The 72,089-nt window shown below is 35.2% G+C and overlaps 2 protein-coding genes across 3 annotated transcripts; both read right to left on the reverse strand.

The window, feature by feature from the left end:
- Positions 1 to 4,550: 4,550 nt before the first annotated feature.
- Positions 4,551 to 5,819, reverse strand: LOC131161484 (uncharacterized). Its single transcript, XM_058117278.1, has 2 exons — positions 5,182 to 5,819; positions 4,551 to 4,619 (listed from the first exon to the last, which is right to left on the reverse strand). Exons 1-2 carry the CDS (start codon positions 5,525 to 5,527, stop codon positions 4,600 to 4,602), a joined length of 366 nt encoding a protein of 121 aa, XP_057973261.1. The 5' UTR covers positions 5,528 to 5,819; the 3' UTR covers positions 4,551 to 4,599.
- An 11,688-nt stretch (positions 5,820 to 17,507) lies between these two features.
- Positions 17,508 to 48,892, reverse strand: LOC131166704 (putative nuclear RNA export factor SDE5). Of its 2 annotated transcripts, none has more exons than XM_058125283.1 (13): positions 48,700 to 48,892; positions 46,227 to 46,817; positions 45,767 to 45,792; positions 39,121 to 39,198; positions 38,650 to 38,723; positions 38,256 to 38,491; positions 30,826 to 30,911; positions 30,618 to 30,674; positions 24,437 to 24,516; positions 24,245 to 24,339; positions 24,064 to 24,131; positions 18,302 to 18,461; positions 17,508 to 17,754 (listed from the first exon to the last, which is right to left on the reverse strand). In XM_058125283.1, exons 2-12 carry the CDS (start codon positions 46,804 to 46,806, stop codon positions 18,339 to 18,341), a joined length of 1,503 nt encoding a protein of 500 aa, XP_057981266.1. In that variant the 5' UTR covers positions 46,807 to 46,817; positions 48,700 to 48,892; the 3' UTR covers positions 17,508 to 17,754; positions 18,302 to 18,338. The 2 variants fall into 2 exon arrangements, with proteins under 2 accessions (XP_057981266.1, XP_057981271.1); XM_058125288.1 differs by having other exon boundaries at positions 48,689 to 48,864.
- Between the last annotated feature and the right edge of the window lie 23,197 nt (positions 48,893 to 72,089).

Consider the following 72,089-nt stretch of genomic DNA (forward strand, 5'->3'; position numbering starts at 1 on the left):
ACTTCTTCAAAGTCTTAATAAGCATTCGAATGGAACTTCTCTTGCCATTAGCAAAAATAAGAATGTCATCCGCATAGAGAAGGTGAGATACCAAAGGGCGCCCCACGAGGATGATAGTAAACCCCTATCTTATTCTCCATAAAATTTTTCTTCAGAAGTCGAGAGAGAACTTCCTGTAAAATAATAAAAAGATGAGGAGATAAAGGATCTCCTTGGTGAAGCCCTCGAGAAGGTTTAAAGAACCCTTTATAAGTGTCATTCATCATAATGGAGAACCAAGAAGAGGAAACACATTCCGCCACTAAACCACAGAATCTTCGAAAGAAACCAAAGCTTTCCAGAACCAAGTTTAAAAAATCCCAATCGACTCTATCATATGTCTTAGCCATGTCCACTTTGATCATTACATTTCCACCATTAGACTTCTTATGCAGAGAATGAACCATTTCTTGAGCCAAAGAAATATTTTCAAATATACTTTTACCAGGAATGAAAGCTCCCTATTCCGGAGAAATCAAAGCAGACAATAAACCTGTCATCCTTACAACAATAATTTTTGAAAAAATTTTGTAGATAACACTACAAAGACTAATAGGCCTAAACTTTTCAAAACTCTGAGGATTCTGAACTTTTGAGATTAGAACAATATAAGATGCAGAATAAAATCTAAGAAGAGGGGATCCAGCAAAAAAATCTCTAGCTGCATCAATCACGTCTTCTTTTACAATATCCCAGCAACCTTGGAAAAAAGCAGAGCCAAAACCATCCAGACCTGGGCTACTATTTCTCGGGATAGAAAGAATAGCATCCCTTATCTCTACCTCATACGGTTCACGACACAGATCAATATTCTCCTCTTTAGAAACCATAGGAGATATTATATCAAGAAGGTTAGCTGTTCGATTGTGTCCTACACCTGTTAAGAACGTTCGAAAATACCTTACTGACCCTCATGAACAGCTTCCATAGAATCCAACACTTCTCCATTTGGAAGTTTCAATAAATGAATCATAGTCTTCTTCCTCCTTTGGTTCACAAAAGCATGAAAGAACTTTGTATTGTTATCCCCCGCCTCCAACCATTTCTTTTTTTCTAGCTGAGAAATATGAATCTCCTCCCTCTTTTCCCATGCTTCCAGCTCGAGTTTAATAAGGAAAAAATATTCCTCCAATTCAAGCGAATACCCTTCCTGAAGTTGAGCCTCTAGAGCCTCCATACTTTCCTCCAATTTTTTAATGTTCTGTTGTACATGTCCAAAAACCTGTTTGTTCCAGTTTCGAATTGCAACTTTCTTATGTTTCAATTTACCAGCAAGTCTAACTAAACCCGAACCATAAGACTCCTCCCTCTAGGCTTCCTCCACGCAAGACTTAAAAGACTGGTGCGTGCTCCACATATTTTGATACCTGAAAGGAGAAGGACCATACCGATGCAGATTTCTATGAAATCGAATAATCAATGGGTTATGATCTGAAGTCCTCCTCTTTCCATACTCAAAATAAATATTTGGAAAAACTTGGAGAAGATTCAAATTATAGAGCACCTTATCCAGTTTTGCCCAAGTCCAAGAATTACCACTGTGACCATTACACCAAGACATGTTGTTGCCAGTACCAACCAAATCCATAAGACCATAGTTGTCCAAGCAATTGTTAAATTCCTCCATAGCCGATAACGGCCTCATATGACCACCAATACGGTCCGAATCTGAACGGATAATATTAAAATCTCCCGCCACTAACGAAGGGAAATCATCCCTCTTTACAAACTCCAAATCATTCCAAAGTTCTCGGCGATCTGTTTGACGACATTTAGCATAAACAAAAGAAGCCAAGAAAATCTGGTCCACATAACTAAAAATACCCGAAATAGCTTGATCAGACATATGTTGTAACTCAAAGTGCACTTCCTCTTCCCAAAATATCCAAATTTTTTCCCCCACTGAAGCATTCGCACAAAAATTTGGAAAATTTAGAAAATCAGCCCATTGCGACATCAGACTTTCATTAGAAAATAGCTTTGAAAGAACCAAAATAGAAGGCGAAAAATTCCTCATTAACTTATGTAAATGATTTTTCGACGTGCCTAAACCCCGCACGTTCCACACTAGAATTGTATTAATCATAAATCAAGTTTCTTTGGACGGGTAATAACCCGTTGAGATTTCTTCTCACTTTGCCCATTAATATCCTTTAACTTAACAATCGGAACATGTAAATCATCATCCGAACAAAAGCCTTTTTCCAAAGGGAATTTTTCTAAATTATTTGTCTCCACCTCCCCATCCGATTCACAATTATGTGGGACACACCTGGCCATGAAGGTACACTCTTGTTCCAAAACTTCTGTAACCATATTATTAGACGTCATCAACTGATCATGCACTACTATGCCATCTTCCACTATCAGAATATCAGCGTCAGGAGCACCCAAGACTGGTTCAACACTCTCCTCCCTCTGCACAATCTCATACTGATTTATATTTTGCTGCAAAGTCTCCACTTCAGGCCTCGGATCTTCAGGAACAAACTCCCCCTCTTCCATCTCACGTTGCGGTACTGTCTTAACCACTGGAAAAATTTGTGATGTCGTTGTACCCTCTTGAGCCTGAGCCCCCTCTACAGTTTCTTCGATAATGCATGGACCTATCAATTCTCTCTAAACTTCCTTCCCTTTATCCAATTTCTTCACACGCCAAACTTCTTGTCGATTTACTTGTCTACCATATTCCGTATCCTTACCTCCATCCCCTTTTTTTGTTTCCTTTCACCCCCTCGGCATACCACCTTTGAATGCCCCTATCTATGACATTTCTTACACTAAAAACCTTGCTTTTCGTATCTCACTTCCCAAATTTTTTGATTTGCAAAAACAACAATCGGGAAAACATCTACTTGATCTGCCAATAAATCCACCTCCACGCACATTCTCGCACCTATAGCCCTAGTTTGATTAAGTGTAGCATTGTCAATTCCCAAGTATCGACCAAACCTCGTGGCTAGAATTTGTAAGCAATCAGGTTTGTACATGTGCATCGAAAGACCATGGAGAAATAACCATTGAGGGGCCAAGGATGGTTCCTGCTTTAGGTTGAAGTCCTTTGTCCATCGAAAAAGACGAAACGAAAATCCAGCCAAAATCCTTCCTTCACGAGACCATTCATGAAGAAAATCTCGTTCATTCTTCATCAGAACCAGTACGTGAAAATCATTCATGAAACTAACAGAAGTCGCAACGCCCCGGGAACGCGTGTGCCCCGGGCAGCGAAATAAAAATCAATTTTAATTTTCAAAGAAAAATATGAAATGTTGGAGTCGCCACTAACCTTTAGTGTGGTTAGAACACATGATTACTACCCTGTTAGGGGTAGAATGGGCCTACATTACCAGAACTGGGGTCGGAGTTCGGTTATGCAAGGGGAAGGAACGAGCACCCCGTACGCGCCCGTTCTTACGAACGGTACCTAATTAATTTAGAATTATCCCTAAGTTAATTTAAGAAAGTCTTTAAATTACTCTTTTTATGAATTTATAAATACACATGAAAAATAAATAAATAAATAAATATAATATATACATATATATTCCCTCAGAACTTAACATACGTGAAGAAGCCCGAAGACTCATACCCCCGCAATAAAATCATAGGGATAAAATTAAGAAAATATTTTCATAAAAATAAATACTCTAGTACATATAAGACCAAATAACAAAAAAATATTAACAATAGTAATAATAATATTAATAATGATAATATTAATAAATAATAATAGTAATAATAATACTAATATTAATGGTAATAATAATTAATACCATAATGATAACAATACTAAAAATGATAATAATAATAATAAATATTAATAGTAAAAATAATGATAATAGTAGTATTAGTAGTAATAGTGAGTAATACAATAATAATAATAATAATAATAATAATAATAATATAGTAATAAATATAATATGCACATTTTAACTAAAAGACACTTACCTTAATATGAACACCCAATCAATATAATACTAAATACATATAGAAACAATATTACTAAAACTAAGGAAACAATCTACTCATCAAATTATGGAAACCAAGTAGCCCTAAGATTAATATGTAAATATACAATAATATATACAGAAACAAATCAATCCTAAAATTAATGTACCAAATGCAATAATAAGTATGGGAGCAACTAATGCAATTATGGAGACAAATCAACCCTAAAAAAATGCAAAATAATAAATACGGAAATAATTGAAATTATGGAGACAAATCGACTTGAAAATTAACCTATAAATATACAATAATAAATATGGAAGACAACTTATGAAATTAGGAAACAATTTAATCCTACAATTAATGTGTAAACTATACAATATGGAGACAAATCAATTCTAAAATTAATAGGTAATTATACTAGGACAAGAAAGAAGTGAGATTATAGAACAAATAATATAACGATAATAGAAAAACCCTAAATATGAATATACTATTTACTAAATAAATATATGTCAACAAGAAAAGGAAAACTTTAACAATTATTCAATCAACCATAATACTGCTTATTTAACATTTATACAATTCAAAATTTAAAAATTGAAACCAGCCTCAACAAATAAAAAGGAAACCTACAAAAATGAGAGAAAATCAATTAGTATTTACAGTAATTATTTCAAGAAATCTAAACGAATATCACCGCAATAAAATGAAATTATAAACACAATATTTAGAATTTTAACATATATACAATAGAAGCCTAGATATGAACATTAACTAAATATTACAGCAAATAATGTATTAATATACATATATACGTAGCCTATATACAAATGTTAACTAAATATCACAACAAATGGTATATTAATATACATAGATACATAGCACTTAGATTAATTAAACACTACAAGAATATCATATTAATATACACACATTAAATACCATAACAAATATCATATTAGTATACTCACATGCAAATAAAAGATGAACAGAGAAAAAAAACAAAATTTAAAAACTTAAACTTTAAGGATTAAAATAATACTAATACACACACACTCATATATATATATATATATATATATATATATATAGAGATATAGATATGTATATATGTATATTGTGTGTGTGTGCGAGTGAGTGTGTGTACTGTGTGTGAGTGAGTGTGTGTGCAGGTGTGTGTACAGGGGAGCTTACAGAGGGGTGAATGCTCAGGCTTCTGGTGATTGGCTGCTGTGGGGGTGGTTGGTGCAGCAGGGGAGGCCACCGGTGGCTGGTGTCGTGGCTTGATGGAGTTGTGGTCATTGCTGCTGGATGGCCAAGAGGCAGGAGGCCGTGGCTGGTGTTGAGTGACGCCGAAACTAGTGGCTACGCTGGAGTTGCAGAGTGGGGATGGATGAAGATGGAGATGGCCGCCGGAAGGCAGAGTTGCTGGTGCAGCGGGGACTGTCGGAGAAGATGGAGGTCTAACGTGGAGCTGCTGCGGTGAGATGGTGATCGCTGGCAGAGGGCGGTGATGGCCCCGTGCGACATCGCCGGCCATGGGGCTGATGAAGTTGGGCTCGGGGTGGTTGCCGGAGACGGAGATGCAGAAGCTCGGATATGGCGTGCTCAGGTTGCAGGCTTGCTGGCTGTCTATGGTGGAAGGGAGCAAGAGGATGAGGGAGTTCCAGGGGTGGAGGCTGTGGAAGGAATGGTTTGCTTCGAGGAGATGGTGATGGTGCGAGAGAGAAGGAGCTGGGTTGCGAGGGAGAGCCTCTGCAGTCGCGAATGGGGGGCTTTGGCAGTGATGCCGGCGAGAATGAGAGAGTTAGGTTTTTTTTTTTGGTTTTGCTCTCCCCCTCCTCTTGCTTGGCCCCTTGGCCTCTCTTTTATAAAAGAATTTTTTGAAAACCCTAAAAACAAACTTCCTTTTTTTATTTTATTTTTCTTTTTCTTTTTTTTTTTATGCTTTTATTCTTATGGTAATAATGAAAATGGAAATAATAATAATTATTATTATCATAATAATATAAGTATCAACAAGGTAATAATAATAATAATAATAATACTAATAGTAAATAATAATAAATAATTATAGCAAAAATAAAAATTAAGATACTATTGTTAAAATAATAATAATAATAATAATAATATTAATAAAAATAAAGTAATAATACTAATATTAAAAGTAATAAATAATAATAATAATAATAATAATAATGATAACATTACTAAAAATAATAAAAATAATAATAGCCAAAATAAGATAATAATAATAATAATAATAATAATAATAATAGTGATAATAACAATAATAATAATAATATATCAAAAACAATAAAATAAATGAAAAATAAAAATAATTATAGTAAAGTAAAAATAAAATAAAAATAATAATAATAATAATAATAATAATAATGAAAAATAAAAATAATGATAATAAAAATACTAACAAAATAATAGTAAAGTACTAATAATATAGGAAAATAATAATAATAATAATAATAATAATAATAAGAGGGGACCCCTTATTCTATTTGATTATGACAAAAATAGGGTATCTACAACTAACAGAAGGGATCTCTGAAAGGCCCCACGACTTTATGATATTCAAATGGATAACATCAATAGATGGTCTAGATCGCAAAAATTTCAAAACCAATGCAAACCTAAATTCTTCCGCCACTTTGTTCATCTCAGCATCCGAGAATATAAAACCAATATCTCCATCAACATCAACTGTATATCTCATGGCAAGTTTGAAAGAGGAAGACAACGGTTTAACAGCATGAGAACCTGAAACTACGTGGGCATACAACAAAGTTCCTGAACCACCTTTTGAAAGAGACCCCACTGATGGAGGATCCCCCAAAGAGCCGGCAGGCGCTGCCATCGAATCCTAGACTGTAGACGTCTTCCTTCAACGAAAATTGAAGAGAGACATACCTGATTAAGGATGTTTCAAAGTACCGCTAGAAGAATGGCTTGCCGAATTCAAAGTCCAGGAAACCCGGCAGGTGACGAAGTGGGCGACCGTGGTTGCAGCTGGTGACTCTTCTTTCTGGTGAAACGCTCACAAACATGAGGAGGCTGAGGATGTGGAGCGGGAGAGAGGCAGTCTACAAATCCCGGAAACGGCACAGATCGCCCTCTGAATCTCCTCTACGAAACCTCAAACAGCACCGAGTCACCGTCGTCGCGAGGGCTGGAGATACCGCCGCCTTCGTCGCGAGATCTAGAGTTCCCGAACTCGCCGTTGTCTCGCCCCTTCGTCGCGAGAAACTCTCCTTTGCAAGTCCCGGAAATGCCACAGACCGCCTTTTGATTCGCCTTTGCAAATCCCCGAAACGGATCCCTCACTTCCCGAAACTCAACACCGTCGTCGCGAGAGCTTTTCCTCTGCAAATCCTGGAAGACGACACAGACCGCCGTCTGAGTCTCCTCTGCAAAACCCCGAGCAGCACTGAGTCGTCGTCGTCACGAGGGCTGGGAGTCCCGCCGTAGTCGTCGCGAGAGCTAGGGTTTCCAAGATGTTGTACTGGAAAGTTAACCAAAGTCAATTGTCCCAACATAACACCTAATTATTTACAAAATTACATTGAGCACAGATTTTATTTTGTTTCTATGGAATTTTTTATTCTTTAAAAATTATTTGGATAATAATTAACCAGTAATATTTAAAAATTTATATTTCTAATCAATCAAAATTTAGTTAAAAATTTAGAAAGTTCAAAAATCTTAAAATTCTAAATACCTAAAATCTCAGTAGAATCAGTAGGAGAGTGAGAGCGACGCAATTGGTTATTTATTTATTTATTTTTAATAGATTAATAATGATTTGGGAGATTTTTTTGCTAATGAGGTAATAGAACTAATATTTTGGATTTTAAATCTTACAAACCAAAATTGAAATCAAAGCATAAATCAATGGTTCTGATGACATATGAATCACAAAGTATCACTGTTGTTCCAATTTCTAACAAATTCATAAAATTTTGAATTTCTAAATAAAACATGTTTTACCAAATTCAACCAACAATGTCCTAAGGCTGCGGGGAATATTGAACATTAATGTAAAAAAAAATTGAGATAAATATATACATACACATTAGTTTGTCAACTTCTACATACACGCGCACACACATACATGTTGAGAAACTTAAAACTAGTGTGCCATCACTATCGAAAATTATCAAAAAATACAAAGCGTGGTGGGGCATTGTTTAAGCAGCAAAGGGGGAGGATTCATGTTCCTCGGAGATTATTATGTCCCTACTTCAGTTATGTGGACACCCATTACGTCACCAAATGATCAGTTTGTATCATTCATCACTTCATTAAATCAATCTTCCCCATAGCATATACATATGTGTATATGTCTCTCTGTGTAACTTACTAATTAATTTATCAGGGGATTCTATTCATCCGGACCCGCTGAACTTCGTGTTAATGGGCTGCGAAGGCGTGGTCTCAGTGGCCTTACAATGACTTTCGATAGTGGAAGTTCGTATACCTATTTCAATCCAAGTACGTATCGATTCACAATTTCCGAGGTAAGACATCTTAAAGGAGAAATTCTAACTATTAAAAATTGGAACTTTCATATGCAATAAGGTTTGCTTCCCATTAAATCTTGAACAATAAAAATATATTCTACTTATGATTAGACAAATTAATGCAATTAAGAGCACATATTTAATTATATATTCATCGTTGGGGTGTCTATAGAGTTAATAGTCTGATTTACAACTAATTGGTCATTTATATACACATATCATGCAGATAAGATATAGTTTACATGGACAGCCATTGCGACCTATTCTTGACCCGACCTTACCAGTCTGTTGGGTAGGTGCAACCCATTATTTCAGGTCGATCAGCGAAGTCGAAAATTACTTTCAAACCATAGTACTGTGGTTTGCAAACTACCGTTTTCCATTCTCCATTCCACCTCGAGGTTATTGGATCATCAGCGTAAGTGGTCCTTTAAGATTATTTCTTAAAAAATAATAATAAAGGAAAATTAAGTAGAAGAATACACCTAAATATGACTTTTTATCTTGGTCTTTTTATAATATTAATCATAGTCTCCAATCACATATTAATTCCTGACTCGATCAACTTCTAGTTTTGCAATTGTTTTAATAATAGTTAGACACTCAACCCACATTCACGATTGATCACAAGGCATGTGCCACATTCCTTATCAATCCCAAATTTTGGGATGTTTATAGAGAGATTTGGCTTAGGAGTTTTAATAAAGTTAATAGAGATTTTGTAAGCATGTTTTTATGTCAGTCTATTATACAGTTTTTATAGAAAATGAGCATAAATGTTTGCATGGCCTAAGTAGACTTTCATGTGAAGAATGAATTTATGCAGTTGTTATGAAATATCATACTATGCTAAATATAAAGATATAGATAATATGTACATTTGATATAGTTTTCCAGCATATGAGATTATACAGATATAGATTTATACTCACAGAGAAATGTACATGCATATACAGATTTTATATGAATAGTTCATGAAACGGATATATACATATATCCATATACATGTATACATATACTCAGATCAGTATTTTATATTACAGTTTATTACAGAACAATGTATATATACAGTGTTATAACATGCCATGTTTTTCCTATTACCATAACATACAAAACACAGACAGAGCATATATACAGAATACACAGATAGATATATAGAGGTAGCATCAAGATGCTACAGATACAGTGTTTACAGTACAGAAAGACAGAGTTATGGTAATTTTGGAAACACGATGAAAACAGTAAAAGAGTATATATATATATGTATATGTATAGTATCAGATCCCTGAGGAAAGTTACATAGACAGATACAGATTATAGAGCACGGTACCGTTGCTAGATACAGACAGAGTGCAACCACATATCTCAGATAGTATGTGGGTACCGTCATGCCGTGCTCGGAGAGTATGCAGCTCCCCAGTACACTGGGTTGAGGGGGCCGGTATGACGAGGTAGTAGCCAGTCCCGAGATTAGGAGAGGATGCAGTTTGGCCGGGCTGAGGTAGTGTAGAGTATGATGACCTAACTGAAGGGCCGACCAGATAGAGTCCCGCCTATGGGCCGCACAACCTTGTCATGAGGAGTCAAATCATGACGTACAAAGTCCTAGGGATAAAGTACAGATATTTATATATTTACAGTTTTACAGTATAGTACGATATTATCAGTATGAAAAATAGAAAAATACAGATGATATAATGTACTTTAAATTGAGAAGGAAAGATATATTTGAAAGACATGATTTACAGATTGTTTATTGCATTATAAAACAGTTATTATTTTAAAAGCATACTTAACTTAGTTACCACACACTAGTGATAGCATATTTCCACTTACTGAACATCGACTCACCCCTTCATTCTAACATTTTTCAGGTAAACGAGATAGGCGAGCAGATCAAGCTCGTGGATAGAGAGAGTGTTTGGTCACCCTGGTTATAGGGTGTGTTTTTCGCAAAATTGTGTATGTTTTTGGGATAGATGATACTGGAGTGGCATTTTTGTATGGTCTGTATATTCTAGAATCTGGTATTGTACAGTTTATATATAAATGGTTTCATGATATATGTTTCCGCTGCGTAGGAATGTTTACTGTATATATATATAAATGATAAGAATTTTGAGGTCATTACAATATAAGCATGTATATATAAAAAATAAATGCCCAAAACTAAAATGCTCTCTTCCAAAATGATTTTGAAATAAATGCAAGTAAAAGAGTGGGAGAGATTTGTATAAAAATATTTTGCCCCAAAAGAGTGATTTAAACAATAACAGGCATTTTGGGGGGACTTTGATTAACCAAGGATTAGAGAGAAAATTTATGTTAATCAAAGTTGCTAATCTGGAGTAATGAGGGGGTATTTATAGAGTTTGTGGAAAATATGACCGTTGGGGACACGCTCGGTATTTTGGAAAAATTTTAATTAAGTTTAATGACGTTTTAAACACTAAAAAAATATTCCAACCCGAGAGCACCGGTCGACCAGAAGACTTTCGGTCGATCGAAGTTCATATGGCTCGATCGACCGAGTCAATTTTGAACTCAGGGTCGGTCGACCAGGAAGGGCGATTTTTCCAAATTAGCGCGGTTCGGTCGATCAGGGTGAAAATGAACTAACTGGTCCGTCGACCAGAAGGAGGATTTTTCAAATAGCGAGTTCGGTCGACCGGGAAGAAATGAACTAGATGGTTCGGTCGATCAGGTAATTGGGGCATTTCTCGAGGACCCTTAGTTGACTAGAGCCTTGGAGTACATTATGGTCTCGGTCGACCAGGTGGTCAAAAAGTTGACCCCAAGAGGTTTCGGTCGACCTGGGTTAAATGAACTACATAAGCTCGATTGACCGGACTGTGGTCAAACTGTTGACCAGGTTTGGGTTCGGTCAACCAGGAGGAAAATGAACTGAAAGGCTCGATCGACCGAACATGCATTTTTAATGCATTTCAGTTCCAACTCCCTTATACCTTAACCCTATTCATATTACCACATATATGTGCATGTGTGAGTGTCCTAGGGTCATTCTAAGCCTTTTTCAAAACACCGAAAAATTCCGATGTCAGTCGACCGAAGTTTTCGTAAACTTCGTTCTAGCCTCGATTTTGACCCTAAAGCTATTCCAAAAACTTTGTATGATTTTTGTCTATTTAGAAAAGAGTTTTTTGTGAGATGTGCTGGTCCCTAGTGTCTATCTATGGTCATTCTGAGCATTCATACACATCATGCAGATGCATGCATTATTATAGATCAGAAATAAAAATAAATGCATATACAAGTAAAAATGAATGTCTTCTTTATCTTCTTTGCTCTTAACTCTTCATGGAATACGCCAGATATAAGCTTTGAGTCATTTCATAGCTTCCATGTCCTTTACCTCATGTGTGTGCTGAATCATGAACCTGTTTAAAAGTATTAAATGCACACATGATACTTGTGCTTTGTCAACATCAAAACAAGGATCGGACTCAAAAAGTCAACATACCATTTATAGAACAAGTTTGTAGGGGTGCTAGTATCTTCCTCTCGTATAACTAAACTCATGATACTAACTTTGGTAAACATAGACCGAGACTTTTGATTCTTTGACCTAAGATTAGTTTAAAAGACTAATCAACAAGTAGTAATTAGTAGAGCTAATAGTACCTAGGAAAATAGCAGGTTAGTGGCGACTCCATCGAACTTATAATATTATTATTTTTTATCATTTCGAACCTTTCTCCGAGATATTGCGACAATTAGTACCCTATATTTTCTCAAAATGAACATGATATGCATGTTAGGTCTAGTATAACTTAATAATTTTGTCAACATCTCAAATTTTTGTGAAGTAAAAAAAGACGATGAAATCACCCCAATTCTCTATATTCTTCTTTTCCTTTTGATATATATATTTTTTTTAATTTAAAGCCTTGAATCTAGCTTGGTTAGCAAACAGAAAAATGTAGCACTTTTGGGGAATAAACACCGAAAAAGGTGAGATAGGCCACGAGACACGCACATATGCATGTTAGCATGTAATTAAGCTAGGTAAAATCTAGTTAACCTATAACTAATATTAATAGTTTAAACCATGCATCCTAAGTTTATGTTGGGTGACTATGTATGCCCTACGAAGATAAATTAATAAATTCAAAAAAAAAGTCAAAAGCTACAAAACCTAGCGTACATGTATACCCATGTAGGCCAAAATTTTCGATAATTTTTTGGAGAATCAACACCTAAAATAATGGAGATCATCCAATTATGGACATGTATAAATAAATTGAATCCTAACTAACCAAATTCAAGTCATATACAAATCAATAGGAAGTAATTAAGATTGAAGGAGGAAGTAATTAAGATGGGTGTGTTGAGAGTTGTAACGTTGTGTGCAGCATCTGTCGTAGTGTTTATAGGATCCTTTGCCTCTGCCAATATTCATCAGCGTGATCACAATGCATTGAACTAGACGCTGGCCTCGCCCAACAGTCCCGCCACCTCCTCCACTATTTTCCCTCTCTATGGCAATGTTTATCCTCGCAGGTATGTGCCTAAATAGTGTCATTAATTTAAGTTGTATTCATTTATTTATCAATAATTAATATTAGTATTTCAGGAATTTATATTTTGGAAGGTGTTCCAATAATTAATACATATAATGACAGGGTGTAGAGTTTGCTTCCTTGTTGGGATAACCCAATAATCTCCCCCTCTCACATCAGGATCTCTTCTGACAAGGCGTCGGGGTTTCCCACAGTAAGGCAACCATCGGGGTCTCCCCCGGCACGACATACAAGAGAGAATGTTAAACCAAAACTCTAATACCAATGTTAGGTGGTTTAGAGCATTCTCAACCCCAAAAGCTAGTTCAATGGGTGAGACTTTCCCTCACACTTGACAATTGATCACCAGCCCCTTCCATAGGTGTGCTTGATACACATAAGTGTGCTTGATATACATGGGTGTCATCTTGATCTAAAATCTTAAGTCTATTGGGTCTTAGTCCCAACCATGTACATAAACATCCATCATGATGGCTGGTCTTGGGTCTTCTCAACCCCAAAAGCTAGCTCATGGGGTGAGGTTTTTCCCCATACTTAATAACTGACCACCAACCCCTTCCACAACTGATGTGGGACAACTCCAACAATCTCCCCCTCACACATCGGGTTTCAAATCAGCAGCCCCACGTACTCGGCATCTAGGGGAGAATGTTGAACCATGGGCTCTGATACCAGTGATATATGGGTGGTCTTGGGCCTTCTCAACCCAAAAATTTAGCTCATAGGGTGAGGTTTTCCCTCACACTTAATAACTAACTACCATCCCCTGCCATAATCGATGTGTGATAACCTCAACACATCATCCACTCACTTTTTTCAATGTGGGACAAACTCACAAGTAGAATTCTCAACAATCTCCCCCTTACTTGTAAGTTCCAACTGCTCCACTTTGAATAGAAGTCATCTTCTCCCGCATAGGAGCAAGCTAAATTCTCCAACAATTGCTCAGGTGGGTCTTACCATTGCATCTTACGTGTCTCGAATTGTATTCCACGTGGGCCTCCAAACCAATCCTACCTCTCATGTTTTGACCTTATTCAGATCTATCTTTGATCACATACTCCTCACCTAGAGTTCCAAACCGTAGGCTCTGAAATCATTTGCTAGTGCAGGACGAATCCATAGGTATGCTTGATATATATGCGTGAATACCAATTTGACCCAAAAGTTTAAATCTATTGGGTCTTGATTCGAACCATATATATAAGCACCTATCATCCACTCACTTTTTTCAATGTGAGACAAACTCACAAATGGAATTCTTAACAAAAACATCAACTTAACATCTTCTTAAATGGTTAATATTTATAAAAAATATATATGTAGGTTCAACATAATGAAAATAAATCTATACAACTAACACTAAAGTCATTAAATAAATAACACTAAAGACATAATTAACATTAAAGTCATCAAATAAATCAATGTTACTGCCTTTACACAATCAAGCAACCCAACCCTATGGAGAGACTTTTGATTTTGATTATATTAGATTTGAATAAGATGTAATATAAAATTGTATTGTAATTTATCCAAATCTAATTCTAAGGTCTAAAATTCATTCTCTCAAGCGCGGCACAAGCGTAATTAAAATGACCTTGAACTTCACAAATTTAAGAATTTTAACCATATACTTCACACCTTGCAAATCCAAATTGACCATGCACCTTTATATTCAGCATATAAATTAAAATCCAAATGCTACTTGATGAAAATGTTACGTGGAAGAAAATATAGATATTGGCAACTGGCAATCCTCAAATTGTTGAACAAATAGCAAGATTTGAGGATCCTAGACTACAAAAAAGGAAACCATAACCAAAACCCCAAATCTAAACTAATAGAGGATGAAGAAGCTAGTGAGAGAGCTGGCTAAAAGGCTTCAGTTGGCTAATAGGGCAAGGAACTTTAACAAAAGCAGTTCATGGTGCTTGGTGAACAGCCTAGAGCCGGCCGTTGGCACTATCTAGAGAATTTAACTACTAGACTTTGTGCAGTTAGAACACCTGATTATTACTTAATTAAGAGTAGTCTCTGTCTGCAAATACTAGGATTGGGATCGGGTGTTCGGTTATGTTAGAGAAAGCTATTCACACCCCCTATGCACCCATTCTATAAACAGTACCTAATTAACTGAGAATTATCCCCAAATTGAATTTTAATAACCTTCTAATTTACTCCTTTTTTAAAATGAATAAGTGAACAAATATACACAATTAAGAATCAAAATAGGGTGTAATTTAGTGATGTCTAATAAGACTTCCGAAAGAGGGAATCTTGTTAGAAAAATCATCCTCAAAGTTAATACAGGTGAGGTGTAATATATCTCATTACTCTTTTTATAATCATAGGTACACCCCCATGCAAAAATCAAGAAAATCATCCAAAAGTATTTTTTAAAACATTCCTAAATTTTTCAAAACATTTGTAGAACTTTTCTGTATATTTTTAAAACAAACAATGAGTAACACGCAAAACTAAAGTAAAGATAAAAAAATTAGCAAAATAAAAAAATTGAAACATAAAGATAAATTATTTATTTTATATAAAAAAAACAATGATGAAAAATACGCAAAATTAAAGAAAACACAACACAAAAATCATATATAAAATTAATACACAAATATAACATAACAAATGTTAACAAAAAAAAAAACATAACCACTACAAATAAAATAAAAAATACAAAATAAACAATAAAAAAATGAAGATACAGAATACATAACATGATAAATATATAAGAAACAATTAACATAATAGTTCAAAAAAAAAAAAGCATTTAGAAGTGAAAAATAGAAAATAGTTACACTACTAAATAGGTCCCAAAATTATAATAGACAATTATGTAAGATAGTTGACGACAAATATGCCGAAGGAGACAAATTGATCGATTAATGAAAGACAAAAGAGACAATCAAGGAGGAAGCATGTGCATATTAAAACTAAATAAGTATCAAATTAAAAAACATTAGCTAGAACATCTTCTTAAATGATTTAGGACTAAGAGCAATAAAACTTTTTCTCAGGAAAATGGCTAGAAAAGAAACATAACCAACCCAAAAAAGAAAATTGAAAGAACACATAGGTACAAAAGAAATAAGTAAGCAAAGATTAGTCACGACAAAAGCTCTTAAATGGGCTTGAGCCCTTTTTTTAATTATACTTAAAAAATTATTTTATATGTATAATGACTTCAGAAATAATTGAACTACTAGAATGTATCATTTCAATAATTGTTTGATGAAATTGGAATACATTTATCTGAAGAATTTGTTACGAAATTTAATGTAAAACATAATTTATAGTTATATATGATTGTACATGAACTTTTACATGTTAAAAAAAAATAGTAAAATGTAAAAGATATGGAGAAAATATTGCCAAAGTTTGGTAGCCTACATGATTAAATAATTTATTAAATAAAAATTATGTGGGCAAACGATTATCTCGTCATTTTTTAAAAAATAAAATTTAATTCAAATAATTAAGATAAAAATAATTTTTTTTTAAAGTAAATAGAAATTAATTTATATGATTTTAAATATAGAAATAAGATAAGTTTGATTATTTTATGAAATTTGATTATCATATTAGTTAGATTAAATTTGGATACCTTAGTCTGTCTTTAGATAATTTTCAAATTAAAAAAAATGTATGTAGCAGTTTGTAATTTATTTTTTTAATAAATAATTAAAACAATTTTTTATTAATTTAGATTATGTTACGTCATCAATTCCATTCTCAATATTATATATTTATATTTTAATTTTAAAATGTAAAAGTTTAAATTTGCACATAACATAAGACCTGTGTAAGTATAGCTACATAGATGTTCATTTTTTTAAAATGCGTGCTTTCATTGTATCACATCACACCAATATTACTAATAGTTATTTAGTAATATTAGTATTATTTTAATATATAAGTATATACACACATACATGTACGTGTGTGTGTGTGTGTGCGTGTATTTATATACATTTTTAGTTCAAATAGGCATGTGCTAGCAATCTAATGTCATCTAATATTTTTGTCTTGAGACTTCAAATTAAACCCCTTTAAGTGGAAGTTCTTATAAGTCATTTTTAACTCCACAATTTGCGGTCTTTTTGGTCTTCCATTCTTTTGAATAGCACCTAAATATTCTTTGCACAAACTTAAAATTAGTATAATTTTTGTCAAGATATTTTAAAGCATTAATGACATTAGTAAACCTTGTAAACATAATTATTAATTTTGTCATTTGAATACATTTCAAACATATATGTAGCACCCCAAATCCAGTGGATCCTGAAAAGCTATTCTCTATACATATAACTATGATACCACATTACAAAGATATTATCCTTCCTCATAAGTCACATAAAGTGTGCCAAATTTGATGAGCAAAGGTATGCCCAAATGTTGCCATTAAATTCTTCGCGATTTAATGCACAATGCAAAATGTTCAATCTTGGAATTTATTTGATGCATGTAATTTTAATAAACATTAAAGTCATCAAATTAACATAATTAACTATGCAAATTTTAATTAATAGAGTACCAAAATTTTAATTCCATAATTTTTTTACAGAGCTCAAAGTTAATCCCTTAGAAATATTTTTGTGATAGAACAAAGAACATGAACAAAAAAATTGCATTTAATCACCTTAGTCTAGATTAACAATTTCAGTCCCCTTACTTCCCAAATCCTGCAAAAAAAAAAAAAAAATTAAATAGCATTAATTTTTAAAAAAAAATTCCAACTTTAAAATTGAAGCCTTGGAATACAATAGTTATGGACAATCGAAATTTTGAAGTCTATTTTTTGGACAATCACTTATTTTTGAATGCATTATTATCCAAATATAATTCTACAATCCAAGACATTTATATGCATACTACTTTATATGGAATACAGAAATTTTTAAGCAAAAATTGTCATGTAATCACTTTTCATATATGTGCGGTGAGAATCACAAGAAAATAGAGAACTATAGATGGATGATTGAGTAGCAACCTTCATAACAAATATAATTGACTAGGCATACATTTGATGTAATAAAATTAATAAATAAGTTGGGATGCTTCCTAACAAAAATGAAAATTTTTTGCTCCTCATGCATACATTTGTAGATGGCATGAAAGATATTAATAGCTAGCTAGCTAACCACCAAAAATGCAGTTCCAAGCTTTGCCCAAAAATTCACATAGCCAAATTGCCCTAAGCACAAAATCCCAACGTTATGGCCACTTCACCTCATGTTTTTTGAAGGTGACTTTTTTTCTGCTCCTCTCATTGTTTTCCAGCAAAACTCAATTTTTTGGGGTTGATCTCGTCCACTCTTATCAGCAGTGCCTGACCATTCTGTTCCTCGGTCCATTTAATTGATTCCTTCTCGAGTAGCTTCATAATGATCTGCAGAGCAAAACTTGGAACCATCAAATTTTATCCTCTCAATTACCAAAATATTGGAAAACAAGTTAATCATAAATGCACGTATGCATGCATGCCAAATGTGGTAGATTTAGCTATGCATGGATTAATAAAGCACGTAAAATGTGGTAGATTTAGCTATACAAGGTCACAAATTGAACAGTACATAGTAGCAGAATTAGCTATAAATAAATAATCTTGGAAGTGTACATTCTAATTTTTGTTTTCATCTGCTGGTATGCCAAGACGGGGTATTTAAATTATTAATGCACCAGCTCTGACTCATGCTTTTACTCATTAGATGACTTTTACTGAGCTGAAATTGCTATGCCTCTGATACTCCAGTGTAAATTCGTCACATATAGTACCCCTGCTTTTACCAGGTTGCTTAGTCATGCAGACAAAGAATAATTAAATATGTTAAGCAACATACGTATTGGTGGTCTTTTAGGCCTCAAACCTCCTCATTCATTTCTGTCATTCAAGTACAAGGAACAAACTCAAACAAGAGTGGACAATCCTGTCAAATGGAAGAATAATACATCTTTGTTTAAGAACTATAAGAAATTTTTTGGGAGTCCAAATACATGGAATATTTAATGCAGTAGTGCCGAACTAGTGGAGACTACCAAATAACTTTACCCTTAAATTATTATTATTGTTATTATTAGAAGTTTCAATATGATTTCCAACATATGAATTATTGAAATGGACAAGGAAGAAAATACATTAACAGAAGAACGAAGTATGGGCAAGATTTCAGGCAAACAAAAAAAAAATTATCCATATGGAAATTTGTTGGCAACATTTCCCTTTTGTGTCACTTTGTGATTCTTTAGAATAAGAAGATTCAAAATGCAAAATTTAAAACAGTCGATCAATAAAAACAACAAAAACAAGTCTTAAGTTCTAACAAAAACAAGTCTTAAGTCCTACTAGGTACGGTCATATACATGAATTCTTTTCTACCAATTCACTCAATTGAGAGCATTTTTCATCTACTAAATTAAGAGCTCTTGAATCTTTCCTCACTACCTCATTTAAAGTTATTTTAAGTTTACCCCTACCCCATTTCATGCCAAAAACAATAACTAACCCACTCCTTCTCACAAGTGTCCTACCTGCGTTCAAATGCCAAAACCATCAAAGACACTCCCTTATCTTGTCTTTGGCCGGTGTTGTGCCTAGATTATGGTGTATATGCTTGTTCTTTAGTTTATCTTTGAATGTTATATCATTCATCCACCTTAACAGTCTCATTTCTACAACTTTTATTTTTTGTACATATTTTTCTTCTTAGTTATCTAACAGTATGAATCATAAAGCATAGCTGGCCTTGTAGCCGTTTTATATAAATTTTCTTTTAATTTTAAGGATATTCTACAATCACACAACATGTTTGATGCACTCCTCCATTTTACTCAACCTACTTTAATTCTGTGTATTACATCCTCTTCAATTTTCCCTTCCGCTCGCATTATAGACCCAAGATATCGAAATTTATGAGTGCTATTAATTTCTTGACTATCGAGTTTAATTTTCTCTCCACTACTCCTCACATTATTGAATTTCATTTCATATATCCTGTCTTATTCCTACTTATCCTAAAACAATTAAACTTAAAACGGTTCTCCAAAGTTCTTATATTTTATAGCTTGAAACAGCAGATCAAGCTCTTCATTAATTCCGAAATTTATCACTTGATCAATTTTGATTTATTCTAAGCTTCTGTAATGACAGATAATAAAAGGATACATTACACTAACTCAACAATAATCACAATAAGTCATTAAAACCACTTTTCAATTGATTTTAGTTAACATTATTAATGGATCAAATAAAATATAATTTTTCAATGAAAATAAACATTGTTTTATTGATTTGAACAAATAAGAAACAAAATAGGTAGGATCCTGTGTGTATGTATATAATGTAAAGTGGTCTTCCCAAGGATTCTTCTAACCTTTGTTAGAGCCAAAATCTAGGATTAAAGAGGAAGGGGAGATCGTTGATTATTGAGGCAACACTCAGTGTGATGATTAAAATAATTCAAAAAATTATAAACTCGAGACAATTCAGTAAAAAATTAGGAGCAATGTGTTGCCAAATCATAACATTTTTTCACTGATTTTTCATTGTCAATAATTAAAGATCATTCAATTTAACTTCTTTATTAAAATTAAAAGATGGCATACATAAGTACTACTGTAAATCGGCAACAATACCATTTTAAATGAATCCCCCATACTTGTCCAGATTGTGTGCTCTTATACCTACTCAAAACAATAAGATAAAATGGACCTATATGCAGGCTCAAGTAATTCCTATTTGAGACTTCTCAAAATCATTATACAATTTACACATAGGCCTATCAAATTAGTTATAATGTTCAAATATAAATACATATGTTATTTTATTAGTGATAATACATACGACTCACTAGCACATTTCCACGGCCCAATTACAATGCATAATTTCTAATTTAGTAAGTTTATGTCTTCATAAAATAGGATGGGGTTAGGGATGCAAAGGCTTGGGTAATTTGAGGAGATGAAGTTTAGGTTAAGCTTGGAGCTTTGGAGGATCAGTGTAGTGATGAGGGAAATAGTTGTGATAAGGCTAGGGGTAGCAAGGTTCATTCCCAAAATGCTGTGAGGCAGGTGGATGTGAGAGGAGAACAAAACAAAAAACCAGCACACACCATCAATCCATCAAATATCAACAATCGCTGAATATCTGACGAGCTCACCCTCTTTAAAGTTTCCATGACCCACACACCGAAGAGAAGCCACATAATGAATCTTCTCCCAAATCAGCAGAGACAACTTCTTCCATGAGAAAATACGCACATTGCATTCCAGCCAGAGGTGATATGTCCGAGGATGGAAGTAATGTTGCCAGTGAGTTACAAATTTGTCATTGGATGAATTTTGGGAATAGTATGGGTATGTTCCATAATTTATTTTTTTTCTATCAAAAAATAAAAAAACGTAGAAATATCAAATATGTACTCAATGCTACGATTTGTCATTAGTTTGAACATTATTTGTTTCAATATGACAAAAAAGTCATTAAACTTCTCTATTTCCACGTCATTGCCTTTTCTTGTGGATGGATGAGCTGGCCTTACTCAAGCCGGACAGCTGAACTGGTTCAACCTTGAATCAGTTCCTTGCTCAATCCAGGTCTGATCAGATTTTTGAATTGTCAAGAACTGGTCAAACCCAGCAAACCGACAAACTGAAAAACTGGAATCCTGAATCTTTCATTTTTCATAAATTTTTTCCAGATCATGATTTCCTTATTGATTGCTGATCTTATTTACTGAGAGCTGAAATTTTTTGTCTAACAGAGAATGGGAGGGACAGAAAATTGTTGTATGTGCTGTAAATGACTTGTAAAAACTCTCTGTTGATCAATGCATAATGGCGATCACGGATGTTACATAACAATATTGGTAGCTTCCAAGACCGTTATGTGCTGTTACAATGCCAGAACAGTTGTGAATGACTAAAACAGGTTTTAGAGTCTTTTTTCTTTCATTTTCTCCTCTCTTTTCCATTTATTGAAGCTTAGAAACTCAATTTTTTTAGTTGGTTTATTTAGTCAGCAATTTTTTTAAAAAAAATTCATTTTTGGGTTTATTTTCCTTGACAATTAGTATGCATTTTTTTAATAACTACCATATAAAAAAAATCAACCTTCTCCCTCATTAAATTGCATATGTTAATATTCTAAGTTATTTCAATTTTAATTTATTTTATTTTTGTTTTGTTTTTCTTACTCCTAGTTTGGAGACTCAAATACTTTCTATTGTATGAATTTTTGTTTTTTGTTTAACATATTAACATTCTACATTTTAAAAATTCCATTAAAGACTAAAAGAGTACAAAAAAGGGAATTCTATATTTTATATTTCTATATATTTAAGATTTCTTAGTCTGAATTTAACTTATAGTTATAGTCAATAAGCAGTAAAAAGTAGCAAATGCATGCTTCTTCTCGCCAAAAGCAACTAAAGCAACCAAGATGACACCCAATACTTGTAGTATATGTTATATTTAAATTGATTAAAATTTACTAAAAATCATTAAAGCATTAATATATAGGATTCTGCGACCAACCCGCATGAATGCATGTGTTTTCAAGAAGTTTGCTAATGCAAAAAATGAATTCACAGATGCAGTGTCCGTTACGTGTTACATGATGGCCACGACCATTACTGTTATGCAGACAATTACTGTTATTTAAAACCATGCTTGTGTGGATTTCTGTTTGAATTATGATCCCTGCAACTACAAGCTTTGAACTTTCACCATGAGAGAGAGAGAGAGAGAGAGAGCAAGATAGTTGAGGAAAGGGAATAGAGGAGCATTTTCAGAGAGAGATGATCGTACCAATGCTCGAGGAAAAGGAATAGAGGAGGATTCTCAAGAAGTGGGGAAGAGATGATCAAACTGATTGGGGCGGAAGAATGGACGAGGATACTCTGGAAAGTGGGGGATGATAAGATATGTGCATGCCAGTCAAAGAGAAATAATCTATTATAACATTATAAATAATGAAAAAAATCATTTGTTGGAAGCTCAAACTCAAGTGCTTAAGTCATCTAAATTTGTTGGAAGTTGAAAAATCTCTTTAGATGCAGAAGATTACTTCTTGGGATGCAAACTTCCTATGATTACAAAAGGGTGGGTCTTAACCAAGAGGGATATCCTAATACACACACACACACACACACACACAACAGGCAGGCATGCATATCAGTTTTATGAAATCATGCTGACATCACTGAAATCTCACTAACTGGTCTGGGATTGAAAACTCTACTCAAAATCAATTCATTATTTTTTCTTTGGTGGGGGATGGTGGAATCAGGGCAACTAATTAAGTTTTTTTTGTGTCTTTACAAATGTTTTATTTCAAAACTTTCAGCCATAACCATTTCATTTTTACAAAATTTATATTTTTGATTGATTAAATGCTCAAAGATGAGAATGCAAAGAGCTTTGAAGATAAATAATAATGGAAGCTTCTCTCTTGTAGAGAGTCCAACTGGTACAAGAAGTGGTTTGGGGCAAAGGGTTGTGAGGGAGGACTTTCTATAGAGGAAAAGAAATAGGATGATGAGTCGGAGGAGAGTGAATCTACTAGTAAATATAAGCATGATAATGCCATATCGGTACATTATTGGATGAATTTCACAACAATAGTGAACTGGACTTCTCTGGTTTTGTGGATCAAGTTTCCCATGGGTTGGAAAGACCTGTTGTTGGTTTGGAATGAGTTTCTATTTAGGAAAGGTTAAGTAAAGAAGATGCATGATCTAGTCACTCCGGCTTTTTTTGAATGCTTGTGTCTTTCCTATGCGTTTGTTTCGGTTTAGAGTACTTATCCTCCTTTCTATTGTAATTATTTCTTTTATATCTTAACAAATTTTCTTTTGCTATAAAGAAAATATTTTGGTTGACCTAAACTGCAACAAAAAATGTATTAACAGGCAAATACTTAGGTTTTGTTGTTTGGTACACAGAACCAAAGTATGAATAACAGCTATAAAACAAGCAAAGTTAATGTATATTACCATTCGTTTCCGAGCCCCTTTCTTGACGTCATCATTCGAGCCCAAGATGACCTTCAGACACTGAATAGCTGAAAGGACATTTTTTTAAGAGTGGAGGGGATAATGGAAGCAAGAGTTATGTCATCTCTTATTTACCCATTCCAGTTTGAAGAACAAATGGATGATAAGAGCAGAAACATACATGGAATTCCAGAAAGAGACTTTAAATGAAACCTCAGAAGACTTATTGCTTCCTTTGGCTCCTGTTCATCCAAGTATAGAGACACTTCTTCATTTCTGCAATTTATGTCATTTTTTAAAAAAAAAAATTTAAGTCAACAAACAGAAGATACAGCCCAAAAAGAACCAAAAAAAAAAAAAGAATAAAACCTACTTTTTGCATTGATTAGTTTCAATAAGCTTTTGAGCAGATTTTTCATCTGCTTCTCGAGCCTTCTTGCTGTAAAAATGACCCTATACATCAACGATAAAAGAATCAATAAGCAAGCAGTAATAAGTGCAAATATTGATGTGAAAAAAGGAACATAACTGTCCCCAATCAGAATAATTTCACTTTTTCCAAGATTTCCTTTCGAACCTGAAACAGTCTAGCACTGCTAAAATGCATCGCAAATTCAGAATGAGGAAAGGGTAATCCTCACAGAAAATGATGGTGTAATTTGCGAATAAAATATAACAGACCTCCAAAGAGTCGAAGACCTTCCATTTCTGCAGGCTTTGAGGCATTTAAGGAGTTCTCTATCAGTGGCTATTTCCAGCATGAGGCTCAGCACTTCCATCATCACAATAAATAAGAAGGGAGACAAAGGATCCCCTTGTCTCAGTCCTTTGGAGGACCGAAAGCATTCAGAAGTGGCTTGAACAAAATGCGTGGATCTCTCAGACTGGCAGAGCAGGGGTGTGGAAATACATTAGGAAAGGCAGGAATGACTTTTTCTCCCTTCTTAGATTCCAAGTGGGGAATGGAGACAGCATTATTTTTGGCATAATGTGTGGAGTTATTCGGAGGCTCTCAGTGTCTCATTTCCAGCCATTTACGATATGACTTGTGATAAAGATGCCTGCATAAGCCAGCACCTTCAAACATCAATTCAGGAGTTTCTTGGAATATCCTTTTCATAGAAATGTGGAAGTTTGGGAACTCAACCAACTCACTGATTTCTACAGTCATCTTTACAAGATCCAGTTTCAAAACACTCATGACCTTCCTGTTTGATCCTTTGACAGGAAAGGAGTCTTGACTTTCAGATCCTTCTACAAGAAACTTTTTCTTTGGGAGTCGAACAACACTCACTCCCCTTGGTCTCAATTATGGAAGATAGCTGCCCCTAATAAGTTGGCAGTGGGCAACTAGCAGAGAAGGGGGTTCTCCATTGCCAACAGATGCGCCCTTTGTATGGTGAGGCAGAATCAGTAGACCATAACCAGAACCATTGCCCCTGGACTAGAAATTGGAATTGGCTCAGACTCTTATTGGACAATGGTGCGTTACTGCTAGATCTGTTGGAGGGGAGCTCTGGGCCTGGAGAGGGATTTGGCTGTTCAGGCAACAAAGGGAAAGAGGTAGGCTTTGTCTCTCATTCCTCTCACAATTTTCTGGTGTTGAAGAGTTTTCAATAATTCAATCTCAACACTTCAGTACTAGTTGGCATAGTGGACTAGTAGCAAATGGCTTCAATGTAATTTTCCGTGTGACACCCTTCACGGGGTGATCAATTTCCTGTACTTCAGGTTGGTGTCTGCTCAATGCCCTTTAATATATAACATCTTTACTAATAAAAAATTATTTCATCTTTGTATATCAGAAAAGAGAGCACAGCAATGTTTCAGACGTTGCCATGATAAGTTATTCAAGAGGCATTGGTATCACTGTCAAAAAATATGAGAACAAAAACCAAAAACAAAAACTTAAGCTTCAGCCTCAGAAAAAGTCTGAAGGGAGGATCAGCCTGGATGGTAATAAAGTGAAGCCCTTTCTGGGGCTTTAAAAAACGAGATCAAGAAATTTACGAGTGTCCTAATAAGGTCCAATACACTAGTTTATTAAAGAAGGGTGTGGGGCATGTGAATATGGTTAGTAAGGAGAAAGAGGATAAAGCGCAGGGTAGAAGACATAGTTTTGGAAGCATCTAATCAGGGAAGAAAATGAGCACTATCTCTTTGCAGTCTAGGGTTAGTAACAGGGTTAATGGCGAGTGTGGGAGGTTGGTTGGAGTCTCTGTGAACTCAGTGGAAGAGAGTTGCTGCCATGGCAAGACCCAAAATGGCCAATAGCGAATGATGATGTTGTGCGCAAGGGGGTGGGGGGTGTTGACTAAGAATCGTGGATGGATGGAGGATTTTAAAGAGTAATGGAGACGACGTTGGAGATATGGTTACTAAGAAGAGAAGGACGTGTGAAAATGCTAATGATAACAAGGTTTATGTCCATAGGCAAGCTGGGAGGATGCTGTGGATATTGGAAAAGGTACTGATTCCAAGCAAGGGGACTATGTTGCGAGAACCAAAAAAAATTAAAAATTAAAAATTTTCATAAGAATTTCTGAAGGAAGTTTGTGTGTTGTGGAATATTTGAGAAGTCAGGAGGGAGATATAGATGGGAGGGTTGGTAAAGGAAAGGAAAAGAAAAAATGGGGTGAAGTATCAATGGTGATCTGCTCCTCGATGAATTTCGGGAGCAATATCGCTATGGTTCTTATTTCTAATTTACTTGGGCATTTATCATATATAACTCCATCGCCAATGGAAGGTAAGAAGGGTATCCATATCTCTTAATTCCTCCTCTATTGCTTCGATGCCTAAGAAATCTAGATCTATCAAGGTACAGGATTTGAGACCTATTAGTCTTGTTCTTAGTGTTTATAATATTATCACTAAAGTATTAGCTAATAGATTGAGTGCAGTGCTTGATAAGACTATTTCTAGTGCTCAAAGTGCATTTGCAGGGTAATGCAAATAGTAGATGCTATTGGTGACTAATGAGGTGGTGGAGAATCTTCGTAGGAATAAGAAGAGGGGGTTCATCTTCAAATTGGTTTTTGAGAAAGCACATGATGGAGTTAGCTAGAGTTTCTTGGATAATATCTTTGCAAGAAATGGTTTTAGTGAGCGATGGCATTGAGGATGATGGAATGGGCAAAAAACAGCTGTGGGATTTTGCCTTCTTTAAGTGAAGAGATAATTGGGAAGGATATAGAAGCTTAGCAACTGCTGGATAAGATGGGCCTGTGAAAGTCTAATCTAGGAGGTAATGAAGTTTGGTTGGATAAGGGTAAAAGGAAGATGAAAAAAGGATGACAAGAAATAGCTAATATGAAGTGCTCAGTAAGACAATGGGAAGGGGCTAAAGAGGGATTTTCTAAATTAATTTTCTAATTTTTTGTTTTCTTTTATTGTTTAGTTTTTTTTCTTGAGGATTTTTTTTCCTCTTAGAGTAATTCTTTTTTTTTCTTAATACAATTCCTCTTCTTATCAAAAAGAAATTATTTTATTATTCTATTTTTAAACTCACATTTGCTCCAAAAATAATCCTATTGTAATTGAAAAATGGTAAGAATGACTTTGGACTTTTATTGTATATTTATTTTTAGAAATTTTATGGATATGTTTATTTTAATTCTATTTTTAATTCACGTGCTCACTTTATCTTAATTTTATTCAAAAATTATGCATAGAATAAATGATTTAATCCATAAAAATCAATTCGTGATGACTAGCAACAGGTTGTCTTCTTGCGCTGTGCTGCTTCCTGAAACCAGTGCACTCCCCTGCTGGCATTCACTTGCATACTCACAAATACCATGCACACCTCATTCTGTTTCCCATCAAGACACACGACACAGCGACATGTACAATAGTCTACTCACTTTCACCAAGAATACAGAGCATTGCCTATTCATATTCTTACCAAGACACGCACAAACACCACTATACTCAAATACATACATACAGCAAGATTTTCACAAAAATAACACTCAAAATACTCCATGGATTTGAAAACAAATTCATATACATTCATCAAATTAATTAACACCACCAAAACAAAAGAGAACCAAGTGTTAGATTCAATCATGAAGCAAAAACAAATACAAGCACTCAAGCATGCTTGATTCTACAAGACAAAACCATGGTGGAGGCTAATGTGGGAGGGAGAGTGAAGGGGAGCAATGGAATGTAAAAAAAGAATGTGGTCAGATGGGAGGATAGGGTGGCGTAGAGGGTGAACCCTTTTAGCAAATGGGAAAGTGGCCTTACTTTGCTTTAGCCCAAGGATACCTTTTATAGAGTGGACAAGGGCATAAAGCCACTTCTATGTTGGAGGCATTACTTGGTGAGGTTTATTGGGTCATTGGATGAGGGACAAGTGCCCCATGAGTGAGAGAGTGGCACCTAGGGAATGTGGTGTACTTTGATTGGGCCAAGCTCCATTGAAGTGGGCCACATTAGGAGATTCTAGAGAGCAAAAGCAAGGTTAAGGGTGACTAATATGTGTTGGAATGATAAGGGGTAAAATAGGGGTTAATTGATAGAATTAAGGCTGATGTGAGAAATTAAGGTTTCATTAGGCCCTAATTTTGAAATTGAAGTCCAATTAACTCCCAATTTTAGAAATTTAAATACCATTGGGCTTAAATTAGGGAATTAACGTTCAAATTTAGGCCTTAATTTGAGGATTGAGATTCAATTTTGGAGGGTTAGCATCAAATATGCTTCAATTGAAAATTAAGGTTCAATAGCATCTCAGTTTTTGAATGTAAGTCCAATTAGATCTTGATTTTAGAAATTGAGACTTAATTGGGTTTTAATTAGATAATTGAGATTCAATTAGGCCTTGATTTTGAACATTGATGATTAATTGGGTCTCGATTTGGGGTTGAGGTTGGATTGGAATTACTCTAGAGTTTTCCAAGTGAATTTGAGATTAATATTCTAGTTTTGCACCTCATGTGAAATTGGGGATTAAATTGGTTTGGATGGAATTGGACTGCGATTGGGGTGAAGTGTAAATGTGATGGTGCAATTGGGAGTTGATTAGGCTCAATTAACTCCCAATTTTAGAAATTTAAATACCATTGGGCTTCAATTACAGAATTAAGGTTCAAATTTAGGCCTTAATTTGAGGATTGAGATTCAATTTTGGAGGGTTAGCATCAATTATGCTTCAATTGAAAAATTAAGGTTCAATCGCATCCCGGTTTTAGAATATAAGTCCAATTAGATCTTGATTTTGGAAATTGAGACTTAATTGGGCTTTAGTTAGATAATTGAGATTCAATTAGGCCTTGATTTTGACCACTATTGATTAATTGGGTCTCGATTTGGGGCTTTTGCCCTTGGGTTGGAATTAGGTTGGAGTTTTTCAAGTGAATTTGAGATTAAAGTTCCAATTTTGCGGCTCCTGTGAAATTGGGGATTAAATTGATTTGGGTGGAATTGGACTGCAATTGGGGTGAAGTGTAAATGTGATGGAGCAATTCAGAGTTGATTAGGCTCAATTTAAAAGTAGTAGGTGAAGTTAAGGTTCAATTAGGTGAATGAGGGTTCAATTTCGTGCAATTTTGGGAAAGTTTGAGGTGCAATTGGGGGTGATTGAAGTTTAAGGGTGCGATTGGGGTTTTAATTGAGCTCTTTGGGTTTCAATTTTGAGTCAGCACGACATCTTAGGGTCTTGATTGTGTTTGATTCATCTTGATGTGATAGTTTAAGGTGCAATTGTGACCAATTTGGTTCATGGTGGCAATTTAGGCTTTTATGGTGTTAGATTTGATTAGAAGCGAGGATCATGGTTTCAAGTAGTTCAATGTGGTTTAATGTGACAATCTAGGGTTTCAATGTGTTCAACCTGGTAGTTTAATGTTTTGATGGTGTTTGATGATGTTTAATGGGGCTTGATGTGAGGACTTAGGCTTTCAAAGTGAAAACTTCGAGTCTTGACAATGTTTTGGGGTTTCAATGGGTTTGGAGAGGTTTGGGTCCTGATAGTGTTCAGGTAATGTTTGTGCTTCAAATGTGTTTTTATTTGGTTCGAGGTGATGGGTTAGGGATTGATGTGAAGGGATGCCGTGTTGTGACGACCCTAGTGAGAATGAACTCTCTCATGTTGCTTTCATCGAGTTAGGGGGAAAGAGAGTCTGAGTGCAACAATCCTAGAAAGAGGGAAAGATGGCCAAGAAGCTTTATATTGGGGAGAAAAAGCTCTTTGAAAAATAAAACGAGACTGAAATAGCCTTTGTTGTAATGTAGAAATTGTTAACTATAGCATGTATTGAACTCCATTTGAATGATTCGTGTTCACAAATTAATTTACTAATAATCGAATCACCCAATTATACAGTAAGGGGAAAAATATATATTGAACTAAAACCAAATCATGTACCTAGAAAAGGTAAATCTATGATTGCATCAAGGGAACAAATCAAATTTGCTAAAAATTAAAATATTAAAAAAGTGCAGACAATAAATGAGAATTGAATTTGGAGACCTATCAACATTTCCATCAAGTAAACAAGTGTGCCCCGTGTATGTCACCAGTAAAATGTACAACAATACTTCACCTCTTCTAGAAGTTTATATGCCCGTGTATGTTCCCCATTAGCGAATGCATCAACAGCCTGTGAGGTAACTAGGACTGTCAATTCTAGCCATCTATACTCAATGATCAGAGAGTAATCAATCATATGAGCATTAATATTGACTCTGAAAAAAAAAAAAAAGGCAAATTTAAAAATCAAGCAATAAAAGGATTAGAAAAAACTGACTCACGGCTTTATAATACTCTTTCATTATAGTCCAATACTCCTTCACTGCTTTACGTTGGACCTTGTAGCTATCCTCATCATCTTCACTGTCTAAGAACAGAAGAAGTGTGTCTAATAAGGAAAAAGAATAAAGAAGTAAATAGCAAAAGAAGAAACATAAAATGTTCAGAACCTTTGATCACATCCTTTAGAGAAGCAATGTCACAAATAATGCATGCCCATTGATGATCTCAAGAATGTAAATGGGACATTTGGTTCACAGCAACTTAGACGCCCCTAGGTTATGAGATGCCCAGGAATAGGATGCATGGAATATTTCAATAGTTTATCTCATGGGATACACAATAATCCAGACAAGATACCCATGTTTATTTTGGTTCACCATGGAATCCAGCAAGGTATTTCATTAATATTATAAAAATACCATTGACCTGTGTACATAAAAGTATATTATAAATATTTAGGCTCTGTTTGCTTGTGGAAGTTTTATTTTACATTTCCAGCTTTTCAAATAATTACAAAAATGGCACCTTATTTTCTAGTTTTCCACATTTGCATATTTTTATTAATTTCTAGATATTGTTTTCACCATACTAACATACTGAAATTCCAGCTATCATAGGACTAAGTAATTATTCTCTAAAATTTAATATAATAATATATAAAAATATTTACTTTAGCACTATACCATTAATACATGCTATAGTATTATAATATCAAATGATATGATATTGGAATCAGTCATGTTATCATATTTTAATTTAATGTAATAATATTACACTATTATAGCATTATATAATATTGCTTTATATTTTAACTGTAACAATTTATTACTTATTACTATAAAGATCATAAATATGTATTGATTCTGACAAAAAAGTTAATATGTTTGATTTTTTTATTTTTTTTATTTTTTGTTCTCTGTTTTTTCTTCTTTTTGTTGAGGAGGATGTCTTGTTCTCCTTCTTGTATATCCTTCCTATTCTAACGAATTCATCTTCTTTTTCTATATATATATATATATATATATATATATAATATTATAATATGGTATATATCTACATTATTATATTCACAAAATGGTATAATAATGTTTATTATACCATTTTATGAATATAATAATGCAGATATTTACGTACTTTTTTTGGTTATTGTATTGTACCATATTATAACATTATATATATCCAGTTTGTCTTAAGGACATTTTGGTCTTCTAATTTTACATGTCCATGCGTATCAAAGATAATGGAAGATGAGCAATTGGGTAATCCTATACCATTTCCATGGTCTGTGATTAAAAGGTTTGCGGAACCCAACATGAAAAATTCCAATGACAACCAAATCTTGATGTCATGGGCTTCACATCCCTAGGAATGTCCTTGATCCCACAAACCAAAAGCCCAATTAAGAGTCACAATCACTAGTCACAAAGAATCTCTCTCTCTCTCTCAAATTCCAATGACAACCAAATCTTGATGTCATGGGCTTCACATCCCTAGGAATGTCCCAAGATCCCACAAACCAAAAGCCCAAATAAGAGTCACAATCACAAGTCACAAAGAATCTCTCTCTCTCTCTCAAATTCCAATGACAACCAAATCTTGATGCCATGGGCTTCACATCCCTAGGAATGTCCCAAGATCCCACAAACCAAAAGCCCGATTAAGAGTCCCAATCACAACTCTCTCTCCCTCTCTCTCTCTCTCTCTCTCTCAATATAATTTCTTCTTCTATAAAAACAAAAAAGGACTTGTTCAACAACTAGATATTTTTTTTTTTGGATAACATGTTTAGTATCCAGGTAACACCACCACGCACTCAATGTCCTAATCTTTTCACACACAATCGGTCCCAAGCCCAGCAAAAGGAGGAGTGTTGCGTTAGGGAACTGACAACTAGCATACAACTTGTCAAATCTCTATGATATGAATCCTCACCGATTATTTATTGGAGTGTCCCCTACGAGCGACGCATTGCACTTACACCACCTACATGTCGTAAAAAATGTGCGAGGGTGAGTCAAGTCATCTCCTAGAAGTGATGCGCCATGTCAGCAACTAGGTACGACGTCAAATATGTGAGGGTTCCCACATCTTTCTAGATGTGGACAGGTAAAGTTAGTTCAAGACACTAGGTTAGATTAGCAACTTGGAACATTAGGAACACTTACTGACTTCCAGGTAAAAACATGTAGATAATGGATACAATGATTAGAATAAAATTAATATAATCTGCCTCTAAGAAACTAAGTTGGTAGGGGAAAAATCTAAGGAAATTGAAAAACTATGATTCAAAATTTGGTGCACTGAAAAAAAAAAAAGAATAATAAGAATAGGGTAATAAAAATCATTGTAGACAAAGACTTGAAAGACGGTGTTGTAGATGTCAAAAGAGTAGAGGATCATAAAAATCAAGATGCTCTTAGGCCAACAGAAAACAAATGTCATTAGTACTTATGCTCCTCAAGCACACTTAGCAAAAAAACCTTAAGAGACAATTTTGGGAAGATATGTATAGTATTATATAAGGGACATTAGCGGCTAAGAAAATATTCATAGGAATTGATTTGAATAGACATATTGTAATGTATAACGAAGTTTATGAGAGGATACATTGAGGACATGGATATAGAAATAAAAATAAGTTTAAGGATCTTAAACTATGCCATGTCATATGATCTTATTACAATGAATACTTGCTTTAAGAAGAGAGAACATTTGATAACCTTCAAGAGTAGACAAAATAAAAGTTAAATAATTTTTTTCTTAATTTGAGGGTAGATAGTTAAATATGTAAGCATTTAAAGTTATCCCAAGTGAAAGCTTAACTACACAACATAGAGTTTTAGTTTGAATAGACACATTGTAAAAAATAACTAAGTTTATAAGAGGATACATTGAGGACATGGATGTAGAAATAAAAATGAGTAAGGATCTTAAACTTCGCCATGTCATATGATCTTATTACAATGAATACTTGCTTTAAGAAGAGAGAACACTTGATAACCTTCAAGGGTAGACAAAACTGAAGTTAAATAATTTTTTCTTAACTGGAGGGTAGATAGTTAAATATGTAAGGATTTAAAGTTATCCCAGGTGAAAGCTTAACTACACAACATAGAGTTTTAGTGTTAGACACATGTATTAAAAATGGGAAGAGAAAATATAAATCAGTACAAAAGAACTGGGGAACCAAAATGGGGAACTAAAAGGGAGAAAATAGAATAAAATTCAAAGATAAATTATCAAAGATGGGGATTGCACAATAGGAGATGGTGTAGATGCAAACACTCTTTGGAGTAGGATACCTAGCTTTATTAAAAAGATAGAAAAAGAGATTTTAGGTTAATCAAAAGGAAGATGCTTGAATAGTAAATAAAGTTGGTAGTGGGATCAAGAAATTTGGTCATGAAGACAAAAAAAAATGGCATAAAACATAGAAAAAATGTAGAAACATGGGAAACTTTGAAAATTATAAAGAGGCCAGAAAAGATGCAGAAACAGCTGTTAGTGAAGTGAAGCTAAAATACAACAGAAGGGAAAGAGACATATTTTAACTTGCTAGAGCTAGAGAAAGAGACATATTTCAACTTGCTAGAGCTAGAGAAAGAAGGAGCAAGGACTTGGGTAATGTAAAATGCATAAAAAGTTGGGGATGATATTGTCCTCGTTAAGGAAGAAGACACAAAAAAAAGATGGTGAAGTTACTTTACTAAGCTATTTAATGAAAACAGAGTAGAAGGCTTAAATTAAGTTTAATTTGATTATAAATTAATATTGCATATATGTAAAATATGTTTAATGTATATATAATATTATATATATGTATAAAATATATACTATATGACTTATATAATGTAAAAATAATAAAATAAAAAAGCTCAATAAAGCTTGACTAGGCTTGCGAGTAGTATTACAAAACTTGAGCTTGACTCATTAAGATACTCAAGTGGAATCAAGTCAAGTCGAGTCAAGTTAGAGTGCAAGTTGAGTCCTAGTAACTCACGAGTACGGTTGACTCACTTTCATCCCTACTTACCATCAAGTCAGTTACGCTGTAAAGCCGCCACAAACTCGGCCTTCCTACTCGGTGCATTTGCGACTTTATTCATCTATCTTGCATTGTGCTTGAAAGAGTAATCAAATTCTTCCAGGAATTCTTACCAACAGGTCTGCATCGAAGATCATTTAGGACGTGTAAATAAATGGCTAGCAACCCAATTATTTGTTTTCACCATAAACTTAAACCCAAGCAGAAAATGTTGTCACACGCATAAACAATGAATCAATGCTAGCATCTCTTTCTCTTGAGTCATGTAATTATGCTCAGCTTCACTAAGCTTATGGCTCTCGCACGCAACAATATGCTTATCCAATAACAGGACTCCATCAAAGGCAGAGTCTAATGCATCTATCTATACCTCGAAGGGTTTCATGATGTCTGGAAGAGAAAATACCAAATACCGTATCTTGGCTTCCTTCAAGTTGTCAAAGGCTCCTAGGGATCCTCTATTTGGTTCTATCAATGACTTTTCTTAAGCAATTCAGTTAACAGGATAATCCCCTAGTACTCCACAAATTTGGGATAGCAATTGGCAAGTCCTAGAAAGGAATGCAACTACTTTACAATAGCTAGTGATTTTTACAATGATTGATGAACATTTACCCTCCCCTGGAGAGCTTTCTATGCAATTCTCACCCATAGCTAGGAAACATCAATGTAACCACGAAGTCATACTCACTAGTTTCACAAAGGCATTATCCTACTCAAAGAATAAAACCTACATCGATTTTTACATAATGGTTATTCATCCTATGTACACAAAACAATAGATCACAGGAAAGATTGGCTCATGACATTGAGGTAGTCTGTACTCAAAACAGCTTTAGGTGCGTTGGATGGATCATCAAAAAGAAGTAGAATAGAGCTTTGGAAATTGATAGATTTGGATGGATTTTCAGCAGCATGTGAAGTTGGTGGTATGAAAAAGGGGAAATCTTGTTAGAGCTTTGGAAATTGATAGATATGGATGGATTTTCAGCAGCATGTGAATTTGTTGGTATGAAAAAGGGGAAATCTTGTTAGAGCTTTGGAAATTGATAGATATGGATGGATTTTCAGCAGCATGTGAAGTTGGTGGTATGAAAAAGGGGATATCTTGCTCTTTTGGCATGAAAAATGATGTGGGCAAGTTCCATGAAGTTGCAATTTCCAGATTTGTACAGGCTGGCAAGAGAAAAAGTGCTGCAAACACGAATGTAACATTTACAGGTGATAAAATGGCATGGAATGTGAACTTTTGAAAGGCAACCCAAGGATTGCAAGGTGGAATCTTTCTTGAGTTTTTATGATCTTCTGTGGATGAATATGATGTGGGTAGGGAAAAGAAGCCAAATGGGGGCTATCTACAGGGCCAGCCTAAGGGGGCTGTCTGACGGACGATACCTTAAAGTGGGTAGCCACGCTTCCCATCAAAGGCGATTTTGAAACATGAAGGCTTGAGAGAGAATTTTTCGGATGTAGATAATCTTTATAAGGGGAAAGTATCTTGGGGAACATGTGTTTTGTCTGTACAGCAAAAGGCTGAACCTTTTAACCATCTTCTTCTTTGGATGTATGTGGGCCAGGGAACTGGGGATGTAGCTCTCTTTGCATTGCGTGTCTTTTGGGTGATGGCCAACTCATTGTCTACAAAGCTGTGGGTTTGTCCAGGAGTTAAAATACTTGTAAAAACAAACAGAAGAATTTGTTAATTTAATCCATCTAACTACTTTTTGAGGCTTGCACACTGGGAGGGGTGGGGGAAGAGGAAATGAGTCTTAGAGATGGGTGCCCTTGAATGAGTCTTAGAGATGGGTCTTAGAGATGGGTGCCTTTTCAAAGTGTTTGAGTTGATCAAGCAAGGTAGCTAGGCTAATTTCAGAATAAATCCAACCAAATAACTTCTTAGATCATGGAAACCATCTATTTTAACACCACTCAAACTAGACAAATTTTCTTTAATAAGCGCACAAGCTTTTAGTATTGTCCATAGCATTGTGCATTTACGCATACACTGAAGCCAGAATCAATAACCAATTAACTCATGAATTGAGCAAAAATGCAATTTGATAGTGTCAGGAAAATGTAATAACTAACAATGGTTAAAGAGTACAAATGAGTTAGTTATATGATTAACAAAAGAACAAATTTTCATAAAAATATCCACATGAGATACTTTTACACTAAATATCACTCTTGAAGATGCAGTCAAGACACTGGTGTGAACATAAACACCCCCATAAACGTTCCACTTGGCACATGCTTAACTAAATCTTACCTTCCCCAGCAACAAAAAATATAATCAAAAATCAAATTAAAATAGAAATTTTAACCATACATTAGTCATCCACGTGGTTATAATAGCCATTATTTGATGGAAATATTGTGGAACTCTTAAGGGAAAAAGATAGCATAAGATTCAATACCACAGAGAGTGGAAAATCCACAGCTACCAGTTCTTATCCCATTGGTGGTACTAAAATAACTCAAGTAACGTAAATGATTTTCAATTAGTGGCCTGAATTTTATTCTTTAGGAAAATGTTTTCTTACTCCGCCAAAGTTTTTATTGAAGAGATGGTAGCTTTCCAAAATTTCTTCGAAAATAATTAGTTTTCTGATTGTTTCGAGGAAAATTCCTTTAAAGTTCCACATAAGGTATTAAATTTAAGTAATTTGGCCAAAATTTTGGCTGAAAGTTTTGGTTGTTGTGAGGTGTCAAAATAGGGTAACAGTATACAATTTATTTTTTGCAATGTTTTGGCCAAAATGTCCAAAATTTCAGGAATTTTGGCTGCAAAAGAGGCAATGAAATTTGAGGCTTTCCATTTTGGTTCTAAATTATTCACAATCATCGATTTTAACATTTCTCAAAGGTTCATCCATAATTTCCACTATAAGTTTCCATTGTTTCTTTAAATTAAACTACAATTTTCCATCAAATTGGAATTTCAATAAATTTAGACCCTAAATATTTCCATAAAAAATCAAAATTTAAGTTCCCGGTACCACATTCATCAGAATTCAAATGTTGTTTTATTCACCCAACCCAGTATATTTCATATTTTAATTCTATAGTTATAAACATAAACAAAATATTTCGAGCTTTGATTCTCAAATTATTTTGAGATTGCAAGATGTGTATAAAATTCAAAAGCATCAAACATATAGCTACAAAGAATATAGCCATCTCCTCGTTACTTTCTGCGATCTCTTAAAAAAATAAAATAAAATATCGAGAGAAAGAACAGAAATGCAAGGTAAGGCTACATACTATAGACCCATTGTGGTCCGCCCCTTCCCCGGACCCCGCATACGCGGGAGCTTTGTGCATTGGGCTGCCCTTCTTTTTATTGAGAGAATGAACAGAATAACATAAAAATCCAGCACATACCACTTTCAGTGACTTGTTCTGGTTCTAAAGTGATGGGAACACATGGTGCAGTAGTATCTTGTAGAGGTTCATCTACCAATTTACCAAGTGCGCCAGATCTCACTGGCCTCACAGGACGACTTTTTGGTACCTCCTCAGACCTCTCAGGAATGATAAACAATGCTTCAAGAACTTCTCTTTGGAGATTATATCTGTCTTTGTCTCTTTTAGATGATTCTGTTTCAGTAACCTTAACACTGCATCAATACAAACAAAAGAAAATGAACCCCTATATACAGCACAGTGGTGATTGGACTTCAGGAAATTGCTCAATGAAAGACAGTTTCCTTTAGAAAAGCTTATTTCAGTTATTCCTTTAAGAGAGCTAGTAATGCTACAAGTGCAAACAGCATACCCCTTGGCAGAATCCAGGTGTTGCAATTTTGCTCGACTGAAATGAGACTCTAAGCATGGATACTTCTTTATAGACTGCCAAAAAAAAAACTTAAATGAGAAGAAAGAACACAATTGAAGACTAAGAGATCCTTGAAGTTTTTATTGTATTATCCTCTCCAGATCTGACATAAGAAACACTATGAAGCACTGGGAATAATCTTTTATTAACATGAAAAGAAAGAACGACTGCAGATCATCAAGACCTTATTGATGCTTATACAGCTCAGTCCAGTCAGTTTTAATTTAAGCAAGAATAATACTACAGTTAAATTTAACATTATCTTGTACAATGTTTAAAAAAAAATTGAGTGCTTGAGACAATACAAGTACATGCAGACCCATTACTGCATTTTACTTGGATTCCATTCACAAAAAAAATAGAAAAATTATTTCAAGCTAAATGTTTGAATTCTTTAAAGCTATATCTTACTTTTGCAGCATCTTTGCCAACAATATCATCACTCTTCTCCAAAGTTGAAGCTGATATATCAAGAAGTTTCTCCATCGTCTGCACGACCAACAAGAAGATATATAAAGAAAAACACTGATAAAAAAAGTGATTTGGATGCGGACCAGAAAAAAGGTTTTGGGAGGTGAACAAATATATGCATCAGAAAGGTGGGGAATGCAACCAAAACTTCAAATAGCTACTTGTAACAAAATTATACAATATATGAACATAAACAAAACATACAATCACTTTAAAAGTTGTAGCATCCAAAAAATTTGTTCAAATGTTTGGAATTAGAAAATTTGAGTTCAAGTTATATCATTTTTTACCTTTGCTAATCTGCCAATTCCCAGTCACCCGCTTTCCCCCTTCACAGTATTTGAAAAATGAACAAAAGGGGTAAAAAAAGAAAAGAAAAAAAAAAGAAAAACAGAAAAAATGCATGGGCAATGAGAAGGCCACTGCAAAAAAGGAAATTGATTTATCTAACAGGGACTTTATTTGAAGGGTAACAAACTGTCAGATAATTTTTTATACATGCGCTGACCAAGCTATTCACATTTTACATTCAATTATTTCTTTTGGCCTGGGCTACACAATGGAGGGAAGCCCATCCCCCATACCATAACCCTTCCCACCCTATGAAAGGTTAGAACCTCAGATTTCAATGTCTCGTGCTCTAACCATTTGAATGTCTCATGCTCAATGAAGCACAATAAACTGTTTGCAAAGCATATTTTGTTCAATTATTTCTAGAGTTTTACTCGTGTAGGTGTTAACCAAGTGGCGGCGAACGAGAAGCAGGGTAATGAATGGACCCTTGCTGGAGACTAATTAAGGAGAATTGGACTAAGGAATTATTGGATTTCCAGCCAATAGCTTTAGGAATAATTAACAAGGGTTATGTTTATGTGAGGGTTTGTATGTAATAGATGTATCTTTTAAAGATTCTTTTGCATTTCATGTATCTTTAGGGGTTTATAAGCAATTCTTGTAATTTAGGCTTTCGTATAAACAGGGCATGAAAGCCATGTAATCAGTTAGTTTTGAATAAATTTGAATTGAGAAGTTTAACATGAGTTTTCTCCCCAATTGTATCTCCTTTGTCCTCTCTTCTTCCTTCTTACTTCTTCCTTCTCTCTTCACTCTCTCTCCCGAATTCTCTCTTAACTGCAATTCCTTGATGATGTTCTGCATCACCGAGCTATCCATATTTTTATCTTCAATGCATCTTCAGTTCAAACTCAAATTTTACTGTTGCAGATGTTGATCAAGTTATCCATGTTTTTTTGTCCAATTATTTTTTGATAAAAAAAAAAAAAAAAAAAAGATATGTACTAGGCAGGTACAGAACCAAAAAAAAATAGATATCAATAAATAAATAAAAATAACAAAGTAACAATAATTAACTGAGAAATTCCCTCTTTAGACCCTTTTTCCGTTGCAAATGCATGGACCACTTCAAATTTACTAGTTCCCTCTAACCCTTCTCCACCTTAGCTTTACCAACATTTAGCTGAATTTCATTTCCTACAGAATCAGACATCCGCAAACCCAATTTATCCATCAAATGCTTAGCTTCTATTTCTTTCATGGAAATCTCCTCCACAGGGATGGGCAAAATTCCATCCACACACATTCGCTTTTTCTCCATACCATCATGGAAAGCTTCTATTTCCTTTCAAGAAATCTTCTCCACAGTAATGGGCAAAATTCGATCCACAAACATTTGCTTTTTTTCCATACCATCATTTTCAAAAATACTAATCCCCTCCAACCCTTCCACTATAGGTGGGTGGTGACACATACATTAAATCCCCAGGCAAATCAGAAGAGTCAGAAACATAACCATATGTTCCAAATCTCATCCAAAAGCAAATCTCCATCAAAGTCACTAAGGCCTTCCGTGTCATTGTCAGAAACATCCCCCCAATTCTTCTTCTACTTACATAATCTAATCTACTTGCTAATATCCCCCTTTTGAACAACCACTTCACATAAACTTCCTCTATTATCTCTCCCTAGCTCTTCTTCAAATATTTTCCTCATTTCAACACCCATTTGCATTGCCTCCTGACGAGCATAGACCTTTCAGCTCCTAAACTCATTAGAGATAGCTTCCTTATCAGTAGATTCTACCCCTAAAACCACAATTTTCCCCTGAATCCCATCCTCACCAAAATTTTGGTTCTTAAAAGAACCCACCAAGCCCAGTAGAAGTTTTTCCCCTAAGTGAGTTTCCTCTTGCACATAAAGGACAGAATTTTTTTTTGATAAAAGAAGAAGATATATTAAGAGAGGGAGAGAGAGAAATTACAGCATAGGCATGGACATGAATTCCTCAATAAAGCAAAAATAAAGAAAAATAAAATAAAATAAAAATAAACTACAGAGGCAATACCCCTGGAAAACCCTCTTTAAACCGTTCCCATCATAATTCAGTGAACTCTTCAAATTCACATAATTACCCATAGTTGTTTGAGATGGACTCATGGATCTTATTTTGTTGCCTCTTTGCCTTTAATCCTAATAGGACTGTTATTTCTTTCTTGTGAAGAGGAAACATCCTCTTGGACTTCCTGAATCTGCTTCGAAGAGGAACATTTCAAAATTGAAGCTAGAGACTGCTTTGAAGAGTCCCTAGGCTGCCTAAAATGTTTTCCATATGAAACTTGGGCTTAACTATTTCCGGGCACCTCTTCGACAATGGGCCTTGGGAGTGGTTAAACTCCTCTTGGACTTTAAATCTACCAAAAGGGATTTGGACCTGAACTTTTAAGTGGCCTAAATTTAAAACCACTTCAAGTTTGGTTTTGGCTTGTTTAATAGTCTCATCTGGCCCCCTACCTTTCCAATATTCAGTTCGGCACAGGTCTAAGATGAACATTAGAAACCCAGGACCACACCACCCAGGCTTCATTGCTCCATCATCCCCAAAAGAAACCCCAGCCGCCTTTGATGCCCTTGCATCTTCCAACAAGACCCTACCCTTCCCAATTGTTGTAACCTTAATCTCTAGAATGACCTTATTTGCTCTCCGTGACAACAACCCATGGTCCTCCACTTGTAATATCCCATGACATGAAACATTATACTGTTTATTCTCTGCTGCCACGTCATTGTTTGTTCTAATCCAAGCTTCTTTAGGGCATTGTGCTTGCCTGTGACCACTTGTCTTGTGCACAAGGGGTGGATAATCATCATATATAACACTAGTATAGGTTTTATTCTTTGAGTAGGTGATGCAGGGGCAGGATCAAGGATCTGCAACCATAGGAGAGATTAGAAGAAATTGAAGCAGGAAGGAAGGGGAAGAGGGGATAGCAGAGATGGGGAACAACTCAATTCAAATTCAACATCAATTGCCTACCACATGGCTTTCACACACAATAATTAAGAAAGCTTCTCCACATGAAATTACACATAAACCCATAAAACTAATTACATTACAAATATACCTCTAGAGTACACAAATAGTATAAACACGCCTCCAAATACATATAATCCTAAACTAAACACATAATTAGCGACTAATTAAACCCAACAATCCTCAATCCAATTCTTCTTAAGTATTCTCCAACAAGGATATTCCGAAGGTCTTGCTCCTTGTCCTACATCAATAGGATAATTCCCTAGTGAAAATAGAGAGTATGACCCCTCGATCACATTGATGTTTCCTAGTGACATGGTGAAAATAGCATCGAAAGGTCTCTTGTCCTACATTAGTAGGATAATGCCTCGGTGAAAATAGAGAGTATGACTCCTTGGTCGCATTTATGCTTCCTAGTGACATTGTGAAAATAGCATAGAAAGGTCTTGGAAGGATGAGTGTTCATCAATAATTGTATAACTCACCAGCTTTGTAAACATGTTTAGCCTACTAGCTTTCTTCAGTAAACACACATTGCCTACAAAGGTGTGAGAACAAATTGTGTTGCTTTCCGGTTTACTACATGACTCGTGCTTATGTACATGCTTGTTTGCTAGTTTTGCTTACTTTGCATTCAATGATTGTGAATTTGCTTATGTGGTGAGACCATGGTTTACTTTTGGCTAACTAGTTAAGCTAGTGTGCTACAATTAGTGCTGCATGACCCTTCATGAAGAGTGAAGTGTTTGGCCCGCAAAATTATTCCATCCTCTGTTTAGACTAAAGCTTATTTATCCTATGACTTCACTGACGAAACACCTTAGCTCCACGAGCGATTGCCACTCTTCTTTCCAACACCTTCACCATCAATGCTAGGAAGAGGAAACTTAACCAACGTATGAAATTATTCCCCAAACCAATGCAACCCATCACCTTTAGATCCACTAGAAACATAAAGTGAAAACCCCTTTCCTTTCCACCCAACCCTTATTCCAGAAACTCCCCCACCTCTGTTGTACAAATTGCCAACCAATTCCTCACATGGCCAGCATGAAAGCTTCAAAACCCCCTACCCAAACTTCCAAAAAATGACAAAAACCCATAAGAGAATCACTTTGCAGCAGCTGAAGACAACCTCACCCACCCAATACGAACCTAATTGTGTTTAAAAACGAAAATACTGAAAATCCCACCCATTTTATTCAATCTCAAATCAAAGACCTTCCTTTCAATCTGAATTGAACTTGATGATTAACACAAGTGCAAATTTTTTCTTTACTAAATAGCAACAGAAGAAACTCTCATTTCACCAATCAAACATTCGAGTTTATGTTCAATTATTTCTAGTAAATCATTTTTTAAAAAATGAAAACAATTAATTTTTTAAACATCTCTTACACTGCACAAAAATTATACCAACTATTTACTTTCACCTTTTCTCTTCGCAATTATAAATGCAAAATCTAGTCAACTAAATCCAATGAATACATGCAGTACAATGACCATTGCTACTTCCCTTGATTTCACATGCCAAACAAAACAATGGTCACTGACACATTATATCAATCTATGTGCGAAAATTTGGTCACACATCTAAGACCATAAATATGGCATAGCAAGTCAACATGTTAGGATCTGTCACATGACAAAACATATTCCTGCAATTTTTACACTTCCTTTTCACTTCATTTAGGTCATTATGTCCAATCAATTGCTTTCGAAAATTGTGCCTAGTTACATAACATGACAAAGAAATCATGTACAAGTGACAGCTAATTTAGTAGACTGAGGAACTTAAATAAAAATAAAAATAAAAATAACAAATTATGTAACTGGAAGCATTCAACCTTAAACGTCCCATTTTTCCAATAATAAGTATGTTGGAACCTCCTAAGTGGCAGTTGTATAGGAACACTTATTTATACAAATATCCTAAAATTTTGAGATTAGAACCTTAATGTATCACAAATATCAGAATTTTATCCAAGATAATCAAAAAGTTAACTGGTACCTTAGATTTACTTATTTTTTGTTCAAGCCCTCACCGAAAATTTTTTAGGACCCACCCTTACAAGAAACTTTAAAGGTCCTATTTGTTCAATAAGGATATTGGGATCCTCCTGAGTGGCTGTTGTGTATGTACACTTGGTATCTTAGAAATTTTCAGTTATAGAACCTTAGTGTGTCCCAAATGTTGGCATCCTAAGACAGTCACAAAGTTAACAGGCCCCTGGGGTTACTCATTTTTTATTCAAGTAATCAAAATTTATTGACCTACCCTTACGAGAACATACTCCTAGATTACTTTAATACACAAGTAGGACCTTTATAAATAGTATAGCACTCCTTTTTTGTCACCATATACTAGGTTTCAATTAAGCCACCAGATTTTTCACCAAATGTACACTATCTTCCCTCATGCTATTGGTTGTTACCAATGGAAAGTCTCAAGAGCAACTTTTACTCCAAAATATTTCTAGTGCCACCAACAATTCCATTCTCAACATTTCCAATATACCATTTTTTCATCAGCAACGGAAGTTCCATTAAAGGGCATCAAGGGGATGCTACTCAACTACAAACACAACATGGCAATCACCTACATGGTAGGGTGTCAAAAAAATAAAGAATTACAAGTGAGTCAACCAGTAACAAACCACTATGCCATCTAGTAACAATAGTAATCCAATGGTCTTTAATAACATGTAAAGACATAAGAAAGCTCTCTTATTTCTCTCCCTCCACACAAATCAAAAGATGGCAAGTGGACAAGGAGAATGCAGGGCAAGGATTCAGAAAGAGTTTATCAAGTCCACCAATCCATTCTCTAGGACCAAGTATTTAAATGACATACTGATGGGGATCATTAGACTAATAGGGATCATTCTCTGTAATAAGACCAAGGGAAGAAACCATAATCTGATCATTCCCTGATTTGGTACGTAATGCTGTACATTCAATTACGAAACCAAAAAAATAAAGCATCCCAATAAAATTACAACAAAAAAAATTCTAATAAATTTTTTCAGTTGTGCCCCAAAATGAGTTTCACTCGGAGAGAAAGAGAGTTGTACATCAAGACAAAGATATATTTTTTTGACGGGTCATATTATAAATATGTAAAATTTAGACTAAATGAGAAAGCAAGCCTAAACAGCTTTTGAGATTAATGTATCAAGGGAAAATAATAAGATGGTAAGGACCTTTTAACAAATAAAAACAATGAAGTGAACAACTCTCAAACTTACAAATTACCTTTTTCACATCATAACCACAAAGGCCTGAAAATCCACAGCAATACCCCATTACACGCAGTATAAACCTCAAACAAAAACAACAACACAATCGTTATGATCTGAAGCATAAAATGAACCTACAAATACTATCTTTCTTTACCACTTAAAAAGAAGCTGTGTGAATTTTATGTTAGATAATAACAAAACCAGACCATTGATTCATTGAACAAGTGAGATCTAGAGCAAAAAAATGAAATACACAAGAAAATACTTTACAATAAAACATGAAAATGAAAGAGTAAATTTTTGCAATAATGATCAACTAAGGAAAAAGAGAACACCACGTGGATAGAACTTTCTTTGAGATGATTTTTAAAAAGAAAACACATCCAACCAAAGACATGAACTTGGAATTATTATTGGGCTCGCAAGAGAAGATTTAGATAGCTTTAACTGCAAAAAAGTTAGCAATTGTTTACCAAGAACTTCTTGGATGACTTTCATGTCAAGCCGAAAGCCAAGGCCAAGCATGTTAAACATAAATTCCTCAATATCCTCACGCATGCTGCCTTTCCCTGTCTTGATACTGAGTGGATCTTCTGCATTCCAAATCTCAGACATTGGCAGCTCATTTGAATTTAATTTCAGGGGCTTTTTTGCTACACAAGATCCATTCATTGATGGCCTGGACCTGACATAATCTCTTCCAATCACACCTGAAACAGTACCCAATGATACAGAACATTTTTTTGGCCTCAATGATTTGGAATTTCTTTCCAAATGATTCGACTTCTGAACAACAGTGTCAGATGATGTTACTGAGCATGTTGCACTTGCACCCTCCTCAAATTCATCCTTCAGTGCATAAGTAGCATCACTAGAGGTACTTCTTTGCATTTCAAAAAGAATTTCACCAGCCTTCTGGACATTACGCTTGGCCTCACAATAAACAGTGGCTATAGCCTCAAGAGAAAGCACAGAACCAAATGCTTCAAGCAAACCCTCCAAATCCCTTGTTTCATCATCAAAATATGAACTGCAGGAAGCCATTGTTGCCATTTTTGTATATTCTTCGCAATATAAGAGGAAAAAAAATAAGGTTAGTACACTGCTCAGAAATTCTACAAACATAGGGCAAGCTTCATTTGAGCACTTCAATAACACTTGCTCGTTAAATAAACTTATAAATTGTTAGTGAACTTGGAGAATATAGTAAGCATGTTACAGATGGATCTGTAAGTTACAAGCATAGAAATTTTGGCAGGACCAGAAGCTTCCCAGGTAAGGTAATGCCCAGGGAGAATGCCTGGTGAGGATGCAAGAAAAAGACATGACAGGCAACACTTAACAAAATTCTAGATAAACCTGAAATATGAAATGTAAAAAAATCATGTAACCAATACCAAGCCATCACCCACCCTATACTTGAACAGGGCTCAAACCCCACTATCCCCACCCCACTCCCCGGCTACCTATCAAAACAAAATGTTTATTGAGCTAGATGATTTCAGTTTCACAATGAACAGATAAGGACAAGACATCACTATCCCACCCTATACTTGAACAGGTTTCAAGCCCCACTATCCCCTCCCCGTTCCCTGGCTACCTATCCAAAAAAAAAATATGTTTGTTCAGCTAAAAAGGTTAAGGATTTCAAATATACTGCTGTGAAGAGAGCGTAGACGCAATTCCCTAAATTTATAATGTGGCCTTTGGCTCAAAAGGAGGAATAAAATAACAACATTTTGACAGGCTAAATGCTTGCCATTAAGACTGCATTAGTTTATGAAAAAAAAAAATTTTGCTTTTCTCTTTCCATGGTTACAGGCTTACAAAAAACTAGATTTGTCGGTGAAGGAAAGTGTGTTCCTTCTTTTCCTTGAATAAGGTGTACTAACCTAGAAAACCATCCTAAATCCAGTTCTTTTCACCTAGAAATTCATGGAACACGTCCTTGCTGGAAATAGATGGTCATATTCCCAGTGACTAATACGGTCAAAGACAATCCAACCAAGAAAAAGAAAAAAAAAATTAATAATATAACGGCCTTCAATGTCACAGGCATTTGTCATTCCAGAAAAAGCATGTCTTTAAGAATACAAAGGAGACCTGGAGAATGGTCCGGTATTTATGCAACATTTCAACAAAGAACACAATCTACATAAGAAAGATGTTTCTATGTTAGATTACGACTTTACCTAAACTTTTAAACTGTTAGGTTGTGGGCCAACCATGTACCTCCTAGCAACAAACTCCAATACCATGTTAGATTACCACTTTACTTAAAAGTTTAAGTTGTTAGGTTATGGGACAATAATATATATCAAGTTTTAACATTCTTGAAGATTGAAAGCATATTACTCATCTCTTCGGTCCCGTGCAAAAGCATAAACATAGAATGCAAGGCACGTAACTCATCATTATCGTTTGAATCATCCCCAAACAATAAATAATTCACTTCATAATGCATTAAGATTAAATAAATACTTGGCCATATAGAAGTAATCAAGATTATAACTTTGTAAGCAAGAAATTCAAGCAAGATTCTGAAAAAACAAAAAAAGATTAATCTATCGACCACCTGTTTTATGGCAATCAAACAGAGCTCAAGCCAAGAAAGAGAACAGAGAATATATATATATATACATGACAAACAATAACGCATGTATGATGGAAATGTGGTAACTAAAATTAATATACTCTAAATATTTCCAAACATCAAATCACAGAGCTGAACAACTAAAGAGATAGAGAGAACAATACTGTATAGGCATTTAAAATTAGAAAATGATCATGCGAGTAACAAATTCACAGGGTGTCGAAGGAATTCCAATAATTGATCATTGGGTTTAGCATTCATCAAGCACATTCCAGACTCAAAAAATTCGATACGGCAATCAACAAAGATTGCGATGAAGCAATGCAGATAAAGATACAGAACCTGTAGCTTACTTGCAGATTCACGAGTGAGGCAAGCAATTAAGAAAGCCCTCTCCTCGCCTCCTACACTCACTCAGCGTCTCTGTCTTCTTCGGGAAGCAAGGGAAGAGAGAGGAAGACGAGTGCGAGAGAGACAGAGAGAGAGAGAGAGAGAGAGAGAAAATAATGATGATTTGGGTATATATACCTGTTGTCACGAATAAAGTGCCAAAATAAATAAATACAATTAAAAAATATTTAAAATAACGAGTCTCCCACACTATCACTTCAAATATATATATAATTAAAATTTTATTTAAATAAAAAAAACTATTTTGAGCACATCCAAACAAAAGGGTCACTTCTTATCAATTCAATTTTGACCAAAACCAATAACTGAACCAAAAAAATCAATTTTCAAAATCTAAAACCAAACCATAAACCAACTTTTAACAATTTATTGGATTTCACTCAATTTTTAATATAAAATTTATATTTAAAAACAGTTAAAAAAATTGCTAGTTCAAAAAGAGCCTGAACGTAAATTAAGCCCTTCCAAATGTAGATAAGGCCCAAGGGTGACCTGCGGACACAACAAGAATTAAACGCCTTACTCAATATAAATGATAGGAAGGCTAGATGGGCTTTTGTATGGGAGGGGAGGGAGCTTCTATTCTTCCTCCAACCAATGTGGGACAAAGGTTCCACCCCAGCCAAAATGAGAATTAATTGAATAAAGTATTAAATGGTTTCAATAATATAATTACAAAAATAATATGTTTTATAGTAGACATATATACAATATTAAAATAATAATTTTATAATTTTGCACAGCCCTACCTAGTCCCCCCACTCCCCGTCGGATATATGATATATATATTAAGTAATTATATTAATTTATATATTAATTTTTTATTTAAATCATTTTTTTGGTCTTTTCAGTTCAGTTGTGTTTTGAAACCAAAAGCAAAAATTATTTTTTTTGAGAACTGAAACCGAAAACCGAGAACTGAAAAATTAAACCGCTTTTGATTTCGATCTAGTTTCAATTCGATTTTCGGTATTTCGATAATTTTGGCAGTAACGACCCAAAAATTTAAAACAACCAAATAAAATGATTAATGACGCCATCAAATAAATGTTCTTATACCACTTACCACGACCCTGAAAAATTTCAACACATCATATACATACACCCAGAATGTCATATCATAACTACCATCAACACATACATGTCCTGATACCACGATTGTTATATCATAAAGAACCTAGTGGGGTCCAAGGTATCATTGTCCATAACATAATAAAACAAACAACGAAAGCAAATATTTTCCTAACATCATACCTACCAAAGTATTAACCCAAACATCTACCAGCCCCAAATTAATACATATGACCACCCAAATATCCAAAAACATCTAGCATAAACCATACAGAATCCTGCCCACACTCACCCTCGGTGTGATCATTTAAGTCCCACCCTGGAGCTCCTAAGCTCTACTTCCTGAAAGACCTGAAAAGTTAATATTCTGGATGGGGTGAGACACCTCTCAGTAAGATGAAATACATTATTATCAGTATGTAGCAAATGAGTTCCATTATGACAGTTATTTATATATGTCTCTTTTATTACCCCCTTAAATATACTCAACATCGGTATAATCAATATGATGCAGTTAGATAAGTCTACTAACGTAAGTTTTACGATATATCACACACAAGGTAAAGCAATTTATAATAAATCTACTAACGAAAGGTTTACGACATATCACAAACAATATAATGCAATTCAATTACATCTACTAACATAGGTTTTACAACACATCACGGATAACTAAATTTACACTTCTATAGCACCTATATATGCCACACAGGCCTTCTCTTTCGATTTATACGCCACACAAGCCTTTGGCATCAATATAGACTTCACACAGAGTATCTATACTAAGCATCACCACTTCAATTTATACGCCACACAGGCCTTCAGCATCAGTATAAACTTCACACAGAGTTTCTATATAGTGCATCACCACTTCAATTTATACGCCATACAAGCCTTATGCATCAATATAGATTTCACACATAGAGTTTCTATACTAAGCATCACCGGTTCATATTTTTGAATCAAATGCAAAATCTAACTTACCATTTCATGATTACTGGAATTAAACTATCATATCTCCATATCCATATCAAACCTGTCATTTTATAACTTCACAGTAATCCCACTATATACGTATATCCATAAACTAGTATTACGCCACATACTCACAAAATCATATCATAACAATTTCAACAAATTCATATAAAATTATTTGTTAATTAATCTCATGCCACACGGTTACATGTTAAAATTTTCATTTACGTAATCTGCCAGGAAAAAGTGCGTATTTCTAAAATCTGGTCCCATTGTTTTCCAAAAATTCTATTTAATTTTAAACATGCAATTTTTCCTAAAATGGAGGCACACGAACCACCCTCCTGGTTATTCCCAAATATGTATGACACTAAAAAATGACTATTCCATACGCCCAAATCATATAGAAATCCAAATACACAGAAAATTCTATTTAATTTAAACATACATTTTTTCCTAAAATGGAGGCACACGAACCACCCTCCTGGTTATTCTCAAATATGTATAACACTAAAAAAACGACCATTCCATACGTCCAAATCATATAGAAATTCAAATACACCGTATACATATAATATACTCAAATTTAATCAGTTCAAAATCTTTAAAAAGCTGACATAATGTATTCCTCTTACCTTATCCCAAGAATGGTGCCTAGGATTGTAATGCCCTGAACCCTTAAACCTAGGTCCGGCGTGTTATACCTGATAAAATCCCTGATATTCCACAATTAAACCATACATACGCAGCAAAAAACACAACTATGAACCTCAATCATACAAATAATGCCAGAGTTTTCTAGTTCTATCCATAGACCTGCATTTCCATAATTACATGTATCTCCAAAACATTTTAGTATGTTCAAAAACATTTCAGTATGTTCACAAACATTCTTTTCTCCAAAGACTTAAAACATAAGGACGAAAAACATAAACATTTACATTCCCCAAAACTAACATAGGAATATATCCTTTTCTTTTTATATTTCCCAATAATGCTATAAAAACATCGAACTCTCAAAGCTCAATCTCAAGGAAATCCTGAAAAAGATAAATTCATATTCGGGTGAGACACATCTCAGTAAGGGAAAAAAATACATATATTAAAACAGTGTGTGGCCAACATGAGTTTATATAACAACATAATATTTAACATTTGAAAATCGTTAACATAATTTCTGAAATCATTCTCTGATCCTAACCAAACACATGCAAAATATTTAACCCACGAGATTATCCAAGGATAGGGGTGATTACCTGCCCATACAAGTAGTAACCCTCTGCTCTGATATCTAGGCAACCCAAAGGTCACAGTTAAAGCATACCAGGGCACTCACCTTACTCAATAAGCCCTCAAGTGATAAATTGATCTCGTACTCACACAGTTCATATAAAAGTTTACCGGCAAAGGCTCCCAAGAATAGGGAAATCTACCCACTCATACAAGCAGTTTCCCTCTACCCTAGCACGTTATGCAACCTATTGCTACACCTGATACAACTAGGACACTCGTCTTTCTCAGCAAACTCTCGGGTGAAGAGTTTGCCTCGCCTAAACGTAACATGTTCCACTAACATAAATACTGCTAATACCATAATACATTGTTCTTTATGTCATTGTTCAACCATTCACCTATGTTCATGTTCATAACTTTAACATTTCACTTCATTTCACTTTAAGTGACTCTTTCCCATTTTACATTGTTCACATTTCACATTTCATTTCCATTTCATTTATTTCCCTTTTCATTTCATACCCAACATCTTTCAGCTATTTTACCCAGTATCTTTCAACTGTTTTACTCAACATTTTTCAGTTGTCATACATTTACCCAATATCTTTCAGCTGTTTTACCCAACATCTTTCAACTGTTTTACCCAACATATTTCAGCTATTTCACCCAGCATATTTCATCTGTTTACCCAGCATATTTTAACTGTTTACATGGTTGCATTAACACACACAAGCAACATATTTCATATAACACTTTCATACTCAGTTTATTTCTTGAATATCCCGCATCTCATACATATAACATATTTTCACACAACATTCCTATTTACTCATGCCACACAATTTGGCAGTAAAAATCATACATTGCCTGAAAAATAAGCGAATACCTTTCATTTTTTACATAATTATCCTAAAAATATTTTTCACTTTCATTAGTTCATTTTCACATATACGTATCTAATAAACAGCCCTAAACTCAGAAAAACATAATTTAAATGGTGGGCATTTTAAACCCATACCGAAGCATACGCACGTATATATAACACAATTCATTTTTTATTAAATTTATGAAAATTCTGATTTAATATATATTTTTTCCCTTACCTGATTTCTTGAATTACGCCAACAAGGACCCCGAAAAATAGTTGCGGCGCTCACCCGGACCCTAGTTCAAAAACCTTAGTTCCATTAAATTATTCCTAAATAAAATACTATTTAAATATTTCCTATGGCCATAATTTTCAAATAAATAGTTATACCCGCAAATATAATTATTTAGCCAAATTTTCCAAATCTCACTCTCACTTTGGAGTGGGGCCTAGAAAACCCCAATTGGAAGTTTACCTATGCCAAAATGACGACAATCGCGACTAGGACCATGTGGTGGTACCTAATCGTCGATTTAACTGCATATTTACAGAAAAATTAGGAATATGAGGAAAAATTACCTTTCTCTAGGAGTAGGGCTTAAGTCATTCCCACGACAAATCTGCTCCCGTAGAAATGTCGGTGGCGGAGTTAGGAATCCAACGACACCTTATGTTTCCCAATCCGCAGCATATCGGAGACGAGATGGAGGAGAGTGGGAGAGAAGGGACAAGGAGACGGAGGGATGCAGATGCTCTCTCTATTAAAAAAATCAAACCTATCCTTCTTAGCTTCAGGAAGTTATCATTTTATAACTTACACATATTTTATATATATATATATATATATATATATATATATCTTATTTCAATTAGTTTTTTGTTTCTTTCATACTTTTTATTTATTTATTTATTTATTACATCAATTTAATAATGTTTAACTAATTAATTGATTAATAATTTTAATTAATTAATTAATTTTATTTATTATTTTTCCTAATTATTTTATTTTTTCAGGTCTTTACAACGATGTTCAAATAACAAATCCACTCTGATTAAAATATCGGTGGCTGAATTTGGAACCCAAGGATATTTCCCATTCTTCGATCGACGCACGTTTGGCCGAGAAAATCAAGGAGAGAGAGAGAGAGGTCGAGGAGAGAGAAAGGAGAGAGAGTTGTGAGCAGAAGGGGGTTCTCTAGATTGGAAATCTTTAGAAAGCTTGAATCTTATGCTTTCATAAGATATAATATTATTATACATATATATATTATTAAATTAAATTAAATAAATAAACAATATTATATATCATATTCATATTATATATATATATATATATATATATACACATTACTTTTACCCTTATATATATAATGTTGTTTATTTATTTTATTTAATTTAATAATAATTAATTAATTAATAATATATACATATATATATATATTACACTTCCATGCCTATTATTTTTGGGGTCGTTACATTCCTTCTTCATAAAAATTTTGTCCTCGAAATTTGTTAACTAACACTTATCACAACCTCCTCTAGGAATCACTAAAATGTTTACTCAACTCTAGAAAGAGCCGACAATTACCCACATAGTAGCTCCGTCCCAAGTTTATTAGTTACTCTCACTTATGGTGGAGGTAACCATTCTCACTTATGTAATTACACGTATATAAATATATATATATATATATATATATATATGTGCATGACAAATAATAAAAATGATTTTCACTTCTATACACACACAAATAAACTCCATACTGAGCATATTCTTCCATCGGCATCAGCATAGACTTCACACAGAGTTTCTATGTTGAGCACAACTTCTCATCGACATTAGTATAGACTTCACACAGAGTTTCTATACTAAGCATATTTTCCCATCGGGACCAGTATAGACTTCACACATAGTTTCTATACTGAATCTTCACACAACAGTTCCCATAGTCATCTTACATTTTCCAAATCAATGCAAAGTCTAACATATCCTTAAAAAACATCAAACTGTCATCTTCACATAATCATATAAAACATGTCATGTCGTGTCTCGACATAAAATCGTCATATCATAACCCAGCATATAGTCATCTTATCAGATCTAGGCATATAGTCATCATATCATACCCCAGCACACAGTCGTCATATCATAACTTAACACACATCCGTCTCGACAGACAGCCGTTATATCATAACTCCTATCATACAATACCATACAATGCAATTTATAATAACAACACTGTAACATGATCTCATTTTCATAAGTCCATATAAAATCTAACATGTTCACAATTCTATATAAAATTTGTATTATTATATTTTTGTTTAAAACTGCTATTTATGAACTCAGCATAAGCCATCTGAACATCATGTTAAATCATACAATAATAATTATTCTCAGAAGTCTCTAGAGTATTCTCCGATCTCATTCATATAAATCTACAATTTACATGAGCCATACATATCAAGTACTCACTGAAAGGCGTCTCGCATCACTATCCCTAAAATCATCAAGCCCTCAGACCTAAGTCTTGAGGATCGAGGAGCTTCGTATCGCCATTCCCTTTTTTTTCCTTTTTCCATAATTACTTCAACCAACACCAGTAATTTCCCCAATTTCCATTCATTCATATGTTAATATCAAACTATTATATCTATAACTCGGTAAAAAAAATTACATTTCTATATATGTAAACACATTTCCACCGTCCAGATAATATCTCCAGATTTTTAATGCAAAAACCACTGCCATAAATTCCAAGTCATGCATCGGGTAATTCTTCTTGTACTCCTTGAGTTGTCGAGAAGCATATGCACTTACTTTCCCTCATTGTATTAGCACGCAACCAAGCCCTTTCTGAGACACATTACTATAAATTGCAAAACCCCCTTCTCCTGAAGGAATGGTCAGTACCGGCGCAAAGACGAGTCATTGCTTTAACTCCTGGAAACTTTGCTCGCATTCGCCTATCCATTCATATCTTATATTCTTCTTGGTCAACTTAGTTAAAAGACCTGACAACTTGGAAAAGCCCCCTGCGAATCGGCGGTAATATCCTGCCAATCCTAAGAAACTCCTGACCTCGTGGACATTCTTTGGTCTTGCCCAGTCCACCACTACCTCTATCTTACTCAGGTTCACAAAAATACCACCCCTGGATATCACGTGCCCGAGAAATGCAACCTATTCTAACCAGAACTCACATTTCCTAAATTTGGCATACAATCTCCTTTCCCTCAACACCTGAAGTATCATCCCCAAATGATCCTTGTGCTCCTCATGACTCTTTGAATATACTAGAATATCATAAATGAACACCACCATAAATCGATCCAAATATTCATGAAATACTCTGCTCAAGAGGTTCATGAATGTAGGAGGGGCATTAGTCAATCCAAAGGGCATAACCAAAAATTCATAATGGTCATATCGAGTTCAGAACGCTGTTTTAGGTGCATCCTATGCCTTGACCCTTACTCGACGGTACCCGGATCGAAGATCAATCTTAGGGAAAACCTGTGTTTCCCAAAGTTGGTCAAACAGATAATCTAAACGAGGAATCGGTTACTTGTTCTTAATTGTCACTTTATTTATCTCTCGGTAGTCGATGCACATTCTTATTGACTAGTCCTTCTTTAACAAACAACATCGGTGCACCCCATGGTAATACATTCGGCCTAATAAATTCCTTGTCCAACAACTCATGTAATTGTTCTTTTAATTCTCTCAACTCTGCTAGAGTCATTATGTATTGAGCCTTCAAAATGGGTGTCATTCCCATAAATAGGTTGATAAGAAACTCCACCTCACACTCGGGAGGTAACCCCAGCAAATCCTCTGGGAACACATCGAGAAATTTCCTTACTATCAGGATATCCTCAAGTTTTAAATTACCCTCTTTGCTCTTTTAAACAAGCTATGTACCCCTGACTCCCATCCAGGAGTAGCATTTTAGCCTGTATAGCTGATAGGATCGGTGGTGAAGTGCGTACGTATGACCCCACGAATCTGTACTCCTACTCCCCGAGAGGTCAAAATACTACTTCCTTCTTATAACAGTCCATACTGACATAGTTGCATGCTAGCTAGTTCATCCCCAGAATTACATTAAAATCGTGCACGTCAAAAACCACAAGATCAGCCAGCAATGTTCTCCCCTATATGTTGATCTAATAATCCTTAAAAATCCTTCTACACACTACCATGGTCCTTATTTGCATGGCCATCGATAGATCAACACCCAATGGCTGAGTTTTCACCCCATATGATTTTATAATCTTCCTAACTATAACTGAATGTGTTGCCCCTGAATCAATCAATACAATTGCTTTATTTGATAGAAATGAAATATTACCTATCACCACTTCATTTGCCTTTTCTGCTTCTCCCATCGTAAAAGCATAGACCCGAGCCGGGGCGGTGTTCCTCTGCTGGCCGCCTCGAGGTGCCTAACCATCTCCCTAAAATTGGCTAATGGGGGTGGCATTGATCAGCAGTGCACGACATTCCCGTGTAAGGTGGCCAAGTCTACCGCACTGATAACACGTCCTTGTTTCCTGCCAGCATACCCCTACATACCTCTTATTACACCTGGGGCATGGAGGGCATGACAGATAACCCTGTTCAGCTCGATTTCCCACCACTGGTCTTTGGTCCATATTGTTGTTCTTCCTACTCCATGGACCCCGACTAGAACTCGCCTAAAAACTAGGAGGCGCAGGCCTCTTCCTTTAACTCTGTCTTCCTGTATCCCTCTGCCGACTAACCTTGTGACAACCCGAATAAAAATGGAATTTAGATAACAAAAAGGAAGGGAAATGAAACCAGTAATAGAAAGAGGAAGTCAACTTCGTCGACGAACACGAGTACTTTGGAAGGAATAATTGAGGGGGGGATCATCAGGGCTTCGTTGACGAATATAGGGGATTCGTCGACGAGGACTTAAGAGAATTTGTCAACGAAGACTGAATTTCATCGACGAAGAAATACCGAAAGGCGTTTTGAGTCGACTGAATTTCATCGACGAGGACTGAATTTCGTCGACGAAATTAATGAAGGATTCGTCAACGAATGACATGGCTCGTCGACGAATCCAGTTCTATAAATAGAAAAATCTAGATTTTTAACTTCATAACTAAGTAAATTATCTTCTCTCTCTCCCCCTTCGGCCCTCTCTCTCTCTCTTATCGATTTTGGGCTAGATTTACACCAGATCAACAATCCGAAGTCACCACGACGCTCCTAGGGAAGTTCTCTCCAAATCTGCCAAAGCGGATCATTGGTGAAAGTAAGTTGAAAATCATCCCTGGGTTGAGGTAAGGCTTTTTAAGCCAAATTTGGTCTCACAACAGTTATAGGAAATGATATACACGTAGAAATACTGAAGTTTAATACTGAGAGTTTTCAGTTTCAGGGTATTGATCAAGAAATCCTACGGGGGTTAGACCAGGATATTTTAGGGGTTTTCTCAGTAGTTAGGTAAGGGAATAAACTAAATCAGTCATTTTTATACAAATTATTATTACTTATGAGAAAAGTTATTTTCGGGAAAGCATGTATTATAGCTACACATTACGAAGGAAAATGTACGTTTGAGAAAATTCTGCTATATGTTGAAATGTGTATATATATGTATGAGATGCTAGAAAGTATGATTTTAAAATGCAATGTATGGTTTTATACAACAAATGTGTGGCATGAATATTATTTTATGTGGGAAAATATTATGATATGATGATGATATGAATGTAGTATGATTTGAGAAATTATGAAAGTATACAATACATTATGATTCTGACAAATATATGATTAAATGATTATTTTCGGAATGACGCATATATATATGTATGATTTCGGTGCAAGGTCGTATCGGCGCAAGGCCGTATCGGTGCAAGGCTGTATCGGCGCAAGGCCGTATCGGCATAAGGTCGTATGTATGTATGATTTCGGCGCAAAGCCGTATTTACAAAATGTTCGGCACAAGACCATAATTATGAGAGATGTTATATTTTCATGTACTATATGTTATCAGAACCCGGATATTAGTTTAGTTCAGTTTCAAGAGCTCAGTACCGTAGCTATATAGATCAGATATCTATATTCAGACTTGTGCTAACCACCCCACGAGGGGATGGGAGATGGATAGTCGATGTGGCTTTCAGTGTAGAGTTATAGACGTCCACCTGACAGTCTGGACCAGGGTGTGGCAGACCCATCATACTTACAAACATATTTGACTTGACAGTGGTCGACCAACCATTTTCGGGTCCTGCCTTCGAGTTACACAACCCGTCATAGGGGGTAACATATGACATTAGCTAACTATTCATCCTAGGTATGTTTTCAGTAGTATCAGTTATAACAAATGTTTTATGTACGATATGACTTCCAGAGTGTGGCGGACCCATCATACTTACAGACATATTTGACTTGACAGTGGTCGGCCAGCCATTGTCGGGTCCTGCCTTTGAGTTGCACAACCCGTCATGGGGGGTAATACATGACATTAGCTAACTATTCATCCAGGGTATGTTTTCAGTAGTATTAGTTATAACAAATGTTTTATGTACGATATGACTTATTAGAAAATATGAAAGCATATGATTACTCAATATGATATGATGAACGTTTACAAAAATATGACATGTACTGTATATGTATAATTGCATTAAACGGTCATGTTGCCACACAATTGTATTTAGTTTATTTTCCCTTACTGAGATGTGTCTCACCCCCAACATTAATTAATTTTTCAGGAAACCCTGAGTGACCGGCGGGTTGTGGCCGCCGTTGAGTTAGGGATATTACCCCGTTAGGAGGGTAAGATTTTGTACTAGGGTCAAAATTATTTTGTGTTTGATCCTAGAGTTATTTTGATGTTTTATGAGAATGTATATAAATACAGTTACATGATGTTGTAGAAAACTCTGGTATTATACTTTATGGATGGATGATTTAGATTTTATGCTTGTTGCTGCTTAGGTTTCCGTTGTGATTGACAAGTGTCCTTGTTACCTACGGGTTCGAGTAGATTTTTCCATTTATTATATTACATTTTATATTGAGAAATTGAGGGTCGTTACACACCTCGACTATGGTGGCTTTGTCCACTAGCTCTAAGAAGTCCCGTATTTGCAACACTGCCACCTACTCATATGTTTCCTGCCTTAGCCTTCTCTCAAACCTCTGCGCCTTCCTGAACTCATCGGGGATCATAAATAGGGAAAAATGGGATAGCTCCATGAACTTAGCAGCATACTATGGCATTGTCATATGACCCTGAGTGAGATTCTGAAACTCCTCTGTCTTAGCATCTCTAATAGAAGCGGGGAAGTAGTGGTCGAAGAATATCTCCTTAAACCGTCCCCAAGTCGGAGCCACTGTGTGACAATATGCTTAATTTTCACATATATATTTTTTAATATAATAAAATCAATATCACAAATCCCAATTCAGTAGATCATAATTCACTTAGACCCGTGGGTACCAGGGATACTTCAACACACATAACGGAAGCCTAAGCAGCAAGAAATATACAATCACAATATTATAAATATGAAAACATCCATCACATTACCATAAATACCAGAGTCACTATATCCACTGTATTTCAATATATACATCCCAAAACAAAATCCAGGGACATTTCCCACAAAATCCAACTAGCCCTACTAAAACTTACCCTTCAAAGAGGGCAGATAAACAGTACTAGATCAGTAGGGCTTTTCCCGCTCTCCTATCAGGGGCTCTTGAAAATTTATAAAACTTTGGGATGAGACACCTCTTAGTGAGGGAAATAAGCTAATACTAGTGTGTGGCAACATGAGTATTTCGTGTTATACATATACCGTACAAAACATATTCAGTAAACTGTTATGTTAGATCTGGGAAAACATATATATCATCAAAACATGGCTGAACATACTGCATTTTCATAAACATATATCATCTCATATAATAATAATACAAAAACATTCCTGGTAGGTTAGTTGGCTGTTGTCATGTATTATCCCCACATGACTGGGTTGTGTGGTTTGATGGCGGGACTTGACAATGGTTGGCCGACCATTGCCAAGTCAAAAGCACAGTCTGTAAGTCTGATGGGTCTGCCTGACATGGTTCGTACACCAGGGGTGCTCACACACTTCTTAAAACCACATCGACCATCCAATCTCACACCACTCTGTACAGCGGCGTTAACACAAATATCATGATCATGTGACCATGAACACATAACAACGGTACCGTGCAAGTGCTAGCCTAGACCAAGCCAACCAGGTTCCGATACCATATAACATATACTAAAACTATGATACATGGGTATTTCATATCATTAATTATCAAATCAATCATATCATTTTGCATATATACGTATATCATGAAAATCATCGGCTCGTACACCAGTATTTCACATTTTATCACAGCTCGGCCCGTACGCCGGCAAATCATATCATATTATAGCCCGTACGCTGGCAAATCATTTTCATAACTCAGCCCGTATGCCGGCAATCATACACATAGCACAGCCTGTACGCTGGCAAATCATATCCATGGCACAGCCCATACGCTGGCAAATCATACACATAGCTCGGCCTGTACGCCAACAAACATATATAAAAATCTCAGCCCATACGCCAGTTTTCTATTATAAAAATCCTTATCATAATCACATTTCCAGATAACAGTATTTCATAACAATTTCTACTCATGCCACACTGAACAGGTTTTTCATATATTCAACATACCATCATTTTCAACAGTGTTTTCTCAAATATAAATCATATATATAGACATATTTACTTTCCTGAAATCAAATGCTATATATACATTCATTTTTTTAAAAGAACTAGCTTAGTTTATCCCCTTACCTGTGTTCTGAAAAGCCGCTAAATCAAACACTCCTGCACTAGCAGGGTTCCCCATTCAACACCCTAGAAACATCATTCCCCAAAACTAAAGTTTAGTATTTCTACACATATATCACTTCCTACAACTATCAATTAACCAATAACTGAGTAGAAAGCCTTACCCTGGATTTGGGATGGTTTCCAACTCAGCCCCATCGACGATCCGCTCCGGCAGACTTGCAGAGAACTTTCCTAGGAGTGCTGTGGTGGCTTCAGATCGTCGAATAGGAGGAAATCCGACCCAAAATCTTAGTGAGAAGAAGGAGAAATTGTGTGAGGAGAGAGAGAGAGAGAGAGACTAGGTGCAAGAAAATGAAGTGAAAATCACGTTTAACCCTATTTATACTGTGGAATTCATCGACGAGCCACCTCACCTCGTCAACAAATCCTGTAGAAAGTTCATCGACGAACTTCAACCCTCGTCGACGAATTTCAGGCTTCCAAAAATCCGCTCTCAGTATCTTCTTGTCGATGAGCTCCTGTTATACCCTCGTCGACGAGTCCCCTGTATTCGTTGACGAGGAGCTGAAAAATTCCTCAAGATTATCCTTTCGAAAATGCAACATCGTCGACTGCCTCCTTCTGCTCCCGGTTCCCATTTCCCTTTCTTTTTATTATTTAAATATCATTATTCTTCGGGTCGTTACACACTGGTATTGACCTCTGCTCTTCTAGGAGCTTCACCGCTGACCACCATCGCTCGGCTTCTCCTGTCAGCTTAAATGTGTCATATAAAACTCTCTACTCATTAATGTAGTGTAGCATTTCGAGTATTTTCTCAATCTCCTATATCTAATTATCTGCCATAATCGGGTCTGCACTTCATGAATAGGCCGGGGGATTCATTCGGGTAAACTACTTTATCATGCAACCCTAGTCTACCACGGGCAACCCCACTCCCTAGAACTTCGTGCTATCTCAGCCATAACCTGCTGAGCAACACTACACAAGACCTGATCTGAATCACTAGCACCTAAGTTGGAAGCCCCATATGGCTACTCCCTCCAACGTTTGCATTATTGTTCCCGAAGTCCATTATGAGAATATAACAGTGAATGACTTCTTAGAATCCCATTGCCAGCACACGACTAATACCATTAACTAACTAATCTTGAAATTCACTACCCTCTCATACTAAAATACCTAGACTTTCTCCTCACCATGAACTAGTAACCCTCCAAATTTCTAATCTCAGGTTTCGATCTTACAGTTCAAAAACAGAACCGTTAATGGTATGCCATAATTTTCCTGAAACCGTTGCCTCAGGAAAACCACAGAAGACCGTCACAAAATCTCTGCCTCTGGGCTACAAGACAAAAACCCCATTCCAATCCTTCTCTTGACTCATTCCTATACTCTGGTAATATTATCTACTATAGTCTGTAAAATCTAGCAACCTAAGCTTTGATATCACAAGTAACGACCCGAAAATTTAAAACAACCAAATAACATGATTAACGACGCCATTAGATAAATGCTCTAATACCACTTACCACGACCCTGAAAAATTTCAATACATCATATACATAAATACCCAGAATGCCATATCATAACTACGATCAATGCATACATGCCCCGATACCACGATTGTCATGTTATAAAGAACCCAGTAGGGTCCGTGGTATCACTGTCCATAACATAATAAAACAAACAACGGAAGCAAATATTTTTCCTAATGTCATACCTACCAGAGTACTAACCCAACTAGGACATCTACCAGAGTCCCAAAATAATACATATGACCACCCGAAATATCCAAAAACATTTAGCATAAACCATACAGTATCCTGCCCACACTCACCCTGTAGGAACCCGAACCCGGAAAAGAAAAGAAAGTAAATAAAAGAAGAGAGAAATAAGGGAAAAGAAAAGAAAAAGAGGAAATTGGTTTGGCAGGACCCCAAACCGTTGATGGTTTCACTGAGCTCAGGAAAGATCGTTGACGGTTACAATCAACTGAGGGCATTGACCTGCCAAACCGTCGACAGTTTTGTGAGCATAGGGAAAACTGTTGATGGTTTTCTTGCGGGCTAGCCTTACTTAAGGGCTAAGCTAACTTCTATTTTCATAACTTAAATTTCCTCTCTCTCTCTCTCTCTCTCTCTCTCTCTCTCTCTCTCTCTGTACAGTGACTTTTGAGACTTTCTCTCTCAACTCCCACTCTCTCATGGCTATCTCTTCCCCGTAGGCTCACCCGGAGCCCGTGTTTACTCTCTGATCATCTCTCACTCCTCTCTCGGGTTGCTGGTTTGTTTTTGGCAGTGGGTTTACAAAGCTAGGGTTTTCCGTTTTTCGAACGAAATCAGTTTCTTTGTTAGAAACGGGTAAGGGAAATAAGTTAAGTCAGGTTTTTATCAAAATTGAACCGATTAAACTGCGTTATATGTATGTATATTCATGATTTCAGTGTTATTTCAAAATCCAACCGTTCAAAGAGGGGTTTTATAAGTTATGGTTATATCTTATGGTATTTCAAATGAGATGAATGGTGGAAAGCATGGTTTTCATCATACTAACGAAATATACTACGAGGCATTTCTTGGTTGTTTATTGGATTATGTTCAAATACTAAAATCGTGTGGCATGTGAATAATCTATATGGTTATTGTATAACCGAATGAGTATGGTTGTGAAAATATATCATAGAATGGTGATTTACACTGGTTGTGAAAAATACTGGAATTGTTTGTGAAAAATACTGGAACTGTTGGTGTAAAATACTGGTTTCATTTGTTGGCTGAGAGCTGGGTTTTATTTGACGGCTGAGAGTCGGGTTTTATTTGATGGTTGAGAGCCAGGTTTTATTTGACAGTTGAGAGCTGGGTTGTGATATGGTGGCTATATGCTGGGTTTTAATATGACGGCTGTATGTCAGAATTGTGAAATGATAGATTTTATACGAAATGAGAATATATTACAGTTTTTACTATTTAAATTGCATGATATAATTTAAGAACCCTGAGGACCAGTTGTGTTGAGAGCACAGTACCATTGCCAGTGATTTGTTTGGTTAGGTGCACCCACACTGTAGGGGAAGTGTAGGGGGTTTCAATTGATTGACCTACGTAGAGTTGTTGTACCTCCCCTAGGGTCCGAACTAGGTAGTGGTATGGCAATCGGACCTGCAACTGAGCTTGCGGATGCCTATAGATGTACTTGCAGATGGTTAATTTGAGTTAGTTTGGGTTGATCACCTAGGCTAAGTCTAGCCTTTGTGCCGCACAACCCGTCATGGGGGTTAATCATGTCGTTAGTCCAGGGGGTGTCTTTTATGTATATGTGAATTTTTGTAAATGATATTATCTATCCGGTGAACTGATTTATACTATGGAAGTAAATGCATATTTTTCAAACTGTACAAGTATGAGTAACATTTCACCAATACTAGTTTTGGATAAATGAAGAAATGGATATTTTCTCATTCTACTAAAACTCATGTTGGCCACACCCTGATTTTAACTTAATCTGTCTTACTGAGAGGTGTCTCATCCCAACGATCATTTTACTTTTCAAGAGATACCAAGGATCATGCTTAGTTGGAAAAAAAAAAAGGCCGAGTTTAGTCTGTCTAGTTGTAGTTGTATGGACTCAAATGGTTTTCTTTTATTTTACTGGTTTGTAATATGGGTATTTGGAGACCTTATGTATGAAGTGAGACACCTCTTAGTAAGATGAAATACATTATTATCAGTGTGTGGCAGATGAGTTCCATTGTGAAAATTATTTATATATGTCTCTTATATTACCCCTAAATATACGCAACATCAGTATAATCAATATGATGCAGTTAGACAAGTCTACTAACGTAAGTTTTGCGACATATCACACACAAGGTAAAGCAGTTTATAATAAATTTACTAACGTAAGGTTTACGACATATCACAAACAATATAATGCAGTTCAATTACATTTACTGACGTAGGTTTTACAACACATCACAGATAACTATATTTACACTTCTATAGCACTTCTATATGCCACACAGACCTTCTCCTTCGATTTATACACCACACAGGCCTTCGGCATCAATATAGACTTCACACAGAGTTTCTATACTGAGTATCACCACTTCAATTTATGCGCCACATAGGCTTTCGACATTAGTATAGACTTCATACATAATTTCTATACTGAGCATCACCACTTCAATTTATACGCCACACAGGCCTTAGGCATCAGTATAGACTTTATACAAAGTTTCTATACTGAACATCACCACTTCATATTTTTCAATCAAATGCAAAATCTAACTAACCATTTCATGATTAATGGAATTAAACTATCATATCTCCATATCCATATCAAACCTATCATTTTATAATTTCACAGTAATCCCACTATATACATATATCCATAAACTAGTAGTACGTCATGTACTCACAATATCATACCATAACAATTTCAACAAATTCATATAAAATTATTTGTTAATTAATCTCATGCCACATGGTTATACGTTAAAATTTTCATTTATGTAATCTGCCGGGAAAAAGTGCTTATTTCTAAAATCTGGTCCAATTGTTTTTTGAAAATTCTATTTAGTTTTAAACATGCAATTGTTCCTAAAATGGAGGCACACGAAACCACCCTCTTGGTTATTCCCAAATATGTATAACACTCAAAAATGACCATTCCATACGTCCAAATCATACAGAAATTCAAATACACCGAAAATTTTATTTAATTTAAACATGCAATTTTTCCTAAAATGGAGACACACAAACCACCCTCTTGGTTATTCCCAAATATGCATAACAGTAAAAAAAAAAAAAAGACCATTCCATACACCCAAATCATACAAAAATTCAAATATGGTGTATACGTATAATATACTCAAATTTAATCGATTCAAAATCTTTAAAAAGCTGACATAATGTATTCCACTCCGATTAAAATGTCGGTGGTCGAATTTGAAACTCAGGGATATTTCTCGTTCTTCGATCGACATGCGTTTGACCGAAGAAATCGAGGAGAGATAGAGAGGGGTTGAGGAGAGAGAAAGTAGAGAGAGAGAGAGAGAGAGAGAGGGACGAGAGAAAGTTGTGAGCGCAGGGGGGTTCTTTGGATTAGAAATCTTTAGAAAGCTTGAATCTTAAGCTTTCATAAGATATAATATTATTATTTTATATATATATCTATTATTATATCATATTCATATTACATATATATACATTACTTTTACCCTTATTTATATAATATTGTATATTTATTTAATTCAATTTAATAATATTTAGTTAATTAATTAATAATATATATATATTTACACTTTCATGCCTATTATTTTTGGGATCGTTACATGGGCAAAGTTGCTTTTGCATAGGAAAATCTCAATCCCATGCACTGAGCAAGGAGGTCAGGTGTGATAAGCTCCTAATCATGCCATTGTCAAGGGCTCGATTGGCGAGATTGTTAAGTCATTGAGAGGAGGGCTATAAAATTATTTTTATCTTTCTAATTTTGGGGTTTCAAAACAATTTCAACATGGGAAAATGAAAGATTATATACAACGGTGCACCATAAAAATAATATTTGAAAATGAAGTATAGTACGAGATGCATCAAAATGGAGTTTAAAAAACTAAACAAAATTGTATATTAGGTATACATCCACATATTAGGAACAAATTGTTAATGCCTACTTAAGAAACATGCACCATAAAATCACAAAAGGATTTTTCAAGTTCAAGATCTTTAACTCTTTTTACACACTTTCTATTTTTACTTATTTTCTTCACATTGCTTATGCTTTCATAGCCCCATTCTACTCTACAACCTTTATCCCACTCCAAAAGCATTGTAATATATATATTTACACTAAAAGAGGGCGACACCTCCATTTATTTATTAATAAACTCTCACTTTTGGTGGAAGAATACCATGATTACAAGATAAGAAAAAGAGAGATTACAAAAAAATAAAATAAAACCCTCTCAGAAACAACACCAGCAATCAACCAAACCAGGACAATAAAACTAAACAAAGTTAACAAAGAAGATATAGACACAAAACAACCATAAACAAATCAAAATTCACCAAACAAAACTCGAGAGTTGAACTAACAACGAACGGAAGTGAGACCCCACCTATCCATCAAAAGAATACATTTTAGATAAATAAAATAAAACACTCCTAGAAACAACGCCAGCAACCAACCAAATCAGGATAACAAAACTAAACAAAACTAACAAAGAAAATATAGACACAAAAACAACCACAAACAAATCAAAATTCACCAAACAAAACTCGAGGGTTGAACTAATGACGAACGGAAGTGAGACCCCACCTATCCAAAAGAATTGTTCTATATATATATGACTTAACTTTCCATCTTTTTGGCAATGTCTCTCTCCTTGACAAATTTTTGATTCGATGATCTTTTCTCTATTTGATTATCTAAGTTTTTCAATAATGAGTCTAATCCGTGTTTGAAAAGAAAGAATGGTGTGAGACAAATTAAAATATAGTTAAAAAAGAAGTAAGCACAATAGTGTATTAGATGTATGTCTGTAAAAAATAAATATAACGAAATAAAAGTTTTTATGCCTTATTTTAAAAATATGTACATCAAGGCACAAAAAATAAGTACTTTAGAATTGTTATACTTTGACAACTCGCTTGATTTCTATTCTTTGCAACATATCTCTTGCATTGATGATTGTACTAAATTTTAATAGCCTCTTCATCTTTTTGACAATATCTTCTCTTTTTGACAATTTTTTTATTCAATGATCTCTCCTTTACTTTATTCTCCATATTATTTAACAAAGAGTCAGGTTAATGATCGATGTGTTCCAACAAAAAAAATAATCTAAAAACTATGTTCCAAATTTAGTTATTTAGCAATAGACCTGATGCTATTTATTGGTATGTGTTAATCAATTTTTAGTCTATAAAAGTTTTTTCTTGTATTTTTATAAAATGATTGTTCCTGTGAGGATATTATCAGGCATGTACTTGGCAGTGCATTTAAAATGGTATAGACAATTTGAATTATGTAGGAATCTCAAAGTATCTCTAGGCATTAAAAAATTTATATAATAATCTTAAGTTTTATTTTAATGAAACTTTACATTGTTTGTAAGATATGCATTTATTTTTTAATGTATTTTAAATAAAAATAAATTTTAAAATACTTGCACATTGAAAGACGAACAACCAAAAATTAATACAAAAAATATCATCCAGTTTAGTGTAAATCAGTCATTGATATAGCATGACAATCATGATTCCAAAACTCATGCATGAAACCAGATGTTCATAAGTAGAGCATGAAGGATCAAAGACACACACGCATTATATGCTATTTGTTTCTTATTAATGATATATATAATTTACATTTTAGTAAAATATTTACTTTCCCTTTTTTCCATTTCTCTTATGTATATATACCCTTGTAATCCTTGTATTGAGAGTGAATCAATAGAGAAAACCATTTTTCTCCATTCTTAACATGGTATCGGAGCAGAAAAAATAAAACAAAAAAAAAACCTTTTTCTTACCCTAGTTTTTTCTTCTACCTCGCCGCCACACACCCATCCGGTTTCCCTTCTCCACAAGTTCCGTCTCTCAGATTCTCCAATTTCGGTCGTCTTCTTTGGCGTTCACACGATTGTTTCACCGTTTCTCCATCTTCGGCAGCTTGTATCTATTTCGTTTCTCAGATTCTCCAATTCCGATCGTCTTCTCCAGCGTTCGCACGACTATTCCGCCGTCTTTTAGTATCCTTGGCAAGCCTTTGTTTTTTTTTTTTTTTTTTCGGCCACATCTATTCTCTCTCAGTCCTCAGATCTCAGTTTGTCTGCTCTGATGTTGAGCGCTCCCTCAATTCTTCCGACCATCTCTCGTCTTCGCCGGCATTGTCTCAGTCCCAATCTGCTTCTCTGGCATCCCTCCCAGTGCTCACAGCATCTCTCGGCTGCCTCTCTCCAGAATCTCTCTACTGCAATTCTCGCTACTCTCTCATCTCACCCTATCTCGGCACTCTCTTTCCGGTGTCTCTCTGCTGCAACTCTCAGCACTCTGCTCCGACATTCTCTTATCGTCTCCGTCGTCTCCTGGGCAGCTTCTCATCTGTGGCAACTTCCTTATGCTAGAGACTTAGTTTCCTCTCCTTTTGTGTCTAAATCGTATTTATTTTGTTCCTTGAAAATTTTTGAAGATTTCACATATATGGATTGTTTGATTCGATTTTGATTGGCGATGATTTGTTTTCGTTTTCGATGGAGAAACGCTTGCAAGTTCGTGGCTGGTTCGATGAATTATGTTCTAAATTTGTTGCACTTTGGATGATTATTTGATGATTTTGTGGAATTAAGCAGTGCATCGTATTCTGGGAAATTTAGTGAATTATCTGCCGTTATGGAAGCATTTGGTTCTTCAATGGTTGAACACAATGTCACAGATTCTTCAACCTCTTCTGAAATTGTTATCCCTGGTCTCACCAGTGAACAATGTCGTCGACTCTTGGATCCTTTATCACCCTTGAACACCAGCTTTGCCAATTTTGCTGGTAATCTCGCCTTTTGTCATTCTACTTCTCTTTCTAACACTGAATGGATTGTTGATTCAGGTGTCTCCAATCACAAGACTTCCAATTTGTCTTCTTTTGATAATATTTAGCTTCTCAATCAGCCATGCCCCATTAAGCTTCCAAATGGTGACATTGTTCCTGTAACTCATATGGGCACTATGCGATTTTCTCCTGATTTCTCTCTTTCTAATGTTCTTTATGTGCCTTCATTTAAATTTAACTTATTATCCATCAGCAAACTTACCACTGATCTCAATTGTGTTACTATATTTTTTCCCACCTTTTGTGTCTTTCAGGACCTATCAACGAGGAGGCTGATTGGAATGTGTGAAGTACGTGATGGGCTTTACCACTATAAACCCCCCTCCGCCTTAGTTTTCCACTCTCAACGTGTTTCTGACACTACTCTTTGGCATCAATGTATCAGTCACCCTTCCATTTCTTGTATGCCGAAAACCCTAAATATTTCTTCTCCTTATTTGCTTTGTGATGTTTGTGTTAAAGCAAAGCACACTTGTTTACCTTTTTCCTTGAATACACATAAGAGCACATTTTGTTTTAATCGGATTTATTGTGATATATGGGGTGGTTATCCTACCGCTTCACTCTTTGGTGCACATTACTTTTAACAATTGTGGATGACTACTCACGTGCTACATGGGTCTATCTTATGCGCATGAAATCTAATACTTTTACTTGCCTTAAAAATTTTTGCGCCATGGTCAAAAATCATTTCAATTGCACTGTTAAGCATGTACGCACTGATAATTGTCAAGAATTTCTATCCACCCTGGTTCAAACTTTTTTCCATGATCAAGGCATTTTTCATGAGCTCACATGTGTGGAAACACCACAGCAAAATGGCGTTGCCGAGCGTAAACATCGTCACCTTCTTAATGTGGCTCGGTGTTTACGTTTTCAAGCCAATCTTCCCATTTCCTTTTGGGGCGAATGCATTCTGACAGTCACCTATTTAATTAATCGTTCTCCTTCACCTAGCCTCAATCATAAGTCCCCTTATGAACTTCTTTTTCAGAAACCCCCTTTGTATACACACTTGCGAGTGTTTGGATGCTTGTGCTATGCCCAAACCACTCGCTAACATCGCGATAAATTCTCTCCTCGTGCTCTTCGATGTGTTTTCTTAGGTTATCCTACTCATCATAAGGCTTATCATGTCTATGATCTTGAAAACAAAAAAAATTTCATCTCCCATGATGTCACTTTTGAAGAAAATATTTTTCCCTATCATCTCACCTCTCCAACTCCTACATCTTCTCCAGTCCTTCCTCTTCCTATTCCTGATATACATCCTTCCTCATCTCTCTCTACTTCTCCCTTGGTCCCCTCCCCGACACCCCCACCCTCACCCTCTTCTCCTCCAACCCCTCCACCACCCCCTCCACCCACCTCTTCACGACCCAAATGAGCTATCACATATCCCTCTCACTTAGTTGATTATATCTACCCTACTTTACCAAAGTCCTCCACGGCTTCACATGTTTCAAGATGTCCCTTAGGTACAGTTCATTGTCTCTCCTCTTTTTTATCTTACCATCGTTTCTTTACTCCACATTTGGCTTTTCTTTCTGTTATGTCCCAACATCCCGAACCCACCGCATATTCTCAGACTGTGCTACACTCCCATTGACATGATGCCATGACTTCTGAAATCCAAGCTTAGAAACCAATAATACATGGGTTCTTCAACACCTTCCACCTGGAAAAAAACCAATTGGCTGTAAATGG

This window comes from Malania oleifera, chromosome 1 (assembly GCF_029873635.1).
Source record: "Malania oleifera isolate guangnan ecotype guangnan chromosome 1, ASM2987363v1, whole genome shotgun sequence".
Classification (NCBI taxonomy): domain Eukaryota; kingdom Viridiplantae; phylum Streptophyta; class Magnoliopsida; order Santalales; family Ximeniaceae; genus Malania; species Malania oleifera.

Coding starts and splice junctions, on each gene's coding strand:
- LOC131166704 (XM_058125283.1), bottom strand. CDS start 46,806: ATGGCAACAATGGCTTCCTGCAGTTCATATTTTGATGATGAAACAAGG. Junction 45,793..46,226: donor AGTCATCCAAGAAGTTCTTG/GTAAACAATTGC, acceptor GTGGATTTTCAG/GCCTTTGTGGTTATGATGTG. Junction 38,724..39,120: donor TTGGCAAAGATGCTGCAAAA/GTAAGATATAGC, acceptor TTTTTTTGGCAG/TCTATAAAGAAGTATCCATG.
- LOC131161484 (XM_058117278.1), bottom strand. CDS start 5,527: ATGGCCGGCGATGTCGCACGGGGCCATCACCGCCCTCTGCCAGCGATC. Junction 4,620..5,181: donor GCCTGAGCATTCACCCCTCT/GTAAGCTCCCCT, acceptor TCATTTTTGTAG/GTTTCCTTTTTATTTGTTGA.